Raw genomic sequence first — 72089 nt, forward strand, 5'->3', positions numbered from 1 at the left:
GATATCCAATAATAGGTATTTCAAAGACCTTTACAATGGGTCAAAATCGGAAAAAAAATTTTTTACCTCGAATTTTTTTTCACAAAAATAATTTATTGTTACATTTTTTCACCAATAAATAATTTTTTTTTGCTATAAAATTCTTTTCGATAATAAATAAAATTTTTTTTTTTAATTTTGTTTTCCTAAAAATATTTAAAAAAAAATTATTTTAAAGTATAATATGGTGAAGGGTACATACGATTCGGCACAGCCGAATATAGTTCTCTTACTAAATTTCCTCGAAATCCGATAATTTTAGTTTTTAGATGACGAAAAACAATTATAAACCTGGGACAAAACAACAAAAATCAAAAAAAATAAATAGGGAGAGTCCATCCCAAAGCGAAGTGCTGTTTTCAGTTTATGAGATATAATCTAGTGAATTTTGTATCTTAAGAATTAGCCTTTGAAATTTTAAAATAAATGTGATTTATTCATAAAATTGTAAAATGTTTTTATAATTAAAACTTTTTTTTTTAAATTTTCAAGACTTTATATTTTTGGACCATAAAGGGTCTCGAGTCAAAATGTCTATGATTTGATAAACACTTGCAATACATAATAACTGTGGTAAATTTCTTTAAAATCTGAAATGACAAATAAGACTGCAGTCCGTTTTGGGATGGAATCCCTACTGAAGAATTTGTATATACATATTTTTAGTTTTTTCCAAAAAAAAAAATAATTTTTTTGAAATATATAAGTTCTATATCATATTTTAACTGAAAACTTATCGATGTTTAGTTAGCTTACACCTTGACACATGCGGCAAAGATTTTAAAAAATTTCTTCATTATGTCGGTGTTATTAGAAGCCCTATCTCAAGTACCAGTTACATTATGAAATAAAACATACATACATATAATTCCACTTATTTTTAAGACAAAAACTATGTTATCTATTATTTATGCGTCAATTGATAAAAATGTTTCTCACAGTGTTAATTTAATGGATATCATATTTTATTAAGTAGGGGCTTGTCTGTCTTGTAAAATACATTCTCAATTATACAATATTTGTAATGTCAAACGATAGAAAATTTGAAAAAATCAAAATGTAATGTTGAAAAAAAACTATATATTTTGTTAAATAAATGTGTATCCGTTTCAATATAAACTTGTATTAAAAATCACGAAAACAAGTAATAAAGTATGGTCGGTCAAGCCAGACCATATAATAACCTACACTAAGTAAAAGAGCAAAAACATTTTTCTTTTAAAATTTCAATAATATATCAGTTTGTCAAAAATATCTTTGCACAGTAAACAAATTTTTAAAATTTTATTTTCATTTAAGAATTCCAAGAATAAATTCATTACATTTTTGTATTTTTTCACACATTCCGTTATTGGACCTCTTACGACTATCTGACTCCACCAACATATTTAAAATTGACAAACGCGTTACAACACCAACAACAAAAATATATGTTTTTTCAATATGAATGGTATCAAAAAAATTTTTCCATACTGAGTGAAGAAAACAAAAAATTAGTTAAATATACTCGAAATTTGTGCAAATAGGCCTTTTTATGACTGTTATCGCATTTGAAAGAGGTTGCATAGCGTTTAGTTAAAAAATATTTTTTTTAAGTTCTACAAGTGACTTTATATTTAAATAAAAATAATGGCAGGAAATCGCATTTCGAAAGAGATTATACTTTTTGTATTTTAATTATTATAAAGGAAAATCTGCAAGTGGAAAATGATTATGGGCTAAGAGTATCACATGAAATACTCCGAAATGTGCTACTAAAACACAAATATTCTTCAGGAATGGCTAGGAAAAAACCCCTGCTCTAAATCAAAAATATTGAGAAACGATTAAGATTTTCTATAGAGCACATTTCACTCCCTCCAGAGTGCTGGGACGACTAAATGTTTTCTGATGAGACAAAAATAATGTTGTACTGTCATGATGGAATCCAAAAAGTTTGGCGAAAACCTCTGACAGCTCTAGAAAACAAAAATTTAATTCCTACAGCTTTCAGTTATGGTATGGGGTTGTATACCCAGTAAGGGAGTAGAAGAAATCAGGATTTTGGATAAAATGTTGACGAAATAAGTTTATCTTAATGTTTTAAAAACCAATCTAAACGCTATCATTCTGAAATTCGGTTTTGTTGACCCGGTAAATTCAAACAAGTTTTAATACAAACTTAACTCTTATTTATTTGGTCGTGGTTACTATATAACTGTACAAAAGTTGTTGATACCCCTGCCCGAAGTCCTGATATTAACCATATCGAAAATTTGTGGGTACAAATAGCCAAAGAATCAAAACGAATAAATTAAAGAAGAGTGGGACAAAATACCCTTGGAATATGATATCCCTAAGCTAATTAACTCAATTGGCAGCCGTAATTGATGCTCTAGTTGGACACACAATATATTAGCAGCTAAAACCCTGGAAATGTATTTGACAGTATAAAAATTGATTTTTTTTCCTTTTTTATTATAAATATGAATGGTTTTATTGAAATTGATATATGTTTATAAAAAATGTGTTGAAAATAATAAAGAAGTTGATTATTTATATTAGTAATCAATGTTTTCTTTGAAATTTTGTTATTTTTCTCTATGTGCAAAGAATTTTTTGAGATACATATATAAATTAAAGATTTATGACCGATAAAGTCCAATTTCGGAAGGACATTTGTATGGGGGCTAGGTGAAATAATGGACCGATTTCAGCCAGTCCTTGGGACGAAAAAATAATATGTACCAAATTTGATCGAAATGTCTTCAAAATTGAGACCTGTACTCTGCACGCAAGGTTTACATGGACAGTCAGACGGACGGACGGACATAGTTTAGTTGACTCAGAAAGTGATTCTAAGTCGATCTGTATACTTTAAGGTGGGTGTTAGACTAATATTTTTGGGCATTACAAACATCTGCACAAACGCATTATACCCTCCCCACTATGGTGGTGTAGGGTATAAAAAGTGAAGAATTAAAATCATACTTTGACGTAAATTGAAAATTCTGCCTGATGTTTCTACCATGTGTGTTAATGTATCATACAATTAACATTTCTAAAATTTATTTACTATGAGGGTATTCATTTTAAAAAAATGGAAAATTTCACTTTGATTTTTTTTTACAAAAACAAGAAAAAAAATAAAAAAGTATATTTTTTTTTGTGGAATTTTGTTCATGTTTTTGTTGTGTAAAAAATCAGAGTGTAATTTTCCATTTTTTGAAATGAATAACCTTTATAGTGTAAACTAGACGTATTTTTACTATTTTTAATAAAAACAAATTGTTTCTCCCTTTGGCGAGGGTATGGGAATTGCCAGGTTAAGAAAATTTTCATAAAAATATTTCGAAAATGTTGCAAATTTAAATTGATTTATAAAATAGGTCCTTTAATTTACAAGAGAACGCTTCCAATACGTTGACAAGTGTGCCACAGCTGTGGCTCGATCCAGTTTCGAAAGTGGCGAAATTAACAAAATTTATAAATCATTTTATAATCGTCTGTCAGACAATGTCAAGGTACGAATATATCAACAAATTCTTTTGAAATACATACATACATACCTAAATACATACATATATATGTATGCATGTATATAATTGTAGTAATTGTAATCGTACTTTTCAAGGGGAATTTTTTTTAACTTGTGTCATTGTTTGTTTTAGATTAATCAGTCGATTGGTTTTATAGCCAGATTTATAAGCTTTTTCTCAATATACCTTAAGTTTTTATGTTTTATTTGTATTAATCTTATCTAGTTGTACGTTAACAATTGATTATAAAACTTATAATTGAATTAATATTTTTCTTAAATGCGATCTACTATGTATAAGTACAATTTGATTTTATTTTTATTATTGTTTTATAACAATAAATCGCTAGTTGATTTTATACTTATTATTATCATAGATTTCTATTAAAGCTGTTTACTTATTTGATTAGCCATACGATTTATTTGCCACAGAATGTCAAAGAATGAACGGAAATGTCATATTTGGGGACTTTAAATGAGAGTTAATTGTTATTGATTAAGTTTGGTTGGCATGTACTCATATTTGTAGGTATTTTAATAGCTTCTTTTTATGCTTCCAAGTCAGTAATCATAATAACATATGTAAGTTTATTTCAAATGTGTTATATCTTATCAATATAAGAAATATTGCAAAATCATTGAATTCTTAATCTTAAACATGTTGATTAAAGGAAAAGAATGGAACATATTAAATAAGTTTTTCACAAAAGATTGTTATATATTTTAATTTTAATACCCACCATCAACATAGATGGGGGTATATTGATTTTGTCAGTCTCTTTGTAACATTTGTCGTGTACCCACTCTAAGAAGATCTAGCTATATCCTTCCGTATGTCCAACTGTCTATTGAAAACACTACCCATACCAAATTAGCTAGCTAACTGAAATTTTTCACAAATATACTCTGTTATAATCGGTCGGCCCATTATTTCACCCAGCCCCCATAAAAATGTCCAACCCAAGTCAAACCCAATGAGTTATCAATTGATCTAACAACATGATCAATCTTTCATGTAAATATGAGTGAGCATGTTTGCACGCTAAAAAAGAGAAATTAAATTTATTACACAGTTTCATGACCAATTTCGACATAACTACACTATCGAAAGCTTTCTTATAAAATCAGTTGTACTTACTAAAAGAGTAGTAGCACTACAATTCTGTCCGATTGATTGACATGAAGAAATTCATTATGATTGATATAATGCATCATCTGATCCTTAATAAGATATTAGAAAATCTTTGAAAGTATAAGAATCACAGAAATAATAGACCTCACAGGCACATTTCCAAACCGTGGGTAACTCAGGGGTCACAATTGAGGTATTAATGAGATGTGTAATATCCAGCTAAATTAGACTTGATTTTGTAAAGTCCAAGAATATATCAGATTCTTCCACCGAATGAAAGGAAAATGAGTTCACCCCAATAAAATTCAAACTGTTGATGGAGAAAGATGTTGGCATTATGCTAAACAATTAAAGTTTTTGAAGTCATCGTTTATGTTTTTTTTTTGCAAATCTTTGCCGACAAGGTCCTCTGGCTTAGATTAATATATGAATTTGAAAATATGTCGAGCCCTTAGCGCCAAATTATCGTAAGCGACATTTTTAAAATTTTTGTTTTATTGCAGAAATTAAAATTTTATGGACCGACTGATGTTAAAGAAGAAGTGTTGTCGAGTTTAAGTTTTGAACGTGGACCTCATGGGTCCACCAGGGGCGCGACCAAGGGCCCTCAAAGTATTACACCTCGGGTATGTTACATTTTTAAAACGATATTATTTCTTGGTTTGAGTTCCGATTTCAAAAACATTATACATGTTGAATCTTCTTCCAGTTTTTTGATAACAGCGTATCAATATATTTCCCGATTTTCTCCAGTTTTCTTTTATTGAACTAACAACACATGTATGTGTCAAATGGAAAAAGAACTGTTTAAAAATAATGACTAAGTCCAAAGTTATATACATTTAAATTAAAAAAAATTTTAAAAAGCAATTTTTCGATATTTTTTTGGGAAAAAAGAACTTTATTTCTTTTTAAGTTATCGCAAAAAATTTCTAAGAGGAACCAATTTAAAAACCAATCGTTGTTACCGAGGGGACCAGGTCCTTTCAAAAAACACCTATTTTTTATGTACAATAAAACTTTAGGGCAAAAATTCTCAAATCGCGTATCCGATATCAAAATATAGTAACCGATTATAGGTGGCTCAATATGTTTCTAATTATTTTGTAAAGGGTCCCGATAACCCCGACTCTGGTATGGATATTATAGCCAAAAAAACTAAAAATTACCATTTTTGGAATTTTTCAACACTTTTTTGGGAATTGCGGGATTGCTGATAATAAATTTCAAAATTCGTTTTTTTTATTCGTTTAAAAATTTAATTTTAATTCGAAAAATTTTTATCTATGCAAAAATTCAATAAAAAACATTTTTTGTCATATTTTTCTATAAAGTATTCCATGAATTTTTAATTGTCAAAAGTTATAAATATTTGTGAAAAATAGACAAATAGCTTGAACGAAATTATATTATATCGCATCATAACATTTTTAATTCTATGTATAAATTTCAAAATAATCAAAAAAACCTTCTCCTGTAAAATTTGTGTTTTGTCGCATACGATAATTTGGCGCTAAGGGCTCGATGTATTGTAAACCGCATTTTTATAAGAGACATTCACGCATTCAATAAACAAGCACAGAGTTTTTATTGTCCATCGAATTCAGAGTTCCTTTGATATTTCATTTGTTTGGTCAGAAGATTTAGTCAAAATGATTAGATTTCCAAAAATGCATACGCTACAGAAATTTGTATTATACAATTTTAGTATGTATCTAGATAGATTAAAACTACCCTGATTAGATTGAAATATCCGTTTTTGATATATCCAAAAATGCATACGCTACAGAAATTTGTATTATACAATTTTAGTATGTATCTAGATAGATTAAAACTACCCTGATTAGATTGAAATATCCGTTTTTGATATATTTTTATTTTATATACAGATAAGTAGTTCTATCATATCGAGCCCTTAGCGCCAAATTATCGTAAGCGACAAAACACAAATTTTACAGGAGAAGGTTTTTTCGATTATTTTGAAATTTATACATAGAATTAAACATGTTATGATGCGATATAATATAATTACGTTCAAGCTATTTGTCTATTTTTCAAAAATATTTATAATTTTTGACAATTAAAAATTCATGGAATACATTGAAAAATATAAAATTTTTCGAATTGAAATAAAATTGTTATTTATGAACAGTTTTTAATGAAATTTCACAGTTATGTAACATTTTCTATTAAAAATGGAAAAATAAAAACGAATTTTGAAATTTATTATTAGCAATCCCGCAATTCCCAAAAAAGTGTTGAAAAATCCCAAAAATGGAAATTTTTAGTTTTTTGGCTATAATATCCATACCAGGGTCGGAGTTATCGGAACCCTTTACAAAGTAATTAAAAGCATATTGGGCCATCTAAAATCGGTTACTATTTTCTGATATCGAATATGCAATTTGAAAATGTTTGCCCTAAATTTTAATTTTACATAAAAATAGGTCTTTTTTGAATCGACCTGGTCCCTTCGGTAACAAAAATTTTTAATTTTTTTTTTCATTTAAAATATTTTATGAAAACTTAGCTTTCAGAAAGTATAAATTCCTATACAACCTCTTCGAAATTTTTTGTGATAATTTAAAAAGAAAAACAGTTCTTTTTTCCCAAAAAATTAGCGAAAAATCGGCTTTTTAAAATTTTTTAAATTCAAATGCATATAACTTTGGACTTAGTCATTATTTTTAAGCAGTTCTTTATTCTATTTGATACTTACATACATACGTTGTTAGTCCAATGAAGAAAAACTGGAGAAAATCGGAAAATATTTGGACACGCTGTTATCAAAAAACTGGAGTAGGCTGGGTAAAAATATTGAAAATTTAATTATCAAATGCGAATATCTCCTAAGCTATAATCGGAACACAAACGAAGAAATAGGATCGTTTTAAAAATGTAACATATCAGAGGTGTCCTACTTTGAGGACCCTTGGTCGCGCCACTGGTGGACCAATGAGGTCCACATTCAGAACTTAAACTCGAAAGCACTTCTTCTTTGCGCATGTGAAATTTCATACAAACCAATCTAACCATTTAGAAGTTACAGATTTATTTCCTTCTTCTTTTTCTATACCACTATGTGTCGCTTACGATAAAATTCGTTTACTGTAAAATGTAAACATTGACTTACGATAAAATCTTACCCCCTATAATTTTGAAGTTATTAACAATTTTGATATTCTGAGAACGCTAAAACATCAGTCGGTCCATAAAATTTTAATTTTTGCAATAAAAAAAAAAAATTAGAAAATGTCGCTTACGATAATTTGGAGCTAACGGCTCGATATGTCCACAGATATAGTAAGTGTAATGATGAAGAACAGATATTTGGAGTAAAGTTTTTCTGATCAACAAACATTTTTGATCATCAGAATTTGTATTTAAATATTGCATTTGATAAAATAACTATCAATTTATTACTTTTAATTTTTTAAAATTTATTTGGATTAATTTACAACATTCTTATTTAATCATAGTAAAATTGTATTATTTACAATAAGTGTAATAGAAATATAATTATCAAATTGTTATCACGTGTCTGTGTCAAAAAAGATTAAAAAAATATATATTATCAATAAAGAAGTCATAAAGTCCGCATCTATCAAGGTCAATCACTACATGTAACGACACAAGCCAATTTTTAATAAATCCATAAAACATACAATGAATAATAAGAAATATATGTAATTGTAATTATTTTGAAGAGAATGATAAAAGATAAACAATTAGAGTAAAATGTCTTAAAAATGGTTAAAACTTTAAATTTAGGAACAAGTAGGATTAAACTTAGCTTAACACGCTGTTATATTAAACATGAATCATATTTTGCCGGCTTTTTTGAGAATCGGTGCTTTGCTTTTTTAGAATTTTTTACTCAAATCTAAAATTTTTTTTTAAAAATTGGCCAGAAAAAATATATGGGCTTTTTTGGGAAAAAACGTAAAAAATACGGCCTTTTTTACAATTTCTAACTTTGGATGCGTATAACTTTTTATAGGGAAGAGATAACTGATAACTGAGAATTGTATCGCCAATATAGCTGATATTTTAAAAATAAATGTCAACCCTCCGTATGGCCGCCATATCTAAAAAACAATAAAAAGATCGAGCAAAATTAAAAAACATAAATCAATAAACCTGAATATCTCTTCAACTAATAGAGATAACCTACACTTGTAAGCGTATTTTTTGTATATCTTCTCAAGGACTATATCTGATCAAAACTGGATTTTTGGCGATGTTTTTTAAAAAATTTTAGACCCGAGATGACCAACTTTGAAGGGCTACGTTCCGGCCCTCATTAGCACTAGTAAGCTGAACAAACGTAAATCAACTCGAAAACCGTGTGAAATTTCGTAACAATATCTCCAATAGTTCCCAAGATACCGAATTATTTCCAACAAAAAAAGTTTCTAAACTACTGTGCAACCATCAATATGTGGCAATACAATATTTTCCTACAATTATGGACCGATACTTACAAAAGTTGGTAGAGAGATTTAGGTTCATATAAAATTTCCTTATGACAAATTTTACGATATTAATTGATATAAGACAATTATGAATCTTCACGTCATTTTCTGAGATGGATCTTGTATGGGTACTAGGGACAAATATAATTTTTAATATCTGAAGAAATGCCAGAGTTAAATTTTTTTAATCAAACTTCTTGAGAAAGTATGTAATACGTTTGACCAGTTGCGTCGTATTATGAAATTTACTAAAACCAAACTGTTCCTTAGGAATTATACTATTGGCTGTATGACTTAAAAATGTGTGATTTTTTAAAATTTGTGCAATATAAATTTATTCAAAGTATTGGCCATTGTTAGTTATGATCTTTTCCTATCTTTCTGGCAACATATGTATTCCGAGCCAAAAGAACTGCTCATCTTTTGAGGCAAAGAACGAATTAAGGCAATTTCGGATACTCTGTTCCAAAGTGAAGCGTATCCCAGAGAGAGCGTTCTGCATCGATCGAACAAATAGTAGTCGGACGACGCACAGTGGTATTTTTTTGGCAAAAAGTAAATTTTTTACAGTTATTTTTTAGAAATCTGTAGAGAAATGTTTCATTAGTAGAAAACCATGATTTGTTTTCGAAAAAAATAAAATTTTGTATAAAAAAGAGTGTGGTAAAGTTATGTAAATATTATACAACGAAAACTGATGAAAATTTTACTACATTTCAGTTGTTTATTAGAAAAAAAAAATAAGTTAGTTCGGTCTACCTCCGTGTTAGTACTACTACTAAATTAAAGTTTGGAATATTTTCTTTCATTTTATGTAAAAAAATTCTGATCGACTGAACAACTTATAAATTTTGTGATAAAACTCACGTATTTTTTATGAATATTTACAATAATTGGAATTTGGCTTTGATGTCGATTCGGCTGGTTGACCTTACCTTACGCTTCGGGTTATCGTAATGGATCCATTTTTCATCGCAAGTAATGATTCGGGGCATGAATCAGATTTCTTTCGCTTTGAATGTGAACGAAATCTTTCATTCGATATTATGAAACAATCCATAATTGTGCAAGAGTTTACGTGTTAAATATGGGAAACCGTAGAAGAATTTCATTGAAAGAAAAAGTAAAAAATTTAGATGAATGAAATATGGATTAACAAAATTCTCATCATTTTGAAGAAAATAAAAACAATAATTTTATCGTGACTAAGTGTTTCCTGTAAATTATCTCCACACAAATTAAGTGGAATCTGGAATCTTCAAAATCTGTTTTTTTGAAATGTTTGTCCAAGAGTTTAATTTTCTACAGGTTGAATCATTTTCAGAATCGAAATCCCTTACAATGAATGCTATATTAATCGTGGATAATGCACCAAGCCAGCCTCCAGAAGAACAATTAGTAAAAACTACTAAAGATATACAAATTTGCACGATATTCCTTCCTCCTAATGTCACACAACTCATTCAACCTAGGGATCAAATCGCCATACATTTAGTTAAATTCCAATACAGAAAAAGTTGTGAAAAATAAAAAAAGAAAAAAAAACATCTCGATATACCGATTTTTTTCAATTTAACGAATGGGCCTGACAACATATCGTTCGTTATACCGGTATTTGCTTGTAATTTGGTAGTAGACAATACGTTCCGTTAAAATAAATATGTGGCTATAAAATGGCTTAAACCAATAATTTATAGACATAGAACTTCAATAACATTTGTTGCAAAATTGATTAATAAATTCCGTGCCACAGAATCAGTGTAGCCCTGTGTTATTGTTATCTTTTAAAAAGTATGTAAAAGTGCTGACGATCGTTATGTCTGCACACGAATTTTGGCACAAACAGAAACTCGTCCGAAAATATATACGTTAATAAATAAATTTATTTTATTGCCTGACATAAGGCGTAACATATTCGTCTACTTTCCTACACATACATATGTACATATTTTTATTATTGTTAAACATTAGGATGGCTAGAAAAAAGTTGACGATCTTTCTAACGAGTTTGATTGCCTTAAAATATAATTTAAAAAATTGTTTGCTTAAGTGTTAGAAATTGGTCAGCAATATCCTACAAACATTTTTATTTATTGATCCAGCTAATGCTCTGGAACCGAAACTGAGAATGCAAACATTTATCAAATTAATGTTTGATTATAATACAAACGATATCAGTGAATGTCTAAATGCAAACATTGTGAAATTTCTCAAAATAATCTCAAAAGAATTAGATTTCATTAGATTGGTTAATCAAGTACATACACACTCACGAATACTAACTATATAAACATCGACAGTTGATCTTGAATGAAAGTGTATTTTTATTGAAATCAACATTGTTATCAGTTTCAAATATCATTATGTGTTAATTTATGATTTAACTACTATTAAATACCACTGCTAATCGAGCGCTTGACATGTGACCGACGGGCTTTTCGCAACTATAAATAAACCCAGCAGTATCGACATGTTTATCAAAAAAACCCGTGTAAAATATACGACTCAATAAAAAAAAGTATTGAACTTTGAGTTACAATTATGTTGTTTTTGTTTAGTATTTATTATACATACTTATTTACAATACAAAAAAAAAAACGTAATTACAAACACTAAAACATACTTATACTATGTACAAAAAATTAATTAAAATATCTATCAACATAATTGCACTAAAAAAGTTTAGCTAATTCAAAATAGACGTGTAACCGCCATGACAAGAGCCGATGCTATCAGTACTGCAGATGTTGTAAGACTTGCACTACCATCATCTTCATTATCATCATTTCCGCTATTATTACCGGCACGATACAATGCAATCCATGACATAAGAGGTTCACGATTATCTGTAAGCCATTCGAAATTATCTGCAATTGTTGCTTTCACATCGGTTTCCAGAGTAGCCTTGACATGTTCACTATTCTTTACCGTAGCCACCAAAGCCAAAAGTTTCTCTTCCTGTTTCTTGTTGACCACATAAGAAGCCATTCCGCGAATATCATCATCCAGGGGATTGGAACCTCCGAAACCACTCTTCAAATTTCCATATTCATTATAGTTGTCATTCAAGAAATCAATACAGGCCAAAAGACCCACCTCACCACGAGAATAGGCTGGACTAAGCAGAGTATAACGTTCTTGTTTGCGCAATTTGTTGGTCTCATCAATGGAGCTCTCGATGAGTTTCTTAATGTGATTTTCGTTTTGTGAACAGCCCAAAGCCGAAATAAGTAGACGACGCAAAGCCTGATCTGTAGAATCCATGAGTTTGTTGTAGACAAAGTTGAATTCCTCATCGCCTGATTGTTTAAGACCATTGCAGTAGATTGGTGTTTGTAGATTGGGTTCAATGGCGGTATTATCCTTGACTAATGCCTTCAATTTGTTGTTGGTTTCTTCCAAACAATCAGTAACGCCGGCCAAACAAGCCAAATTGATAACCACATTGCGGGTGTATTTTTGATAATGATGTTCGCCGGGTATATCGTTGACACCCAATTTCTCATAAATGGGGCCAATTTGTTCGGCCACAAAGTATTTGAGATCATCGTATTTGGCATCAGCACTCAAATAACGGTTATATGTGGTGATAATACCATTGGCTGTTGCCCAGGGAGCATATTGATCTTCTTTCTGCAAATAAGTCAACATTTTCAAGACTATAGCATGATCCAAACGATTGGAAACACTTAGGCGGTAGGCATCATGCATCAATTGAGCACGATTACGAGGATGAATCCTGTAGGGTCTCTGAATCAAACCTTCTGTGATGAGATTCCAATTGTCTACATCATAAGTGATGCGATAATAACCGGTCGACTGTTTGTTGAGTATCAACCAATCATTCTTGTCAATTTTAGCGTCTTCTACCTTCATCTCAGTAACATTCAACAAATAGTGGGTAGCTTCAGTATTGCGGAAGTCGGGATTCGAGGCAGCAGCATAGTTAATGGGAACATACCAGGTTTTGTTGTCTTTAAAGGTTTCATCGTTGTGGAAGGCTTGTTGTTTAACAGTGAAAGTACCATCGGTATAGTTACGTGTAACAGTCAACAAAGGATAACCACCCTGGCGTGACCAAGTGCCCATCATTTCGCTAATTGTGGCAGGGATTACATGATTTTCCTCCTTGGCAGCAGTTTGGATGGCAGTGAAAAGTTGCTCTTCTTCGGCGGCACTATATTGGCTGTTGGGGTAAATATGTTGAAATATATTCTTTGCAAAAAGTAGCTCAGCAATACTTACTTTACAGTCAAATAGTTGTGTAAACCTTGTTTGAAAACCTGGTCGGTCAAAGCATTGCTCCACATGTACAATACAGAGCCAGCCTTACCATAAGAAACTGAATCGTAAACCCTGGAAATTTCATCGGGCTTCTGCACGTAATGGGTCATGGGTCTGGGAGAATTGCTGCCGTCTCTGGTCAAAGCTGTTTGATAGTCGCTGGCATGGAATTCTTGCCATACACCCCATTCAGGATACGCCTATAGAAATTGAATTAATAAAATATGTAATTTAACATAACTTCCTCATTATATTTACATCATCCAAAGCTCTGTAGGAGAATAAGGTGGCAAAGCCTTCTTTCAGCCACAAATAAGTCCACCATTGAATTGCTACATAATCACCAAACCATTGATGACAGATTTCATGTGCAGCAATACTGGCAATATTGGTTTGAGTAAAGACAGTTGAGGTGTCCTTATTGTACAGCATATATTCCTCACGATATGTAGCCAAGCCCCAGTTTTCCATACCACCGGCTGCAAAATCTGGTATAGCTACTTGATCCATTTTAGGCAACATAAATCTAACGTCATAATATTCCGATAAACGTTCCGTAATCAACATGCCAGATACTACAGCCCATTCGTGCTCATTCTTAGCACTGGGACGAGAGTAGACGCGTTGTGGCAAACCGTTCAAAATACCTTCGGTGTATTCAAAATCGGATACTATAAAGGCCACTATATAGGTGGGTATACGATCCGTGGTTAAGAACACTGTTTTGCCCTCACTAAGGCAGAAAAAAATATATAAGAAACTTGTATAGAGAGCAAGTATTTATGAATATTTACCTTGATAATGCTTCGTTAACTGGCATATTTGATATGGCTGAATAGATGGGACTGTGATTTATGGTGATGGTGAAATTGGCACGTTTAGCTGGTTCATCATAACAGGGGAAAGCATGACGAGCATCAGTACTTTCGAATTGGGTGGTGGCCAAGTAACTGAAATTATTTAAAAAAAAAATTAAATGAAAATTTTGAAATTTATTGTGTGAAAGAAAAAAATACGTCTAAATTATAAGATCGCCATCTAACTTCTCTAAATTTTCCAGATATTCGATATTGTGCACCATGATCCCGATAGAGCAACTGCAATCTGAATTCTTTGCATATAAGGGGATACATATTATTAGATTTTTCTTTTGTTCGTATAATTCGATAACCAGTCAAGGATAGTTCATGAAACGAAGTCGACCGTAAGGCTCCCGATATCATTCTCATTGTACTTTTCAATCTGCCTTGATGAAGAATAGAGTTTTTCACGGGAAATCCCGGGAAGAAAATCCCGGGATTTCAGCAAAATTTTCAATCCCGAAATCACGGGAAATTGTGCGAGAATTCCCGGGAATTATTTCCTTAGTTTTAGTCATGTTTTTTGAACTTGACTTTCTCTAAAAGATGCTTAAAAATCCAAAACAAATGCAGAAGATTCATACAACAAGAAAGATTTAACCCAAATAGACCAATAACAAGTTCGTTATTTAAAATATTCCAAAAACTCGTGAATGTTCAGGGATGTCACAGAATTCTCTTCCGATCGAAAGTGGAATTATTTTAGTATGTTTCTTTTTCACAAATAGTAAAACGAATATATTTGGAGTAAATCTACCTTCCGTGAATTAGAATTTTGTTTAATATTATTGGGTTTTCTTCAAGTTTCAATTAACATCTTTACTTAATTTTTGATTTACATCACCAATTCAAAATAAAATATTTATTTTTTGCGAATAATCAGAAATAATTGGAATCTAACGAAAGTAATCTAATTTAAATTGAAGCCATTCAGATACAAATGGTGAAAGATTTGGATATAACCAAAATCGAGACAGTTTATCTCTTTAAATTTTAAAATCAAAGACATTTTTTAAATTTTTAACTAAGTCTACATTCTTAAAATTTAATAATTTGTTCTAGGCGGGAATTCCCGTGATCCCTGAAAATTTCAAAATGTATCCCGATTTCCAGAGAAAGGAAAAAGTGCGGGAAAAGAAAAACTCTAATGAAGAAGCATACACACAGAAAACGGATTCGTAAACGCAACCGAATTTGTTGCCAATCGAATGATTCGGTTGCATACATAGAATTGTTCGGTTTTAGCAACTGAAAGAAGAATTTCGTTTAAAGCAACCAAACTTTTGTTACAAGTTCTAAAATTTTGTATCCACAACTGTAAAATTCGGTCACCAAGGCAGAATCATTCGATTGGCAACAAATTCGGTTGCTATTACGAATCTCTTTTCTCTGTGTATGTTTTCCAAATTTGTTTAATAAGATCCCTGCAGAAGTATCCAAAAATCAAATGAATTGCCCACAAACACTATTCCATCTATAGCCCTTCACAAAACCTAAGAAGTTTTCTACTAACAACACAGTTCACTGTATAAGTAATGGCTATTTCGTAAGTGCTAGTTCAAGGCTAACACTAAAAATTCCGATTCCAAACACTAATAGTTCCGATTCAAGGCTTACACTCTTATAAAATAAGTTTTTTTACTTACCGCTCTTTGCCTTCGGCATCGGTATAGGTGGAAATATAGAATCCTCCATTATCGTCACGCAATTTAGCACTATAAACTATAGTCAACTTCCATTTAGTTTCAGCAGCAAATGGAACATCACTTTTACGTTTCAATGTTAAAAATTCACGTTCCAATTCATATTCCCACGACAATTCCTCCGTTTCGCCAGTAGATGGATTTGCAATAGTCACTTTATATTCCTGATCGTGTTCGCGAGCATGTATAACAATCGTAGTGGTGGGCTCAACTACCACAATATCAATAATCACTACACCCTTAAAGGGTTTATCGCCTTTCTCAACATTGGTGGTCAGTGTGATATCGTACTGTTCCGGATATGTAGTATTAGGCAGACGATAGTCTAATACACCTTCGACGGCTTCTGCGCGGGCATTAGGATTTTCAAAACGAACACTATTATCACTTTCAACTAAAACAGGCAAACGACGTGATGCCGACTCGACCGTGCCGGTGAGCAAAAAGGCTGCTAAAGCCAAAACACAAATTGAAGATAATTGCATGTTGCTGATCGTTTGAAAAACAACATGCGTTTAATTTCAAAAACATATTCTAGCCACCATTTATAAACTTTACTATTATAATTTCCATTTCTATTTTATATTATAACATTAAGCATTATCTTTGTTAATAAATAAATTTAATATTTTCAATTAAAAGCGCGATAAAATTATTTAATCTATTAACTGTTTTTTTTTATATTTTATTTGCAAATGACGATTGTAAATATTTTAACTGGACGATTTTAATATAGAGTTTTATTAATAAATACTGATAGTTTTATTTAAACTTACATTTATTTCAGTAATATTTATGTACTAACTAATTTGAACTGATAACGGTTTTGTAGTTTAGTACATATTTTTAGTAAATTTAGTACATGTTTGTTAGTGCTGGTAATTAGTGTCTTGAAACCCGATTAATTATTAACTAATTATTTTGACTGACATAGGTGGAATTAAAAATTCGTGATTTACAATAAATGGCGTATCTTTTGAACGCGGTTTTTGTTTTTAATAACTTATATGTCATTTTGAAGCGTACATATCTGTCATTTATGCTCACTTAGTAATTGAACACTATAGTGTAAACAACAAAGTTTCTTTTTGCTTCGAAAATGTCGAATTTTATACCAACAAATCGTCATATGCGGGAAGTTTTGCTTTACTTCTTTAATTGAAAAAAAGTGCCGAAGTACCGATTGCCACCAAAGCTTATGGTGAATGTGTTCCATCGGTTTCAACGTGCGAGAGATGGTGATTTTGAAATGGAAGACATGCCAAAAATGTTTGAAGACCGAGAATTGGTGGCATTACTTCATGAAAATTGTTGTAAAACTCAACAGGAGCTTGCAAAATCATTGGGTGCAATAGCTTCATTTAAATAAAATGTTCATGAAAAATAACCGGTTACTTATACACGTTGGCCTCATCATGAATTCATATCAATATAATTAGGTATGTTATCAAATATGAAATAAGATTTCGAAATATATGTTTGTAATTGTTTAGGTACTTAAAATTTGATTTGAAGGGTTAGGGTTTTTAAGTGGACCGTAACTGTATCAAAACTATGACGTTTCTAAAATATATTGACACTTTAAAACTAAGTCAATTATAACAAGCAAGAAGGTATGGTCGGTCAAGCCCGACCATATAATACCCTACACTAAGTAAAAGAGCAAAAACATTTTTCTTTTAAAATTTCAATAATTTATATTTTTGAGTGATTTTCGGAAGTGGGCCTTATATGGGAGCTATGACCAATTATGGACCGATCACCTTGAAATTAGATTTATGATTTATGTCTTAATGAAAGTTATTTCTGTGGAATTTTGTGTATATACCAACATTTTTAGGAGATTTATGCACGTTTAAGTGATTTTCGGAAGCGAATCTATATGGGAGCTATGACTAATTATGGACCGATCGTAACAAAATTTGGTGACATGAATTTTGTATATATGAAACTTATTTGGAGCGAAATTTGTGTAGATACATATATAAATTAAACTTTTATGACCGATAAAGTCCAATTTCGAGAGGACATTTGTATGGGGGCTAGGTGAAATAATGGACCGATTTCATCCAGTTTCAATAGGCTTCGACCTTGGGCCGAAAAAATTATATGTACCAAATTTGATCGAAATATCTTCTGTACTCTGCGCACAAGGTTTACATGGACAGCCAGCCAAACAGCCAGACGGACGGACGGACATCGTTTAATGGACTCAGAAAGTCGATCGGTATACTTTAAGGTGGGTGTTAGACCAATATTTTTGGGCGTTACAAACATCTGCACAAACGCATTATACCCTCCCCACTATGGTGGTGTAGGGTATAAAAACCAAATAGCAGAAATTTAAGGGTTTGATAGCATTTACCAAATTAAATGGTAATTTCATGAATATTTAAAAGCAATATAATTTTTTTGAAAATATTTTTTTTAATATTAAATAGAATTTGGGCTCCATTGAAAACATTAACATAAACCGGTTTCATTATCTTATACGTTGCCTAAAGTTAAACTTCTCGAGTATTTTTTTGAGGTCTATGAAATATTAACCAAGATATGGTTAAGATAATCACTCCTATAGCAAATCAATATTTCACATGGAATATGTTATTTTTCGTTCATCAACTTTGTTCACGTGAAAAAAATTACCCTTGTTGTAAAGTTTTTAGATGGAATTTTGTAAAAAAATAAACAGCTATTACGAACAAAATTAACTATTGTGAATGAAAAGTTCATGGGTATATCACGAAAGCAATTTTCCCTTTGAGGGAAATGGATATTTCATGGGAACAAAATGTTCACATGTTATTGCCGATAGGGGTTTATAATTTATGAATTTCAATTGAATCTGAAAGTGCAGTGATTTGAATTTTAACAAAAACGTTTGTAAGGTACAAAAATTATATTTTTTGGTCTATGAAATTTGGAATTGCCCAGTTATTTTTGTTTTTATTTTGTTTACGTTCTTCCCGATACTATCAAGTGTTTTTGAATGTATAATCGCTATTATTAGATAACGAATTCGATTAAAACAGTTCTGTCAAACTATGTTGAAATCAATTTTAATCAACACAGTAAATATCAAATTTACAATGAAAATTAATTGTTGCCAAAGACAGGCTAAATCTAATTCGACCAGTGCATTTGCAAGCGATTTAAAAATTACAAGAAGTACTTTTGATGAAATTAATCTAATTGGTAAAGAAAATTAATTGCTTGTTCGAGGTTTTTAAAAAAGTTTAGATTTTAGCATAATGTTGGTTGATATTTTATTTCAAAACTTTAGTTTCAAAATTATTTTGTTGTTTTTTATATACTTAAATACGGATATACAAGAGAATTGAAGCAAATATTTTGATTCATTCATTTCCCAATTACAGTTCTCGAAATATTGAAAAATAACTGTTAATTTGTATGGGAGGTTCCACGTCCACTAAAATAATCCCGCCTATTTTCATCCAAACTCCATATAGTGATACGAAATTAATTCGTACAAAGTTTAAATTATTTTACGATTATCAAGTGTTCTTCACATATTCGAAATTATGGATTTAAATTGTATGGTTAGTACAATACCGCCCATTTTCAGCCAAACTATATACAATAATAAGTGAGATATTCGGGCAAAATTTTAGACTTCCACAGCTATAGTTCTCCAGATATTCAAAAATAAATATTTTCTGTGTATGGTCCACATCACCTGTTCCGAATCGTCCCATTTTTGGTTAAACTTCATGCACTAATAAGAAATTAATTCGTATTAAGTTTGTCACAATTATTGTTCTGCAATTATTGAATAATAAATATTTACTTGGCTTGCGCACTAAGGTACTGAAGTGAATTCCGCGAAATTTTGCGGCTTTCACAGTTATAGTTCACCAGATTCGCCAAATATTCCAAAATAACTATTTACTTTTCATGGGAAGTGCCACGCCCACATGAAATTTAAAAATATCTGAAGATTAAATTTTAGTTAAAATTCATACTTTGGGTCAAAAAATGCCTAATATTTTAAAAAGCTTACCCCCATTAACACGATGTCTGGTTAGGTGCTAACTAATAGTTATACTGTCGTTTAATACTACTTTTGTATGAAAACTGTCAGTATAACTATTAGTTAACACATAACCAGACTTCGTGTTACTGGGGGTTAATAACAATGTTTGATTAAAAGTTTAAAAAATTAACTTTAGAACATTTTATTACGGATTTTTTCATAAAAAAAATTATATTGGTATTAAAATTGGCGAAAATATGTTTTGGTTCTAAAATTTTAATTAAACAGAGAAAAATGTTTCTAATATCCATCGAATTGTCTTTATTAATTAGATAATTTTATGGCAATAATGTAGCGCGTACATGGCGTAACCTGAAGATCGAATTTTCACGCACTCTTCGCAGTAAATCAGGTTGTATTTCGGCAATAACGCGTAGGATGTTTGCTTCCAAGTTTCTAGTTTATATGCTTAGACCTGGAACTTTATATACCCGCAGAGAAGAAATCAAATGACGTCAAATCACATGAACGCAGTGGCCAGTTAACAGGTCCATGTCACGAAATTATTCATTTGCAAATGTTTCTCTCAGTAAATTGATTGACTGAAACCACATATCTGTCATAATAAAGCCTTCCAATTGAGGCACGAAAATGTTAGTAAGCATGTCTCCATACCGCTCACCGTTATTTCTGAAGACATATGGACCAATGACCCATATAGCGAACCAAACAGTCAGTTTTTCTGGATGAAATGATGTTTCGACAGGTTACACAAGTTCCACATTCCAGAAATCATATTTAAACCTTAATGCTATAAAATTATCTAATTAATAAACCCAATTTGATGGGTATTAAAAACTTGTTCTCTATTTTATTTCAATTTGAAGTTCTCCGCTTCTATAAAAAGCATCCTTTATAAACTTAAAATTATGATTTAACTCAATTATTTAAAACAAACATCATCACTATAGAAATCATCATCACACCAGAGACCGCATGTCCTGCACTGCCAGCACTATTTATACTACGATATTCAGCAAACCATGACATCAGAGGTTTACGATTATTTTCAAGCCAATCATAATTGGCTTTAATTATGGTATTTACATCCTTTTCCAGAGTAGCGGTAATATTTATATTGATCTTTACTGTAGCCACCAGAGCTAAAAGTTGTTCTTCTTGTTCCTTATTGATCACATAAGCAGACATGTCACGTATGTCATCCACCAAGGGATTAGAGCCACCACTACTCTTTAAATTACTATAAACCTGCCAGTTTTCATTTAAGAATTCAATGCAGGCCAAAAGTCCTATTTCGCCGCGAGAATAGACTGCATTGAGTAGAGTATAACGTTCTTCTTGGCTCAATTTATTTGTCTCATCAATGGAGCTCTCAATGAGTTTCTTAATATGATTCTTGTTTTGAGAACAGCCCAACGAGGAAATGAAAAGAGCTCGCAATACCAAATCGCTAGAATCCATAAGTTTGTTGTAAACAAAATTGAACTCCTCATCGTTGGACTGTTTTAGAGCATTGCAATAGATTGGTACTTGTACATTGGGTTCAATAGTCATATTATACTTGACTAAAGCTTTCAATTTATTTTTGGTACCCTCTAAACAATCTTCAATGCCCGCCAAACAAGCAATATCAATGATCACATTGCGGGTGTATTTTTGATAATGAGGGTCACCGGGCACATCGTTAATACCTAGTTTATCATAGATGGGACCAACCATTTCAGCTAAAAAGAACTTGAGGTCATTATAGTTGGCATCGCTACTCAAATATATATTGAAATTGTTAATAATATCATTGGCTGTGTACCAGGGAGCATAATGATATTCCTTCTTCAAATAAGTCAACATTTTCAATAATATGTCATGATTCAAACGATTTGAAACACTTAAATAGTAGGCATCATGCATCAATTGAGCACGATTGAAAGGATGAATCTTGTAGTAATTTTGGCACAAAGCCGCTATGATGAGATTCCAATTTTCATTATCATAATTGATGCGATAATAACCAGTGGACCGTTTGTTGAGTATCAGCCAATCATTATTATCGATTTTAGTATCATTGATCTCAATGCCGGTTACATTCAACAAATAGTGTGTAGCCTCAGTATTTCGAAAGTCGGGGTTTGAAGCAACAGCATAGTTGAGGGGTATATACCAGGTTTTATTGTTCTTAAAGTTTTTGTCATCGTAGAAGGCTTCTTGTATAATGTTAAAGCTACCCTCCTTATAGTTACGTATTACCGTTAACAAGGGATAATTAGCCTGTTGAGTCCAGCTGGCCATCATCAAGCTGAAATTGGCTGAAATGTTGTAGTTTTTCTCTTTCATAGATGTTTCAATGGCTGTGAAAAGTTCTTTTTCTTCGACTGCACTGTACTTGCTTTTTAAATTAGAACAGAAATACCATTTTCGTAATCATTTGAGTCAATAATTTTCATTAAATCTGCAGTACTTACTTCAGCGTCAAAAAGTTGTGTAGACCTTGTTTGAAAACTTCTTCTGTCAAAGCATTGTTCCACATATGCAAAACACTAGCAGCCTTGTTATAGGAAATTGAATCGTAAATAGCAGCAATTTCTTCAGGTTTTTGGACATAAGCAGTCATGGCTTTAGACGAATTGCTAGCGTCTTTGCTCAAAGCTAATTGATAAATACTAACATGAAATTGTTGCCAAATATACCATTCAGGATAGATCTATTTATTTGTATAAATATTTGAAAAAATATCTTTTAGTAACATTCAAAGAATACTTACATCATCTAAAGCTTTGTATGATAATAATGTGGCAAATCCCTCTTTTATCCACAAGTATGACCACCATTTAACTGTGACATAATCACCCAGCCATTGATGTGAAATCTCATGTGCTGATAGACTAGCAATTTCGGTTTGGGCAAAGACAGTGGAAGTATTTGTATTGTACAATAAATACTCCTCACGATATGTGGCCAAACCCCAGTTTTCCATGCCACCTTGGGTGAAGTCTGGTACAGCAACATGGTCCATTTTAGGCAACATAAATGGAAGATTTAAATATTCCGATAGACGTTTCAGCACCAACATGCCAGACACTAATGCCCATTCGTGCTCCTGCTGTCTACCAGGACGAGAATATAAACGTTGAGGTAGGCCATTTACAATAACTTCGCTGTATTGAAAGTCCGAGACAATAAAGCTCACTATATAAGTGGGTATACGAGCAGTAGTTAGAAACACCGTTTTACCGGAACTTTAAATGAACAATTCTATTAGAACAAGTCAATTAGAACAAAAACATATACAGTAGGGTTTTTCTTTTGGGAGGAGTGCCGGATGGATTATTATGACACTTGATAATTCTAAAAAATCTGAGTGAAATCGGATAATCTGAAGTTTTACAAGATTTTTTATATTAATGACTTATGTGCTGTTTTTCAATAGCGAACGAGCGCTTTGAGTGGATATTTGACATGTATTTTGTTGTTGTTACAATAACAAAACGCACGTTAAATTTCCACTCAAAGCACTCGTTCGCAATTGAAAAGCGGCACATAAGTAATCCAGATATAAAACAAAATTAGGTGAAACTCGAGGTAGTCGTGCCATTTGTGGGCCGATTTTCTCGATTTTTTTACGGAAAGTTGATTTCAACATACAGACGAACAGGGCAATATCGAATCCACTGTCTATAACGATTCCCAGTAAGGTGGAGGGTATATGCCCACTAATGATGAAGGGTATATTAAATCAGAAAATGTTAACCCCATAGAGAAACATAGAGAAACAAGAAAAAAACTCAAACAAAGAAATTACTCAAAATAATCATACATACGAGTGTTGTTTTTGTTTTCACATAGTTTTTTCTACTAATACATTCTCACAACTTAGATTTTTGACAACTGAGTTAGGTCTTTGACAGGAGAGTTTCCGCTCTATGTCTATTCTCTATGATTAACCCTTTCACCACTGAACAGTGGGGCAGAATCGAAATTTTTTTTGAAATAAATCTGGCATTTCTAAACGGGTGGTCCGGTCGGAATAAAATTAGTCGTGGACGTATCCAAGGAGTTGGCTGGTTGGTTTACCTGGTAGTTCACTACGTGCGAACAATCAAGTAGAGTAGTAGGGACCTAGGAGTATTCGAGTTTAAGTTATTAAAAGTTAATGTGCTGTTTTTCTATAGCGAACGAGTACTTTGAGTGGAAATTTAACATGTGTTTTGTTATTGTAACAAAAACAAAATACATATAAAACGTCCACTCAAAACGCTCATTCGCTATAGAAAAACAGCACATAAGTCACCGTTTTGCCCAAAAAACAGCAAAAATCTACTATTTTTTTCATTTTTAAATTGAAAATCGTTTATTTTTGGATTCATAATTGATATTGCTCTGAAGTCTTTTTTATATCATAGGTAATTTAATTGTCCAACTAACAAAAAAAGGACGCCCCATATTTTTTAAAAAGCGGACCAAGGTATGGCAAAATTTTTAAATTTTAATTTTGAAATGCCTATAACTCGGAAATTATAAGAAATTAATAGCACACCCCATATGTTTTTTTTCAAGATCTAGCCGAGAGCTTTCCAAAAATATAAAAGTCTTTGAAAATGGAATGGGAAAGAAAAAATTGCAGATATTAAAAAATTTTACATGTTGAAGGTGTCCTGGTTTGAGGTCACATAGCGCCGCCCCTGAAGGATTTGTAGAGCCCATTTTAATAACTTGAACTCGAATACTCCTTGTCTACGCCCACGTCAAATTTTATTTGGATAGAACCAGCTGTTTAAAAATGCCAGATTTATTTCCAAAAAGTTTCGATTCTGCCCCAGTTAAATGATTTAATTTTGAATTTTTCATTAAAATACAGCGAAGTGTTATATATTTATTGGTGAATTGAGACGAAATTTCAGAAAAATTAGGTTTTCTACCAATCTAAACTCCTCAAAATTTGAAGATTCAGATACACCGAAAATAATAAAACATACCTGGACAGTTCTTTGTTGACTGGCATATTTGAAATGGCTGAATAGGCGGGACTGTGATTTATGGTAATGGTAAAATTGGCACGTTTAGCTGGTTCATCGTAACAGGGGAAGGCATAACGGGCATTAATACTTTCGAATTGTGTAGTGGCAAGGTAACTGAAATAATTTAAAAACAACTTACATTTTTAAAATTGGTTGTAATGGATTTTGAAAGTAAATCCAATATTATTCATGATCGTCTAGCAGTTACTCTTAATATATTTTATACTTTAAAATACGACATTCTACTTACTGATCATTGCCTTTGGCATCTTTGTAAGTAGACATATAGAAACCAACTTTATCCTCACGCAATTCACTACTGTAAGTTAAACTCAATTTCCATTTAGTATCAGCAGCAAATGGTATATCACGTTTACGATTTAATATCAAAAAGTCACGTTCTTCATCATACTCAGGCTCCAGCTCTTCCCATTCCTCCGCAGATAAACTCGCAATATTCACATTAAATTCCTTGAGTTGACGAGCATGTACAACGATCTTAGCGGTGGGTTTAACAACCACCAAATATATTGTAACTTCACCTTTATAGGATTTTTCGCCTGTATGAACATTTGTGGTGAGTGTGATGTCATAGTGTTCCGGATAAGTTTCATTAGGCAGACGATAGTTTAACGAAATTTCCGTATTTCCTTCAGAATCTTTAGGAGTTTCAAGATCGGTAGTGTTACTTTTAACTAAGGCAGGCCATCTAAAGGCAAATGCGCCTAAAGCCAGAAACCAAATGGTAAATATTTTCATACTGGTGATCGTGCGTTCGATCATAAACAGTTTAATTAAAAAAAATATAATTTGTTTGTGCTGCAAGTACTTATAATTCTTTGTTTTTGGTATTATAAAATGGTATAAACTATAAAGAATTTGCCATTTAACTTTTATTTGTTTTAGCTTGTCGCAGAAGTTAATGACAACTATTTGATTTTTTTCTAATAAACATTGTTTAAAGTTCATAGTAAAATTTAATGTTTTCTTTCAGGAGATTGATTCGTCACATCAAATCAAATTATTACAGTTATTATATTCATCACCATTAGACTGAAGGGTTATTATAAGTTTGTAATTCTATTTGTAATTCATTTACGAATCTTTCGATTATTTTATTTCATTTATTTTAATATTTTTGTTTTATTTAAGAGTTATTTTGAGCTTAATTAAAAAAAACAAAAGACATATAATTTATCTAAATTCCTTAAAACAAACGGGATACAGCCGCGATGAAAACCGAAACCATCATAACAGTTGAGACCGTAAGACTAGCACTACCATCATCATCATTTCCACCCTCACCTTCACCCTCACCTTCACCCTCACCTTCACCCTCACCTTCACCCTCACCTTCACCCTCACCATCACCGGCATGATATTGAGCGAACCATGACATAAGAGGATTGCGATTATATTCCAACCAATCGAAATTGGCTTTAATTGTAGCCTTTACACTCGTTTCCAAATTAGTCGTAACATGTTCACTGTTCTTTACTTTAGCCACCAAAGCCAACAGCTCCTCCTCTTGTTTCTTGTTGACCACATATGAGGCCATGCCACGAATATCATTATCCAAAGGATTGCTGCCACCAATAGAACTTTTCAAGTTACCATAAACATTAAAGTTTTCGTTCAAGAACTCAATAGAGGCCAAAAGACCCACCTCACCACGAGAATAGACTGGACTGAGTAGAGTGTAACGTTCTTGAGAACGCAATTTATTTGTCTCATCAATTGAGCTGTAGATGAACTTCTTAATGTGGTTCTCATTTTGAGCACAACCCAAGGACGATATAAGCAGGCGACGGAAAGCTTGATCTGTAGAATCCATAAGTTTGTTAAAGACAAAGTTAAATTCCTCATCGCCGGCTTGCTTGAGACCATTGCAATAAATTGGTGATTGTAGATTGGCTTCAATGGGTGTATTTTGCTTGACCAAGTTCTTCAATTTATTGTTGGTTTCCTTCAAACAATCTTTAATGCCAGCCAAACAAGCCAAATTGATGACCAGATTGCGTGTGTATTTTTGATAATGTTGGTCTCCAGGAATATCGTTAATACCCAACTTCTCATAAATGGGTGCCACCACTTCGGATACAAAGAACTTGAAATGTTCATACTCAACATCACCACTCAAATAGCGATTGTATGTATTGATTATGCTACTGGCAGTTGACCAGGCAGCATATTGGTCTTCTTGTTTCAAATAGGTCATCATGTTTAAGGTAATGTTGTGGTGCAAACGTTTTGTAGCACTGAACTGATAAGCATCATGCATCAGTTGAGCACGATTACGAGGATGTATTCTGAAGGGTCTGTTAATAAGACCATTTGCGATAAGTTGCCAATTTTGTTCATCATAATTGATGCGATAATAACCGGTAGATTGTTTATTGAGTATTAACCAATCATCATTGGCAATTTGATCATCTGTTACATTAATTTCGGGCACCTTCAACAAATAATGTGTGGCTTCAGTATTGCGGAAATCTGGATCCGAAGCAGCAACATAGTTGATGGGAACATACCAGGATTTGTGCTTCTTAAAAGTGTTATCATTGTAAAAAGCTTCTTGTTTAATACTGAATGTACCATCGATATAATTACGGGTAACAGTCAATAGGGGATAACCACCCTGGCGTGACCAACTGCTCAACATTTCGCTAATAGAAGCGGGTATTTTATAATTTTCTTCTTTGGCAGCAGTTTGCAAAGCAGTGAATAGTTGCTCTTCTTCAGCAGAATCGTATTTGCTGAAAACTCATACAATTAGTTGGGATAAATTTAATACTTCAATATAATACCTACTTCATCGTCAAATAATTGTGGAGACCTTGTTTGAAAACCTTTTCGGTTAAAGCGTTATTCCACATATGTAAAACAGCGCCAGCCTTGGCATAGGATACTGTATCAAATGTCTGTTCAATTTCTCTGGGTGTTTGCACATAAGTAGTCATAGCTCTGGGGTTATTGCCAGCATCTCTACTCAAAGCTGATTGAAACTCACCAACATGGAAATCTTGCCAAACACCCCATTCAGGATAAGCCTAAAATTAAGAAAATGTATGAAAAGTGTGCAATTATAATTTCTTAGAAAAGCCTACATCATCCATTCCTTTGTAGGCAAAGAGACTAGCGAAACCTTCTTTCAGCCACAAGTAAGACCACCAACGAATAGCAACATAATCACCAAACCACAAATGACAAAACTCATGAGCAATAAGTCTAGCAATATTGGTCTGAGTATAAACCGTAGAGGTTTCCTTGTTGTACAATGTGTATTCCTCACGGAAAGTGGCCAAGCCCCAGTTCTCCATGGCACCAGCAGCAAAATCGGGTATGGCAGCTTGATCCATTTTGGGCAACATATAATCAACGCCGTAATATTCAGCCAAACGTTGTGTAATCAACATACCCGAAACTAGAGCCCACTCCTGTTCGTGTTTAGTACCGGGATGTGAGAAAACACGCTGAGGCAAGCCATTCAAAACACCATCGGAATGTTCAAAATCTGATATAATAAAGGCCACTATATAGCTGGGCATTTTATCGGATGTCAGAAACACGGTTCTTCCTGGACTGTAAATTAAAATTATTCGATTACTTGTGCTGAGTTTATTTTATTATAGTTATATTGAAATTAACCTGGAAAGTGCTTCATTGACGGGCATATTCGAAATGGCTGTGTAGGTGGGACTGTGATTCATAGTAATTGTGAAATTGGCACGTTTGGCTGGTTCATCGTAGCAGGGAAAGGCATGACGGGAATCAGTACTTTCAAATTGTGTTGTAGCCAAGTAACTGTAAAGATTCAAACAGATTTTCAGGTAAATTGGTTTGTATGTATTTAGTTTTCAATAATTTAAAAAAATATTAGAAAAAATTAAAATTTTTCTCAATTTTATTAATAATTTTCTTAAATTTTCAGAATTTCAATTGAAATTTTCTGAATTTTATATAAATATATAAATTTTCTTAATTTCAAATTGGATTTATCAGTTTTGGTTGGAATGCTTAGAATTTTACACTGAAATTCTCAATTTCATTTGGAATATTCTCAATTTCAATTTAAAATTCTCAATTTCAATTGGAATTTTCTGAATTTTATTTTGAAATTATAAATTTTCTTAATTTCAAATTGGATTTATCAGTTTTGGTTGGAATATTCTCAATTTCAATTTAAAATTCTCAATTTCAATCGAAATTTTCTGAATTTTATTTGAAATTATAAATTTTCTTAATTTCAAATTGGATTTATCAGTTTTGGTTGGAATTTTACACTGAAATTCTCAATTTCATTTGGAATATTCTCAATTTAAACTTTCATTTGGAATATTCTGAATTTCAAATTTACAATTTCACATGGAAATTTCTCAATTTCAATCAAAAATGGTGTGGAATTGTTTAGCAAATAATCTATTGATTTCAATAAGATTACAAGTCATTTAATAATTTTTAGATTAATACTTTTCAATCACATTTCTAAATGTTTTCCCCCATAATTCATAATCAATTTAACATTTTTCAAGGTTTTATAACACAAAAAGTCCGAACAATATTTATTTTTAAAATCACTTAAAAATTTCCACTGAAGAGAATTAAAGATTTCTAATTCATCTTATTTTTTTTATCACTTTCTTGTAACTATTTTCACTCACCGCTTTTCACCGTCCTCACTAGTATAACTGGACAAATAGAAACCACCATTATCCGTGCGTAGTTCACCAGTATATTCAATGGTAACTTTCCATTTGGAACCAGCTTCAAATTTAGCTGCATTTATTCTAGTCAAAGTTAGAAACTCACGTTGCTGTTCGTAATCATAACTCAAGTTTTCTGATGCACCATTAACTGGATTTACAAGAGTTGTCTTGAAATCCTTAAGCTGGCGAGCATGAATAACGATTTCGTTTGTAGTTTCCAGCACCACAACATCGATGGTCACTTTACCCTTGAAGGCCTTATCGCCTGTGTGAACATTGGTGGTGAGTTCAATGTCATAGTGATCCGGATAGGTTTGATTAGGTAGACGATAGTTGAGATATTCTTTGGCATGCTCTAAACGAGCATTCGGATTTTCCTGTGCTGCGCTATCGTCATTCGTCAGTGGTGGTGAAAATGGTGAAGCGGAATCAGCAGTCCCGGCCAAGATTATGGCGGCTAAAGCCACAAGTAAAACAAAATAACTTTGCATGTTGTTGATCGTCCGAACTACAACATGCGTATAACAGCTCGATTTGTTCTAGTCATAATTTATAAATTTGGCTATAATTTAGGGGCAATTGGACATTGTTATCCATTTGTTAATCAGTTCTAAATTTGTGCTAATAGCGCAAATTGTTATAAATTGTTTTAGTGTAGTAGAATTTTTGAAGTGTGCTTTATAATAGTGCTATAAAAACCATATAGATTTGGCACATATCAATGTTATTTTATTTAAGTTAGTAAATATTTAAACCAATACGATGCTAACTTCGTAAACAATCTATTTATAGGTTACTAGTTTTTGAAAAATTAAGATATGTTCTAATTTGCTTCGTTTTTTTTTAACCGATAACGATTTTATAGAATTTTTCCTAAAACTGGTATTTTGTGGTTTATCAGTTATTGACAAATTGTAAGATTTTCCATTAGCTATTCATTAGAGTGGAATTTTCCAATTATCGATGCGTTCAAGTTCAGCATCATCTAAAAACTCTTCATTCGTAAGAGGATCGCAGAAATTTAAACTATATTGAAAGTTAACCAGTACCAAGCACTCAAACTTCTCCTTTTGGAAGGTAGCTAAGAACATTATGCCACCGTTAGAGGGTCAAAGTCCGATAAGAAAATCTTATTGTACTGCCACGTAGTGCAATGGCCATAGTTTTGGCTGAACTTTTATGTAATGTGTTCCAACCAAATCCCACAACAAATCATAAGAGACAATCTTAAAGTAAAAAATCCACAGGTTATGATTTAAAACCTACCAGATGTGGTAATTGTTGTGCTCACAGTATTATTCAATGCGATATTTTATCTAGGATTTTTACCGAATGATTGGAAAATCTCCCGAGTTATAATGATACTCAAGCCAGGACAGGATTTGACATTGGCACCATTCTACAGACCTAAATTATTTGAGAAAATAACCCAAAGAAATCATCAGACCATCAATTCGGATTCCATGAGCATCGCGAAACAATCAAGCAAGTTAACTACCCAACTGGAGAGGCACGAACATCATTCAAACTAAAAATGTACTGTTCGGCAATATTTCTAGACGTTGCCCAGGCTTTTGACAAGGTTTGGCATAAAGGTCTAATAGTTATACATGATTAAATGCCTACCACCTTATAGTACACACAAAATACTAGAGTCTTACCTATCGGACCGCTTGTTTAGGACAAATTGTGGCGATTATGTGACAAGCGATTAATATTGGTGTACCTTAGGATAGTGTTACACCTCTGATTTGCCCGTATCCGACGAATTAACCATTTCCACATTTGCAGATGATACTGCAATTCTTAGTTCTCATGTGGACTCAAATGTAGCATCTAGAAACCTAGATAATTATCTCAGACGCTTGGATACGTAAGTAAGTAAGCACATAACGTTTTCACTTAGAAGATGAAGTTTTCCACCGGTCACACTAAACAGTTTGAACATCCCACAGTCTGATCACGTTACACACCATGATATTCACTTAGCTAGACGCCTTACTTAGCGTCACACAGTGAAGTTTAGAAGTTACAGAATTATTTCCACTTTTTTTCAGTTCCCCCACTGTGCATCGGCATATCGAAGCCAATCGGCTCCACATGGAACTAAAGGTATCTAATTTACATTGGCTAATCCACCATCAATCGAAACTAAGCCTTAACTTCAAAGTCATCCTGTATAAGACAGTCTTTAACCCTCCGTTACTCGCAACTGATCTAGTTGATATAGGCAAACAATTTTTTTTTTTTTTTTATACGCCCTAAGTTTTAAGTTATTTTTTGATAAAATAATATTTTTACTGCAATTTTTTTTTGTATTACTCTTTTAAATACATTGCATTTAATATTGTTTTTATGTTTTCGAAATAAAAAGTGAAGAGATTATTTTCAAATGCGCCTTTCTTTTATTGATATCAATTTGATACATTGCGACTAGTCTCGATTGAAAATGATTGCGACTAACGGAGAGTTAAACCAATTTGGACATACGAATTTCAATTATGTGAAGCACTACTAGTATAGACCTCATACAGAGTGCACAATCCAAAATTCTTAGAACCATGACGGAAGCTCCATGGTACATAAGAAATGAGAACATCCACAGAGACTTAGATGTGCCTTTGGTCATAGATGAATTTAGAAAAACTCGTGAAAATAATTTGTCAAAATTACCCGCTCGCAAGGCTACTTGCAGTAACTGAAAACATATAATTTGAGATTAATTTGACAAATATGATTCTTTACTGAGAGAACAATAATTGTTTTATGTGCTGTTTTTCTATAACGAACGAGTGCTTTGAGTCGACGTTTTATGTGTATTTTGTTTTTGTTACAATAACAAAACACATGTTAAATTTCCACTCAAAGTACTCTTTCGCTTTAGAAAACAGCACATTAGTTTTTAAAAAAATAATCGATCACTCCAATAATAAAAAAATTGTAAACTTTAATTCAATCAAAATTAAACTCGAATAATTGACAGTTTCTTTGGATTACCACCTTAACATCCGAATTTTCTAAAATCCCTACTTAGTATAACTATTTGCTATTTTGAGGAACCGATCTTATAATTTTTGCAAAATTCAAATGATTTCATTTCACGTCTAAGCTTTTCAACTCAAATATTATCACTTCAAAGAGAAAAAAATTCCTAAAGAAGATATCTTATCTTAACAACAACAAAATCTTTAAACAGATTTTTTTTTTAAATTGTATAGCTATTATAAATTATAAAATGATCATAAAATATTGTCGCGCTTAATTATTTGTTTTTCAACATTTAGTTACCATTTCAATTGAATGCCTGAGTGTACTCGTGAGATACTTCTTATGAATGAACATGTATTTGTGCGTTAAAATGTTGTTTATTTGTTTTGTATCGGAGCAATATTTAATAAATCTACTTATTACTGGATTGTGGAGGGTAGACAGAGTGCTATTTTATTATTGCTGTTGATTTTTGATAAATAAATTTATAAAAGTTTGCTATACAGAGCTGTCAAATTGCAGCGGTAGAAAAAGAAATATCATTAAAGGGCTTTAATCGGAAGATCATGCTAAAACTTTATGGGGAAGTATTTATACACATTCATATTTAAAAATCAGAAGGAATAAAGTGTTAACGTCTGCAGAGAGATTTGCAATTTTTATTTTTCCATAAACATATAAATCGGTTATAAAATTCGGTATTTTTTGATAAAATCACCAGTCTTATTGCAGAGTGCAACACGATAAAAGTAATCATATACGGACACCACTACGTGATAAAAGACCCGGTTTTGCCAAAAGATCAATATCGCAAAAAAAACTTTAAAAAATTCGAAATAAATTTTATTAAAGCTGCCTAAAAGTATGCTTTAGTTTATAATAATTTAATAGTTTATGGCCCAAAACACTTAATTCCTTTAGTTTTTTTAACTAACTTATATTGACCTACCTAAACGGTGTTAAGAATCATTCCTATTAAGTTCATATGTTCCAGAAAGTTGTTTATTGAGAGCTAAGGTACATTTCTGTAGTTGATTGTTTCCTTGAATTTTGAACGGTTTGCTACCTATAGACCTGAACAGGGGAAAAAAGTTAAAAAAAAAAATCGAATTTTTTAAAGTTTTTTTGCGATTTTGATCTTGAAGATGAAGTTTTTTTCATTTTATATGTTCTTTATAACAAAGCCTAAAACTTTCCCTCAGAGAGTAAATCAAAATTCCGAACTGTTTGCAAGATATGAGCCTGAAAAAATTATCACTTTTTTGCAAAAATGACACCGATGACCCAATTCTTTGGGGGCCCATAAAAAAAGGGCAAAACTGAGAGACACTGGTATTTTTTTTAGGTCTATTATCATCTAATGGGGTCCGTATATTTCAATGACTCAAAAAATTACACACAGTGTTACTTAACCTTATATCAAATCATGAACAAAATAAATTTCCTGGAATACTCAAGTATTTATTATTATAATATAAACAATTTATTTTGCAATTATTCAATGACTCTCGTTGAAAGTCTATAAAACTCTTAAATAACTTCTAATTTAAAATGTACTTAACTTTTTGATAAAAATTAAGTGAAACCCGTTAAGAGTATTTTTTAAACAATGATATATAAAAATACATCTATCCTCAACTAGCAACAATCGATTTTATATTAGAAACGGTAAAAATATTCTAAATTGAGAGTAAACTGTGATCATACACATTTCTCAATAAAAATAAAATTTTGTGTGAACAATTAAAAATTCAGTTTTTAATTCAGTTTCAATTAAGTCAAAGCGTTTAATCGAGAAAACTAGCTTTTTTATATGAAAACTGAAGTCGTCAATAATTTTAGTAATAAGAGTCGAATTTAGAAAATGTCTTCCACCTACTATATATTATTATTATTAAACTATGATTTATTATCATTTTTGGTATAAAAAAAATCCATCTATCCTTTGTTATAAAAATCATAAAATATGCATTACTATTTTAAATTTATCTTTATTTATAAAATATTTTCCTTTATCATTGACCTACATAGGAGTTCAACAATTAAAAAAGGTTCTATGTTTGTCATTAAAAAAAAACAATTTTAAATTGTTATTAATTACTGTTAAACTATTTAAATTAAAATATACGACTATACAATTGTCTATAGAGATTTCCAGCTAAACGAAAAATTTGCCCAAAACGTTGTGCTCCACCGTTGTGCTGTTGCACATCCACCATGGAAGCGGCATAAGTTGTTGGTGGCATTTGATTTTCCAGCAACCAATTGTGTATATCGTTGCCAAATTTCTCCAGAAATGATTCACTCATTTTCACTTTTTTGCCAATTTTCGGCGAATCAATCTTTATTAGATTGCTGCTGTATTCGTCGCCAATGGATTTCAGTTCGCGCATAATTTTATGATGTAAATCGTAAAACTGTAATAAAGTAAGAGTGAAATATTGTTAGTAATGTAAAATAAAGATTTAAAAACAAATATATACCTGACTACGTCGATGTGTTGGCACGAACTCTGCAATTCTATTAAATATATCCACAAACGAGGGTGATCTCACCAAACTCTCATAATGTTTCGATATATACTGCCAAATGACACCACGAGCCATCATATTCGTACGAAACAGATAAACGACATAAATTAGACTTTCGCTTTGATTTGGTATGAATTGTGTAGAATTGTCACCAAAAACAATATCCAAATAGTAACGTATTTGTTCAGAATTTTGGGTGCAACGTAAATTATACAAAATGTCTTCATATTGTTTCGTATTACGATCAGTAGCCGAAACTACACGTATGATGGCATTGAATTCTTCGTTTGATAAATATCTACAGGCCGAACAGAGAACAGTGTCCTTGGTCACAAAGAAATCATTGTTATCTGTTTCAAATTCAATATTTTGAAAGATGTAATCAAAACCCAATTGTCGGGTGTATTCCAAACATTCGGGCAAGTCCACAATACAGGCCATACGCAAAAGCGGTGTGTGTAGTTTGTCAGTGATCATTTTACCCGATGTGTGAGCATGAGAGATTAACTTGTGATAAATGGGTCCTATGATTTGTTTAAGGAATTGCTTGAACAGCTCATGAGAGGGAGTGCCATATAAATTGCGTTCCAAAAGCTCCACGGTGGGTGATACGAAATTCCACACCAACAAATTGTCTTCGTTGATTAAATACTTAAGTAATTCAAAAATAACATCTATAGAAAATTCATTGTGTTCTATAAGAGAATGAAGATTTTGAAATAAATCCGCTCTGTTAAACTCATGTATGATCAAATGATCGTGCTGCAAAGCATGAGCAATTTTGCGTAGATTTTCATCATCGTACATAACATGATAGAAACCAGTCTGCTGTTTATTAACCACCAACCAATCATCAGCTTTCAATTCTATGCCAAAGTCTGACAGATTTAAGGTAACTTCCTGAATGGGTGGCATAAAATAATCCACAGTAGTTCGATTGAAATTGTGACTGGATGCAGTGGCAAAATTCAAGGGTATCCACCAGTGCTCTTGATAGTTGGGATTTTTCGAACGTTGTTTTATTGTTATGGTATTATCTTCATAGTTCCGTATGACATTTACTATCGGTATCCATTTGCTATGAGTCCATGACACCATTATATTGCTCACCGACGACACCCATTCGGCATTTTGTAGAGTAGGATCTTCTTCGATAGCCTTTTGCAGGCAATCGAACAATTGCAATTCATTGGCCACCGAGTACTGACTTGACAAGGTAAAAACTTTTTTAAATTAATTGTTATACACCACTCTTTCAAAGATTTCTATTTTAAAAGCGAACTTACTATTTCTTCAAAAACGAATGAATGCCACGCACAAATGTTTTCTGGTTGAAGGCATGATGGAACATTCGTATGACACAGGCGGCTAAAAAGAAAATAAATAATTATTATTATATGTTGTGAATTTTGTAGACATTAAATAAATGAAATAGATTTAAGTTAAAACTCCCAAATTTATTTATACCATAGGTAACTGATAGATTATAGTTGTTGAAATTACGGGCATAAGTTCCATTTTTATGCTGGTTTCTTAATTTTCTTAGAGATATTTTGTGTCCAATTTAAGGTTTATTTATTTTAGATATTATAGTTGACATTCGTTAATTTAAAATTTCGATGTTGCGTATATCAAGGAATTGTATTAAAGACTTTTTGTTTTAATAAAATTTGTTTCAGGAACAGTTTTCTGTACTTCCGGTACTAACTCCTTTTTAAAAAAAAAACTTTAGTTTTTTAGAATTACATACGTATATATATTTTTAAATAAATCGAAAATTGTCTAAAATTTATAAGAATTTTTATCCTTACATTACTATTTTCTGATTGAATCTTATGTTTTTCGATTCTTTTAAAGAAAACGTTTTTAAGAAGATTTTTCACCTTCAGGTACTATTTCTCTCTCTCTTTCTTTTAGTTTCTGCAATCATCATCTTATATATAAATAGGCCACACGCTTTTTTGTGGTACACTTTTAAGTATGTTATTGTCGACCGATATTGATGAAACATATATGGTTTAAAAGGTTATTTTCTCTAGCTGTGCACAATATAATTTTTTTTTTTAATCTTTTCATAAAAGTGGTAAAAATCGTTTTAAATTTGCATGAAAAACAACAACAACATGTTTATACACATATAAATACACGTGTATTTGTACACAAACGTGAAAAAAATGTTTATGTATACTCAAAAGTAACTGTATATTTTCGTTATTAGTGGTCGAATTTTTACCACCAGGCGATCCTAGTGTTTATAAATATTTACATCAGTAGAAACTTATATTTATGTTGTATTACAACATTAACAGTAAATCAGCTTTAAAACCTTTATGTGATGCGCTGTTGTAGTTAACATCAACCATATTACCTGTGTGTTTTAACTCATTCAGCCACGCTTTTTTGTGTATAAGTTTAATTTTTTTTTAAATTTTTAAAAATTTTTTTATGAGAAAAAAATTTTTTGATGAAAAAAAAATCGGGTTAAAAAATATTTTTCCCGATTTTGACCCATTGTAGGTCCAACTTATGTAGCCTTATATACATAGTTGCAATGGACTTTGAAATATCTATCATTAGATATGCATATTGTCTATATTAATGACTTAGTAATCCATATAAGGTTTTTTCCTTATATCTCAGCCATTTGTCGATTTTAACTAGCAACCGAGAATTCCCGATATATTGATATATGAATTATGTATTTAAGTTATTTAGGGGCTACGGAAAGTTGATTTCAACATACAGACGGACATATGAACAGACGGACATGGCTATATCGACTTCGCTATCTATAACGATCCAGAATATATATACTTTGTGGGGTCGCAAATGAAAAATGTAATGGAATGACTTGCCACTCATGGTGAAGGGTATAATAAATCTCGATATAACGAGTTTTTCGATTTAACGAATGGACCGACAACATATCGCTCGTTAAAGCATATAGTTCAAACTATTTCACTTTTTCTAAATTCAGACTTTTTGAAATTGAAAACAAAACTTTTTTCAAAAGTTTTTGACCATTAATTTATATTGTTTTAAAGCGTATTTGGCATTGGTATATTGACTAATCACAAGCGCTCATCAAATGTAACTAGATGGCATTATTAGGTAAATTCACCAACAAAAATTTAATTTTTAGACTTTGCTTCTATACTCCTAATTCTATTTACTAGGGTATTAGAATTATTCGATTTTTCTCTTGTTCGAATAAAACGAATAATTTGAATAAGAGATTTTAACTTGTTCGAATAATTCGATCACACGTTTAAAATTAATCGAATTATTCGAATAATTTAAATTTTTTAAAAAAGTAAAGAATTAAGTTAAATAAAACAAAAAATAACGTTAAAGTTAACAATTCAAGTATTGATAATGTTAAAAAACATTCGAAAACAAAGTCCATCATTAAATTTTCATCAGAAATATTCTGATCAGATTAACTCCCGAACAATCTACAAAACAATTGACTAGCAAATCCTATATTTTCCGTTTTGGAGCTATGCTTTAAAAAATTTGAGTTGGTTGGGCATGATCCTGAATTGAACTACAATATAAACGTATTAAGAACTTTGTTATGTCGTTTATTCGCGTTTTAAATTGAGTAACTAATTCTTCAGTAAATTAATTATACACTATTTCTAAATTATTTATAACAAATTGTATTATACATCAAGCTCTATCAACGTTGCCGAATCTTTGCTAAATAAAGTGGTCTTGGAGAATTACATAATAAAGGGAATCTGTCCAAAGTTTGATATCATTGTTAGTGAACGTGGCTAATTTAAGGTCAGGCAGTGCATGATTGAAGCATTTACAAATACCCAGAAAGTTTATTACCATGTTAGACAAAGATGTTCAAAATTATGTATAGACGAACTCCAAGCTTTTCTTGCAACAAAACGTTAGTTTGCAATTTTTGTGCATCATTCGATTTATTAAATATTTTGCAACACTTAATAACATCACTTATATACACATATTTTAAGATCATGGCCTTGGTCTATTTCAATGTAATCATTATAAATGTCATCATCAATATCACTTTCGACTACCGTTTCAAAATCACATTATCCATCACATTCAACTCCACTTTAATCTAAGTTAATATTTTGATTATTAATTGCGTTTCTTCTAATATTTCTCCATTTAAATAACAAATATTTTAATCCGTACCTTTTATTTACATTGGTTCAAGTCCTAAGTTAAACATTTTGAAAGATTTGTTTTTAGAATTGTATCTTCTTGCAGTAATATTTATACATTTATAGAAGGAGCTATCGGAACACTCATCTACAGTGATCGAAAGTCCCTTTGTCTTTAGTTATTTGTCGAATTTCAGAAACAATACAATTTTTGTGAGTCATTATTACTTATTTAAATTTGAAATTATGTAAAATTTTAAGCAATTTAATACATTTAAATATATATTAACATTTATTCGTTTTATTCGATTATTCTACATAAAATTGTTCGAATTATTCGTTATTCGAAAATGGCCATTTTAAAAGTGTTCGAATAATTATTCGTAAGAAATTATTCGATTAATCGAACGATCAATAGTCGAATGAATACCCTACTATTTACACAATAACCCAGTTTATTTAAAGGAAATAAACCATCGTTTTTAAAAGATAAAAACGTAACAATATTTAAATGTAACTTAAACTATCACTTAAGTATAAAAGAGTATGTACTAGGGTATTCAATCGATTAACCATTAATAGGTTAATTTTGGACGGTTAACTGTTCGAATAATTTAAAATTGTCGATTTTCAAATAACAAAAAAAGTCGTTTGGAGAAAAACGTCTTTGAATGTTTCATGACATTTTACTATTTCATAAATAAATTTTCAACAAATCATGCGATTTCAGAAATATAAATAGTAGATGTTAATATCTTTCTAATCTGTATTTAACCCAAGTTTTTACTTATCAGAATTTTAATTTTGATGTTTACAACAAAAAAACACTGTCACACAAAAAATAATAGACTTTTTTGAAAACTGATAAAACTATATGAAAGATTATAGAATGGCGCATATTTTGTATTACTCAGTTCAAAAAACACGGATTTTGAGTTATGACGTTGTTGTTTACAAAAATAATCTCAAATACCCTATATGCTGTTGTTGTATTTTCAATTTAAAATTAAAATAGAAATTATTCGGTTAACCGAATAAATCTTAACCTCGATTAATTATTTGCTCGATTAACCGATTAAACCAGAAACCCAATTAATTGAATGTCCTAGTATGTATCTCTTGTTTAACAAATAATGATTTGATCATGTCTGCAGGATTTCCTAAATGTCAAAAACTTTCATAGTTGATATTATATCCCATATCATTTATACATATGTATTTTATATTATTCTCGTATCATAAACGATAATATTTACGGACTAAATTCCTTTCCTTATATCTTTTTCATAGCATGAAATCGTCATGCTACATGAAAACCTTTAGTTAGTACAAACTTTAGTTTAGATTTTTATTGTTAATGCTGGGTAGTATAAAAATAATTAAAAAATACAAATCTTTAAATTAAATTAGCCAATTCACTTACCTTTCGAATAAGATATAATATCAAATATCATTGTTATATCACGCTCAGTCTCCACATAATGTGTCATGGGATGAGGATTCATATTAAATTCATTATAACTATAGGCTCTATCGGCAGTTTCAATTAAAAAATATTCCATGCTCTTGTACTCGGGATGAAGCTGGAATTATTTTAACAAAATTTAAATAAATTTATATAACAATGAAAATAAAGAAAACTCTCACCAAATCTATAAAGATATGAGCAAAATATGTAGCAAAACCTTCATTTAACCAGGCATATGACCACCATTCGGGCGACACTAAATCACCAAACCATTGATGTGATACCTCATGGACAATTGTCATGGTGTCCTTGACCATCTGATGCTTATCGCTGTCTTTGAAAAGTAAATAGTCTTCCTTGTAGGTGATGAGACCCCAATTCTCCATGGCCGCACCATAGTTTTTATTCAAAGCAATATGATCGAGTTTATTCAATGGATAGGGAATGCCCAAATAATCCTCTATGACCGCCAAAGTGCGTATGGCAAATTTAAGTTGTTTCAAGCCTTTATTTTTGCTGGTGGGTGGCGTATACAATCGCTGGGTAATATTGCGATATTCTTCAGAGATAAAACCGAAATTAGAGACAACGAATGCCACCAGGTATGTGGATATAAGCGGTGTTGTATAGAATGTAGTTGTGGATAAATCACTGTCGCTGCAGAGAGTGGTTGGAAAGCAGAATATAGACATACGTTAACAATGTTTAAAGTGTCTTTTTTTTGTATATATTTTTTTTTGCTATAGTTATTGTGACATGTATGTATTTACCTGTGTTCGATGACATTGTGTACATTCATATTGGAGATGACATTGTATATTTTGCCATGAGTTACGCGTATTGTGAAATTGGCCTTAAAAGCTGGCTCATCATAACAAGGCAACGCTAAACGGGCACTAGTTGGCTCAAATTGAGTGGCTGCATGGTAACTGGTTGATTTTGGAAAGAAGAGACACAAATTAAAATCACACAACAAAGGAATTTAAGATTGAAAAAGTTTAATAAAGAGAGACACATTTTGTTTGTAATAATAACTGTAAAAATACATAAATCGCACTTGTTCCTCTAAAGAGAGTCAATTAAAAATTTTTCAATTTTCACTTTTCACAATTTTTACCCATTGTAAAAATAATTTTCTCTACTCTTTCGTCAAAAGATGAAAACTTTCATTGTAATGTATCAAAAAAAAAAATTTCCATCTACTGAAAATTGGTACATAAAGAACCTATGTATCAAGTTTTAACAAATTTGGAATGGATAAGGTCCGATGACTTGTTGAAAACTTTTTGTTTCCTCCTTATAGTCTTTATATCATCACTTCAAAAGAAAAACTGTATTTGTTAAATTCATTAAATATTCCACAGTAAAGTACTCATTAAAAAACTACAATATAACAAATATTTTCAGGCTTAGAATTTATAGTCAATATTTTATTATTAAATCATTCAAAGTTTTATTACCAAACCTTATCAGTTTGTAACTGCCTACAGGTGTTGGAAGTCATAATTTTATCTATTAAAATGTGAAATTGCTGGTTTTACGATATTTCATAAAATTATTAAATATATCTACAGCTATATACAGCTGGATAAACTACATCTTAGGAAAATTTTATAAAAACACAATAGTTTTTTTTTAGTTTCCTTACTTGCAACTCGAATTTAATAACAACAATTTGATCAGTGTTTTAATGAATGATTAACATTAATTAACATACTTGGTACTCGCACCAGCTACTGATAAAAAAATAATTAAAAAATGTGTATGCCAAATTCTATGTACGTCACAATAAGTCAAATATGTTTTAAAAAGCACTGAGTAAAAATATTTTTAAAGGATCAAAGTCTAATAAAAAGTGTAAAAAGTTTTAATAATTGTTGTTAAGAAAATAAAATTTTAATTAAGTATTATATCAATATATGTATTTTGAAAAAGCCCATAGATTTATTAAATTACTAACTGACCCCAATTTTTAATTTGGCTGTCGTAAAAATTTTTTGATTCTATTCCGATGATAATTTACTATCAGAAGTACAAACGAACGTTTTATGTCCAATATTTTTCTGCTTTCCGAGATAAGTTTCATATTTATTCTAAGCCTAAAAGTATGCTGTAAAAAATTATTAACTTTCGTTTTACTATAGATAAGTATATATCAAGCCTAACTTGATTACAAAACATACTAAATTTCGTATGAACTTGTTGTTGTTTTGTTAAGAAATTTAATTTATTTTTGTGTGGGGTTTTTTATTTATTTTTATACTTAATTTTAAAATTCGTTTGCGTAAATAATGCAAAAGGGATTCCCGAAAATTTAATAATAACATTGTGGTTGAATCGAAAGCTTTATATTATTTCAAGCCCAATAGGGTGGCCCTTATTTAGGTCTTAAATTGTTCACCGTCATCTAAAAACCAAATGCTTAAAATTTTAGCAAAATCGAAAAACGTTTAGACATTTTATTTGAAGTTTCGTCTTTTCGGTCAATAAATATAGCAATATTTTCCAAAAAAAAAATACAAAATTAAATGTTAAAAAATAATTTAATTAAAAAAAGTTTTGGTATTTCATTTATCCATAGCATTTCAAAATATAACATCGATAAATCATTGCTACTTGATACCAAACTAGATCATAAAATTTCATGCAGATCTCAAATCCAAAATTATACATTTTCGATTTTTTTTAAACGAAATTTCACTAAATGAAGACTAAGTTTGAGATAAATTTTAACTGTTGTACCTATTATGGGCTAGCATGGGATTTTGGATTTCGACAAAATTTAGTTTTTGGTCTCAAATTTGTTAAAAATATTTCTTAAACAAATTTTCTAATATTTAATTTCCGATTGCTTATTTGGACTGCTAATTAACGATTTTGTAATTTTAAATATCTAGGACATTGTTAACTCTGTAATATCTGGGGTCGAATTTGTCTAACACATTAAAATTAGACCTCTGTACTAAAAAATAATAAATGATTGCAAAGAGTAATATTTGTATACCCTTCAATATGACTGATAATGGTTTCCGTTTGTAATTTCCACATTTTTCGTTTGCCACTCCATAAGATATATTTTGGATCATTGGAATGGATGGATCAATATACATATTCTCGTTCAGACGATTTATCGGATAAAATTGCGGGATTTACAATAGATGGAGTGTCTTTTGAAAGCGTTTGAAGGGTACATATCTGTCATTCATACTGACTTACTTATTGAAAATTATAGCGTAAACAACAACGCTTTTTTTGTGCATCGAATATGTCGAATTTTGTGCCAAAAAAGCGTCATATGGGCAATTCCACGAGAATGACAACCACGACTGATAAAACATAAACCCTTGAAACATTTTTTCAAGATGATTTGAATAGGAGAAAACACTAAAATGTAACTATGTGAAAGTATTTAGAGCTTATTACAATATTTTAAGGGCAAAAATAATAGTTTAAACTGACTATATTTAATTATTTAATTTAATTGGTATGAGGAATTTATATTTATTATTTATTTTTTAGTTTTTGTATACATAGTAATTTACAGAATATATATTGTTTTACTATAAGAGAAAAATCTGTCACGTATGGTATGTCACGTACGATATTAAATTTTATTTATTATAAAATCATATAAGATTGTTTTTATTTAAATATGATGGATTGTAAAGGAAAAATATTTGGTACTGTAAGAAATTAAAAGAAAACATAACGCCTCCCACGATTCGCAAATGTTCGCATATTTCTACATGTACCTCAAAATGAGTTCCGTTTTATGTCGCTCAATATTTTGGACAACAATATTTCGAAAGAACTTTTTACTTTTTTTAAAATATAGTACCCTCTAAATGGAACATAAAAACTCTTACTTTTGCAAAATCTATCTACACGTGAGACAAAAAAGTTTGAAGACCAAGAATTGGTCAAAGTCAACAAGAGCTTGCAATATTAATGGGAGTTACTAACGCAGCAATGAAGCCGAGAGACCCTAAAAGATGGTTTTGAGGTAAGAAGAAATGGTAAGAAATCGTATGTGAGGCCAGGCTAACCAGCTAACAATGGCCAAAATTTTCCGCATTTTTAAGTCAATATACATATCAAATGAAATCAGAACTTAGAAAATGTTCATCACAAAAATGTTGACACAAAAAAATATATTCTGGATCGTTATAGATAGCGAAGTCAATATAGCCTTCTGTCCGTCTGTATGTTGAAATCAACTTTCCGTAGCCCTCAAATAACTAACATACATGATTCATACATCAATATATCGGGAATTCTTCCGGCTCGGTTGCTATTTAAAATCGACAAAATCGGCCCACAAATGGCCAAATATAGACAATATGGAGTAAGTTGGACCTAAAATGGGTCAAAATCGAGAAAAATATTTTGTAACCCGAATTTTTTTCAATTTGCAAAAAAAAAATTTAAATTTTGTTTACTTTAAAATATTTAAATTAAAATAAGATTCGGCACAGCCAAATATAGCTTTCTTACTTGTTTTTCAATTATTTAGAAAAGTTTTCTAATTTTTCATTTCAATTGCATTCAGCGAGGAATTTCTGCAACATACATATTTACAAAAAAAATCAATTTTAATTTGCACTGGTTCACAAATTGTTGCATTTATCAAATACATAGTGCTTTAGTACACTAATTCCGAGAATTTTAATGTTCCGTTGCTATCAAAAATCGGTAAATACCGAAAAAAACTAATGACAGTCTGCTGACAAATTACCAAATTAAGTAGAAAGTCAGGGTGTGCTTTCAAGTATTTCATAAGAAGGGAATTTTCCAAATATAATCAAATGTATGTCTGTATATAATGATATTGTTTTTTTTTTGAAATTTATAACAAATTGTAATTTTTATTTTGTATATTTTCCAAGAAATTTAAGGATGTTGTATCATTTCAAAATTTTATTAATTTTATTTTCGCACAACTATCGTCAATTGCTTCAACAATATTGAACTTTAAATTTTGACTCGTGCAATAAATAAATGTTATTTTTTTTTTAAATTATTTATTTATGTGCGTCTATAAAATACTATTTGTAAACAAGAAAATTCTCACAATCGTATTGATAAGACGTTAAGCAGAATTGCCGCTGCATTTGCAAACAAACTGAAGAGGGAAGTGAAATTAAGAATATTTTTTTTTACTCTAAATATACTATTCAAGGGTTAAAAACTGTTTCACAAACAATAATAAAAGGCGCGTATTTTTTACTTTATTTATTTATCAATTTTTGTTTACCTTCAATTCATTGATTCAAAGCTAGTGACAATGGGTGAGTGTGAGTGAGTGTGTTTGTTTGTTATCAGACCAGATAGTTAGAATCACCGGTATCATGGGCTAGATAGCGCACAGGGTTTATATCTGTTTTGATTTATTTGTTGTGTGCAAATGATGACAGTAAAAATCATTAACACGTCAATACAGCGAACGGGTGAGAGTGTGTAATTAGTTTTTTTTGAGGTAAATTAAATGCAATTTCATAAAAATAATATGACTAGACAATCACCAACTGTTTTAAAATCTATGGTAGAATCTATGTGTGTGTTTGACAAAGTGTGTGTGGATCTATTAATGACGACACGGCCAGGGAAACTTTTTTTGACTTATTTTTAAGTTTCGGTTTCTTATCAGTTCTAATTATTTTTATATATTTATTGTTGGCTTCAAGAGTGTGTTTTTTTATTTATTATTAAATTAAATTTTTATATTTTAAATTACTGAAATCATAATACATATGTATGTTTTCCCTTGAGTCAAATTGCTTTACAAATTACGTCTCTAGATTATTAACATTTATGTACTCCCCTAATTAATTAAATTGTTCCGGAAATGTCATACATAATAAGCCTTAGTAACAGTCCTTTTATTACTTACATGGTGTGATTGTTTTCATCCTCATAGGCCAGCCAATAGAGACCAGCATGCTTTTCATTCATGGTTCCCTCGTACAGAATTTCCAGGCGATATTTCTTGGTTACCTCAAATACTTGATAGTATTCCACAGCATGAATGATAAGAAAATTTGTGCGATTGTCATGGGTGTAGGACAAATCCTGCAGCTGAATCCCCGTCTCCAAGTCAAAGCAAATAATGCTGAAATTTCTTAATTTCTTGGCATGCAAAACAATTTCATCGGTAGACTCTTTGATTTCTATATCAATTGTTACATTCGCCTTAAAATCCAAATCGCCCTTGTGCACATTGGTCGTAACATGCCAGTGATAATGCAAAGGATATGTGGAATTGGGCAGACGCAGAGATCGGGGTTTAGTTAGGGCACTAGGGGCAGTTGTAGTTAAGGGTGCTTGTGAGTCTGTGGTATTTTCCAGACATGTGGCTAGATTTATAAATAGCACCACGCTTAATAGCAACGATATCAACAAAGTGTACATTCTACTCATCTTTTGGTAATGTCGCCGTAACATTTCCCAAACCGTGTACTACTTTCCTTTTTACGGATTTTACTTCTGCTCACCGTTTAAACCGTTCACTTTAAGATTACAACCGCAACTAAATTGAAAAATTCCAATTGATTCTCTACCAAAATGTTAAAAATGAAATTGGAATTTATAGCGATAAGATAAGAATACTTGAATTTTGTGTAGACTTTGGGAATTTCATTGTATGTATAAGAGTTGACAATGCTGAGTGAGTGGCTTAAATTGAATTTAGGAGAGCGTTAAAAATTAATTTTCATTAACAACTGAAATATTGTACATTTCTTAATAAGAGGAGATTTGTGTTAATAACAATAATAATACCATATTTAATGATTTGAACTCATTACATATGAAACAGTCATTGCTCTGGTGAGAATTGAGTTTCGAATTTCTTAAAAGTACCCAACACCATTTCTACCAAATACTGGTCAATACTTAGTTTCCGATAATTAAAAGTTAAGAGTAAATATCGGTCCAATAACATATTTTGAGCATAAAAAATAGTTTTGAAATCTTGAAGAATATTTAAAAGTGGTGGATGTAGAAATGTTTCTCTTTCAATAATTTATATGTGGTAAGAATTATATTAAAAAAACTATTCATATTTATTATCTAACATAAACATAAGTAGTCTTTGTCAATGATCCCCATTTTATTTCGCAAATACTTACCAACGAATACTTATCACAAATTGTATTAGTCATACAATAATGAAGATGCAGTGATTTTTTTTTTTTTTGGAAATACCATATTTACTAAACTAATATTTACTTCTTTATTGTCCACATAAATATGTTTCTGGGTAATTCTTTTATTCCTAAAAATCACCTGATACATATTGCTCATTATGTGTGTTTAAATTTTAAAAATGTTATAAATATTTGTAATTAAATAAAACAACGACTGTTTTATTGATTGTAGAAAATAAATAAACTAAACACTCTGATTCACTATAATTATAATTTTACAACTTTGCAAAATAAACAGGAATTATTGGCGTCACATTTATTAGGAAAAACCTAAATATGCACTGTGCTTATAGCAAATCATATCTAAAATGATAATTTGAATGCCAAAATAAGAAAAGTAATTTATATATGGGAAATTTCATGCCAAGTGAACCAACTTTTGAAATCGATCGGCACCAAGTTTAGTCCTATTGAATAGTAATTCAGATACAAAATAAACAACACAAGATCGGTCAAGAACTCTCTGAGTTAGTAACTTATTAGCTATTGTTCTTAAAAATAAAAAAAATAAAAATTTTTTTCCAAAATGGGGTCTTTTGGTCTTAAAGGAAAAGTCGTAAGCTTTCATCTGAGCAAAAAATAAAAAAGGGTTAATTTTGAAAAAAAGTTTCGATTTCAAAAGTTGGTACGCTTGACATGAAATTCCCCATATTTATACCCTACACCACCATAGTGGGGATGCGTTTGTGCAGATGTTTGTAACGCCCAAAAATATTAGTTTAACACCTACCTTAAAGTATACCGATCGACTTATCAATATGAATTTCTGAGTCGATTAAACGATGTCCGTCCGTCTGGCTGACCGTCCGTCTGGCGCAGAGTATAGCTCGCAATTTTGATATTTTGATTTTTTTGTTGATATTTCGATCAAATTTGGTACATATAATTTTTTCGGCCCACGGGCCAAGCCTATTGAAACTGGCTGAAATCGGACCATTATTTCACCTAGCCCCCATACAAATGTCCTTCCGAAATTGGACTTTATCGGTCATAAATGTTTAATTTATAAATGTATCTCCACAAATTCCGCTCAAAATAAGTTTTTTATATACAAAATTCATGTCACCAAATTTTGTTACGATCGGTCCATAATTAGTCATAGCTCCCATATAGACCCGCTTCCGAAAATCACTTTAAAGTGCCTAAATCGCTTAAAAATGCTGGTATACACACAAAATTCAACATAGTCAACTTTCATGTAGACATAAATCACACGACCTAATTTCATGGTGATCGGTCCATAATTGGTCATAGCTCCCATATAAGGCCCACTTCCGAAAATCACTCCAAAATATAAATTATTGAAATTTTAAAAGAAAAATGTTTTTGCTTTTTTACTTATTGTAGAGTAATATATGGTCGCGCTTGACTTACTTGTTTTTTAGTGTATTTTATTATTTAATTCAAAATCGAAGTGGAAATACATATGTATGTTTAACCATAATATCAAATATCATGTTATTAAACCATGATATTATTATGATTCGTTTGTCGGTAATCATAATATGTTCAATGAAGATTGATCATGTATTATGATTACCGATAAACAAATAATGATATTTGACAACAACTATATGATGCTTTTTGATTATATTTCGGATCTGTTACTATATTTTTTAGCTAATTTTTAAGAAATAATAATATAAAATCTCAAAACTTTGATCACTGGTAGAGTATCCGAAACCGAAAACCGGTCAACCGGTCAACCGGTTTTTTCATCTTTACTTGCTTCGGTTTTTTGACAAACCGGTTTTTGTAAGACGGTTAACCGGTTTTAATGAAATATAGTTTCTAAAGCTCATTCAAACATATTTATGAAAAAACGTTCATACCATTTTTAAAAATATTGATTTATTTTATAGAAAATTGTAGCATTTGACAACATATAAAATAATTGCATAACGAATTCGAAAATGCTAAATTTCCATTAAATAAAAATGTACTACCAGTTTTTTTGAAGACAAAAACCGAACCCGCTTAACCGGTTTTTTAAAAAGACAATAATCGAAACCGGTTTTTTAAAAAACACACTTTTTCGGTTAAACCGGTTTTTTAAATTTGCCGGTTTTTTGGACACTCTAATCACTGGTCTCATTTTTAATCATTTGTATCTAGTTTGCTCTATTTGCGTAACAGATTTTAATGACATTTGCTATTCAAAATTATTGAAATTCAAGTTTTACGAATTTTTGTAGCACAGTGACGTTATTAAGCAAAATAACAAGTTTCTGAAACATTGATAAACAAAGGGTTTGTTGCCAAAAACCCCAAAAAAAGTATACATGTATGTATCTCTAGAATCTACAAGTTTTTCTTAACAGTCAAAACAACTTGAAGTTTTAATACATTTCTATTGTGTTATTAGCAGAGTGAAGTGAGAGAAATATTTCAATGAGTCATACATGAGATTTTGTATACCTATATAATCTTTATGAAAGCTTATTTACGTATGTATAATGAAAAATCTAAGTTACTTTTAACAATTAAAATAAACAAGTAAGATTGTTATATTCGACTGCGCCGATTCTTGTGTACCCACTATCATTATGTGACAATAAAATAGGAGTAATATGGGGTGTAGAGTCAATTATGGACCTATCCTCACAAAAGTTGGTATGTAGCAAGATTTAGGATCATATAAAACTAGTTTTTTCAATTTCATCACGATATTAATTATTATAAGACAATTATAAATGTTCAAGTCATTTTCTAAGGTGGACTTTGTATGGAGACTATGGACAAATATTGCCCGATTTTCTCCATACTATTTTAGAGTACTTAGAACTAATTTGTGCAAAATTTAATCCGGATTGCCGGTAAAAAAATATATACCTACACAATTGGTCAATTCACAAGGTCTCTTATCAGTCATATTGTCATAATGTCTTAATATATCTCGACTCGGCAGCTCGGCTTAACCGACACTTAGGCGTTCGGCGAAGGTCTCTACTGGTTGGTTAGGATAACACAATAAACATAGCATACAGAGTACTATTATTTTAGGACACTTTTTACTTGAAAAACAATAAAAACCATTGTGAAATATTAGGACATTATGACAATATGACATGATAAGAGACCTTGTGAATTGACCAAATATGTTTATAATATAGGGCGTATGACTTAAAAATGCTTGATTTTGAAATATGTTGAAACATTTGTACAATATAAATTTATTCAAAGTATTGATCGTTGTTAGCTATGACCTTTTCCCATCCTTCTGGCTACATATGAATTCCTAGCCAAAAGAACTGCTCATCTTTTGATGTCAAGAACGAATCAAGCCATTAGCGGATACTCTGTTTCAAAGTGAAGCGTATCCCAGAGATAGCGTCCTGCATCGATAAAAAAGTAGTAGTCGGATGGGATACGGTCTGGTCTATAAGTCGGGTGAGCAAAACTTCCCAACCACTTATTTCTAAATAGTTTTTAATATTTATTGCATAATGTGGACGAGTATGAATATGACTGAATATTACGATTTCATGTCTGGCCGAATATTCTGGGCGTTTTTCAAACAAATCAGTTGCGTTCGGAACAGATTCCCTGTGATGGTCTGGCCAGATATCAATAGCATATAATCGACTTCAACTACGATATCTTACGCTTCTGGTTATCATAATGGATTCATTTTGCATCATAAGTAATGATTCTCTTTTATAGCGTTCAAACATCATTTCGGACATGCAAAATCGTGGTTCAATGTTGATACGTATGGTACCCAATTTCCCTGCTTTTAGATGAACCTTGCTGTAAATTACATTTTCATGCTCATTTAATAAAATATTCAGTTTATTAACTAGTAATTAATTAAATATCATTAATGAAAAAATGGTCAAGTGTCTTGAAAGTTTATGTTCTCCTATATTACTATTTTGTATTACTCTTTATTTTACCTTACGCACATTTGTTTGTAATCGTAGTGAATTGATTACTTCCATCTCTGCTTTATAAAAACATTGATCACATATTTTTGTTCTCCTCTCTCATCGATTCTAAAGCCGGTTCAATCAAAATATGCTTGTGTGTATCTGTATATGTATGAATCAGTGATGGAATTTTAAATGTTCTATCTAACAAGTACATTAATATAATTTAATAGTGTCAAAATATAATTTTATTAATTTCTGGATTAACTATTATTCAGTATTTACATAATTGCAATTTGAGTTTGAAAATTTCTCAAATTTTCTTTAGATAAAAATAAACTGTTACACGGTACGTACTAAGTAGCATTTTAAAAATTACAAAAAAGTACAAAAATAATATGCAAACAACAGAGCTAACAATAAAAATCGGTGCCACAACTCCCATCACTATTAAAAATATAAACAAAAATAAAAATACAACCACATTAACAATTACGATTGAGCTGAAACGTTCTTAATGATCCCCTCATAGAGGAAGACATAGATAAGAAACTCGAAATAAAAAACTGAAACAAAATATTAAAGAAACACATAATATTATGTATACCTGTATTGTTTTTCACGAATTAAATGTTTACTAACTTATTTTTTTTGTCACCAGTTTTAAAATAGTTTCTTCTCTAAGTGTTAATCTCTATGGTTGCCGCTTTCACTTGAGCTGTTGTTTGGTCTGCTCTTAATTTTCGTTGAAAAACATCTTCAGTCGATGTTATAAGTTGCAAACGGGAAGATGTTTACATTGCGCTGGAATTCTTATCGGATTTTTCAATATTTATTGATCTTGTTTTTTGTGTCAAGAGCGGTGATTGCCGGACAAACGCCTAAAAAATGTGCAGCATTTAATGAATATGTAAGTTTTTCTTCACACACAAACAAATACATTTAATAAAAATATAAAAAAGTACCTAAGGATGAATACAGTTTTTTTAAAAAACTAAATGTGTATACTGGATTGCATCGTAATAAGTTTAGTTAAAATTTCAAGAATATCTGGTTTGTTAAAGATATTTTTAAAAATTATTTATATTTGTATAAGAATATGGTTGAGTTTGTTATTCCGTTTGTAACATCTGGAAATATTGGCCAAAGATCCAAAAAGTATATGTATTCTGGGTCTATAAAAAATTGTAAGACGATCTTGCAATTTCGTCCAAATATTGATCAGAAATGTTTCGAATAGAAAATGGGTCAAGTAGACCCAGAGTTATGGGCCAAAATGTGAGACAATCTCCAAAAAAGTAAATATTTTTCAAAAATGTTACGATATTCTTTTCTTTAGGGTCAGACTGTTGAAAATGGTTAGAATCGGTTCATGATTTCTTCCAGTCCCGATACAAATTTAGTCCCGTAATATGGCTCTATTGTACATAAATGCCTTTAAAGTAACAGTATCCTTTAAAAATTAAAGTAAAAATAAATTACAAAGCGATATTTTCTTTTGATCCGTCCATATTTGAGCTTATGGGACCCCATGGGGACAAAAGTCCACTTCCTAAAATCACTTAAATATGCACAAATCTCTTATAAATATCGATATCAGGTTAAAGCTTCACATAAATAATCCTTATTTATATAAAAATCGCTGTATTGAATTTTATGGAAATCGGACCATAATTGGTCATAACTCACATATAAGGACCACTTCCGAAAAACTCATTAGCCAACATAAATTTCTTATAAATATTGATATCGAACCAAAATTTTCCACAGATCAGTTGTATGAATGCAAAAATTATATTGCCCATTGCTCTCATAAAAAATCAACTTAATCGGTTGAACCAGATAAATGTTTTGATACAAAATGCACAAAAATCTATAAAATGTCCTGTATTACTTGCTGTATTTACTGTAGCTCAGCCGCGGATCCAGGACAACCTTTTGGGGTGTAGAACAAATTAAAATTTGTTCTACACTTTTCTTTTTTTTAATTTTTTAAATGAAAACTTTTCGGTTTCGTGGGGTTTCCTATTTCACCCCCTCTGGATTCGCTATAGTTATTTACCAAAATTTTAACATTTGCCAATTTAAATGTATTTTTATTCCTTTAATAATCTCTCTATTTTAAACCTCCCAAAAATAAAATATACAAAAGTGTCAAAATCATTGGGACTGCTGCTCGAATAGCTGTATGAGCTATATGTATCGTTGTAGCCGTGGTTACAATGTCTATCCTTATCCCTTTTTGGGTGTCAGCTATAAACCAACTGTAACCTTTGATCAAATACTTGAACAAAATTTCGGCAGCTCAAATGCTATTCCTGCTTACCAACCTAAACCTTATTTTGTTAGTCGTTTTGGTGGTCTCGATGAAGCAAGTACCACTGAAGTCCAAATTGTTCTACAAAAGAAATCGGAGGAAACTACTACCACTGCGACAACTAACAACGAATTAACTAGTACTTTGAAAAATCCAATTGAGTTGCCGGAAACCATAGCTGTAGTGGAAAATCGTTTAGGGGAGGAGCTAAATGTTACTCAGAGAAAAGATAATGCTGATGTTTTGCCAACAACCGAAGCAGCTTTAGTTACAAGCTCCACAACAAAACCACCTTGTTCGGAAATTGGTGTAAAGGTAAAGTTCAAATGATGTTTGCATGCAAATCTTGGTAATTGCAAAATTTCGAAGGAAAGTTTAGGGATACATTGAATTTTAATTTTTATTCTAATCTTTTTTAGTGTTACACTAATGATGAATGCTGTAGCAAACGATGCCATGGATTCTTACATCAGTGCGTTACATGAATAAAACATATTTTTTGTAATTCATTAAAATCTAAATCCTTTGTGAATGCCTGACTAAATGCATGAATTTCTATAAACAATAATTTGTCATAATTTTAAACAAATACAGAATTTTTGGAAAAAAATAAAAGTTTTATATTCCCACAAAATTAAATTCATCTACCATGACAGAGAAACTGGCACAGTCATTGTTTTTAATTGCCTTTAAGTACTCATAAGTAAGATTATCAATTATTAAGTACTACAAATTTGTTTTTGCAATTTTGCAAAATACATTAAGTACTTTCTTCAAAATGTAAACAAAAGATTTTGTAAGGAATTTTTGGAAATTGCTCAACGAAAAAAAATAAATATTTAATTAAGTCATTGTTAAATCACGCACAAAGTACTTGAATTGAGGCTAAACTGAAGAAATATTTTTCTGTATGCACTTGAGTTGTTTATAAAATGATTGTGTGAATTTGTGTCAACCAAAAGTTATCAGTTGTTTAAAAGCACATCGTATATTTAGGGAGACAAAAATTTAAAATGTACAAATTTTGTTTTCAAAGGGGTGATAAATTGCCATTGGTTTACCTTCCCCAATTAAATATTTCTTTAATTAAGAAAGCTAAAAAATCATAATATATTGTAAACGATCACATGACCAGTTAACGATCATCTGTCAAAACTAGAATAGTAACAGCTTTAGTTTATGGTTCATACGTGCTTTTGTGTTTTTTTTTTAGAATAATAGAAAATCATATTTGGTATTTAACTAAGTGATTTTTATAGCTTGAATTACAAATTCGTTTAAATTGTATTTCGTTGTTCGTTAATTTATTTTTGAACGCTCATAAATATTTTAAGTATTTTTAATTTTTGTTCCCCCTTTTGAAAACAAACAATCTGAATATAAATGTTTTTCAAAATAAACTTGATAACAATTTAAAATTAATAATAGCTTTTTTGCCTGTTTCATAAACGATTAAATATTCAACTTTTTGTTATAACTTGATACCAAAACAATTTTGGATTTCTCAAATCCTATAATTTAATTTTCAAAGTTTTTTTAAACGAAATTTTACGAAATGAATTATTCTTTTTGGACTTTAATCAATACTAAGTGAATATTATTAAGTAAGAAAGTATAGTCGGTCAAGCACGATCATATGATACCCTACACAGAGAAGATGATTATGAACAGTTCTCTTTTGAAATTTATATATATAGATGAAACTTATTTGAGTTGAATTTTATTTAAATTCGAACATTTTTAAGAAATCTATACTCGTTAAATGAATTTCGGATGTGGGTTTTATATGGGAGCTATGACTAATTATGGACCGATCGTTATAGAATTTGGTGACATGACTTTTTTTATATATATAACTTATTTGTATTGAATTTGATTTGAATACTTTTTTAAGAGATTCAATAAGCAAGTACCAAATTTTGTCGAATTATCTTTGAAATTTCGACCTGTAGTTTGATTACAAGTTTTAAATGAACGGATGGACGGACATCGCTTAATCGACTCGCAAATCTGTGCAGATTGGTATACTTTAGTGTAGGGTACAAAATTCGTAAATTAGGTCTGTAAATGAAATTTAGGTTTTTTGTAACAAATTTGTTAAAATTAATTGTTTGCCAGTTATGATTTTGTAATTTCAACTATCTCTGGGACAGAAAATTTACAAAAAATTAAAAATCGACATTTTCATAAATTCCGATTTACCTTATAGGGTTTTTACACTAGCGCACATCTAGCACATCTAGCAACATCTACCATCAATTTGCAAAGATGTTAACATCTTCCCATAAGAATTACACAGGGCTGAGTGCCAACATCTTTCTACATCTTTAAAAAATGTTCCTATCTCATTTCGTTCCACCTAACATCTTTCGATTATTTTAGTGTCACCACTAATAAAATGGCATTTATATTAAGAAAAAAATGTAAACAAATATTTGTATAAAAATGAGGGGACATTTTATTTGCTTGAAATGTGCTTGTGAAATTATTTTCTTATTTAATATGATAGTATAAAAAAGAAAACCAGTCTCAATTCATTTTGTTTTCATAAAAACAATATGATTTTTAACATTTTTGCAATTTTACTGATGGTAGATGTTAGATGTTGCAAGTGTGAACAAATCTTTCAAGTTTTCAACATCTTCCATACGTTTCTCCTAAATGTACGTAAGTGTAAAAACCCTATTACGAAAGTACACCATCACAAATCAGTCTTAGAGACTTTATTGACGAAATTAAAAAGCCCTAACTACAACACCGGTTTCATTTAAAACGCAAAAAGACCTAACTACATACTTTTTTTTTCATACAATATTGACATATAACATTAAATTTTTATAATATAATCTTTGTATTTCGTAAAATTTGTGAAAAATTAGTGCGTAGAAGAAATAAATGCTACAATTTAACCAATTATATACGTAAATTTAAATATGACAATGAATGCTATTGCTGAATGAAAAACAAGCAGAGAAAATTCGAGAATTCGTAATCAACAAAACCGTATAAAAGCTAAGAAATACCATGGATTTTCTAGAGGAAATGTAACTGACCGTAAGCCTAGAGAAATGAAAGGGACATGTAATTCAAAGTTGAGATCTAAGGTACATTTTTGTAGTTGATTGTTTCCTTGATTTATGAACAGTTAGCTACATATGGACCTGAACAGGGGAAAAAGGTAAAAAATTAATTTTTTTTTAAGTTTTGTTTTGCGATTTTGATCTTGAAGTCAACAACTTTGCCTCAGAGAGTAAATCAAAATTCCAAACTGTTTGCAAGAAATGAGCCTGAAAAAATTATCACTGGGAGACACGGGTCTTTTTTTAGGTCTTTTATCACGTAGTGGTTGCCGTATATGGTTATATTTCCATGACTCAAAAAATTACACACCGTGATACTATCTATTAGGGTATTCAATTAATCGGGTTTCTGGTTTAATCGGTTAATCGAGCAAATAATTAATCGGGGTATAGATTTAATCGGATAATTTTAAATTATTCGATTAACCCAATAATTTCTATTTAAATTTTAAAGTGAAAATAAAACCAAAGTATTTTATTAATAAAATGAACAAAAACATAAAAAATAAACGAAACATAACAATTCAATCAAAAAATAAATAATTTTCTTTAGTTTTAATAAAACTCGACTTGGAAAAAAACTCTCTCGCTGATTGTAGATGTTGTAAAAATCGAAAGTAAGGCATGATAAAGAATATCCAATATCTGAGTTATTTTTTTAGTTTTTTTCTAAGCATATAAAATCTTCCATTATACCATTGAAGTCCTTTTTGGATTTTTTTAGATTTTAAATACTTTTAATAATTTCGATAAGTTCTGATAAAAACTCATTTCAGTATCGTTTTCAGTTTCGTTTATTATCATGTTCTCATTCGACAAATACATGTGGATGGCTTAATATAGTTAGGTCGTATCTCGTTTTTTTTCTAAATCGGGTTTTTTACATATTCTGGTAGACAAAATTTAGTTTTCTATGTTGAAGAATAACAGATTTACAGTAATTTAAAAAACCCTAACTCATTTCAAAAATTGTTTGAAAGAAAAACCCCTAACTCATTTAATGTTGAATGCATATTTCTTGGTTTATATTAAAATAAACAACTTTTCTAAAAGTATTTTTTGATATATTACAATTTTTTAGTTGTTAGTTTTTGGCTTTCACTTTCAGATTTTATTGAGATTTTTCCTTCTCCTGTAAAGTAACTAAAAGTTGAGATACGACCTTTCTATATTAAGCCATCTATGTTAATTAAATATGTCAGTTGTTATACTCACTGAACATGTTTCTTGGATGTTCGAAAAATATGTAATGTTGTATTTGAATTAAAATGGAAAAATAAATACAAAAAAAATATTTTAAAATGCAAAAAAAAAAAAAAAGAAATTTGGGTTAATCGGTTAATCGACACAAATTAATCGGTTTATTTGTTATTCGAAAATCGGTAATTTTGAATTGTTCGAACAGTTAACCGACCAAATAGAATACCCTACTATCTATGCATAATTTCACCCAATTGTAAATAATACTGCGTGAAATTTCACTATAAACTAGGTAGAATTCTATACTCGGCTATGAGAATGTTTTACTCCAGTGATCGACATACATACAATATGGAAAAAATCAGTTTAGCATTTCATAATAACACTGTGCTAGTTGAAAAAACTTACAAATCGTGACCGACTTCAAAGTTATATGCATTTGAATTTAATAATTAAGAGCGTATACGCATTTTCCAATTTTTAATGCCGTTTTAAAAACCAAAAATTTCGAAATTTTTCTAAAAAAAAAATTATATTTCTAAAATAACTGCAAAGATTAAAAACATGTCAAGCTTTAATTAAAGGTAATTATGTTGCGGAATTTCGTTTTATTCAGTTTATTCAATAAACTAAACCGTTTTTGAGTTACTCGAATATATGTTGTGCAACCTCTCCATTTTCGAATAACGGTATATCTAGAAAATACGAACTAACCTCAAAAATCGGTTAGCACCACTGAATTCAGCGTACCCGAATTAGTTTAAGCCGCTGGGTGCCCCACTTGACAGAAAAAAGTGTCAATTTCGTGCATAGTGTATATATATTTCTAAATGTTACTTACTGAACGACACACTTACAATTCTAATTCAACACTAGTGATGATTCAGCGTAAATATCATTATATTTTCCATTTTAATATGCATTACAAATTATTAGTATTTTTTTTGTCATGTGCTTGTGTACAAAAAATCGAAATAAAAACGTTTATTTGTAAACAACACAAAACATACGTTTAACACCCTGTACCGCAATTAGTGGCATAGAGTAATACCAGAAAAAGCAAGAATAAATACGAAAGTCGGTCTGTACTAAATATTTGAACAAGATTTTAATAGTTTTTCATGTAGTTTAAATGTGTTGCATGCAGCACATGTATTTAAAGTGGAAACACATGTATTTACACATTTAGATACAAAAACATCCTTATACAAGGATACACTGTATGTTTGAAGATTTGTACAGCAGCATCAACATCGACATCATCATCATCGTCATGATTCTAAACTGTAAAGGAAACCTCTAAAGACTTTTAATAATCACATTAGGTTTGTGGTTGTCAATGTTGTTTTTGTGAGTATTTATTGTTGCTCTTCTCTAACTTGTTGTTTTTATAGTTGTTGTATTTATTTAGTTTCACTAAAGGCTTATAAAATATTTTCAAAGTTCCAAACTAATACTCGTACAAGCCCAATTGGAAATGTAATTCTGTTGATTATTTAGCAGCTTATTGAAAGTAAAATTAGTATGTTTATGACATTTCAGCACTTTTTCAGCAGTAGCTGTAGCTTGCTGGTTTGTTTGAGTTTGTTTTTAAAATATACATATGCAGGGAATGAGAAATATACATATTCTGATTGTCACGTATGATGTCTGATGAAAATTTCCAACTGAGTTGATACCTCCCAATAATATAACCTAAATAATAAAATTTAGTTAGTGAAATGTACAAACCACATCAAATAAACACACATAGTGTACAATGTATAATTCCTTAAAACTCACTCACATACACACATGTTATTCCATATGAACAGTATGACTGTGGATGAGTGGAACGATACTGTAATTAAATTAACACATAAATTGGCATGCACTCAATATGTGTCATCATTTTCGTACTCTGTACTCATCACATGCATACATACTAGGGTGGCCCTTATTTAGAAATTTTGCGATTTTCGATGCTCCCAGCGTCTAGAATTGTCCTTAGTCATTTAGAAATCAAATGTTGAAAATTTGAACCAAATCGAAAAACTTTTAGATGTTCCACATTCAAAAAAATTTTAAAAATTAAATATTAAAAACAAATCCAATAAAAACAAGTAAGAGTGCTATTCGGCTGTGCCGAATCTTATATACCCATCACCAAATTATACTTCAAAATTTTAAATATTTTTAGGTAAACAAAATTTAATATTTTCTCCAGTTGTTTTTTTAATTTTTTGGAAAAAATTTTTTTCGATTGTTATTTTAAATTTTTTCAATTTATTTTTGTTTTTTCAATTTTTTTTTTGTGAAAAAAAAATTCGGGTTAAAATTTTTTTTTTCCGATTTTGACCCATTGTAGGTCCAACTTACTATGGTCTTATATACGTCGTTGCAAATGTCTTTGAAATATCTATCATTAGATATCCATATTGTCTATATTAATGTCTTAGTAATCCAGATATAGGTAAAAAATAGGTCAAAAATCGAGGTTGTCTTGGTTTTTTCCTCATATCTCAGCCATTTGTGGACCGATTTTGCTGATTTTAAATAGCAAAATTCTCGAAAGCATGTCTGACAGAATTATTGAAGATTTGGATCCCGAAGATATCTGGGGTCTTCAGAAAATTGATTTCAACAGACAGACAGACAGACGGACATGGCTTAATCGACTCCGCTATCTATAAGGATCCAGAATATATATACTTTATAGGGTCGGAAATGAAAAATGTAGAAATTACAAACGGAATGACAAACTTATATATACCCTACTCACGAAGTTGAAGGGTATAAAAATGATATTAAAGTGTAAAATATGTACATTTTCTAGCATCAACAAATCATTATAACCAGCATAGATGGGGGTAGTGCACTAATTTTGCAGTTTGCACTAATACTTAGTGATAGTGCAAAATTAGTGCAATCATTTTGTTCATATTTAGTGATGAGTTGAAAATTAGCAGCCTCACTAAACATTAGTGAGTTAAACAATTTTGCACTCAAAATTAAATTAGTTGATTTAAAAAAATGCAATCATCAGTTTATTGCAACTTTTTTGTATGCAATAATTTGAGTGCAACTTCAAATTGTGCACTAAATTTTTAAGTTCAAAATGGTTTAAGTTTAATTCTCTATGTTTTAAATTAAACTTAAGACTAATATTTCATTAAAAATAACAAAAAATATTTAAAATTTTTATTTTTCGAATTTAGATTCAACAATTACATGACTACTCATTTTTGAAAATTTAGTGATATTGGCCCATAAGCATAGTCAGAAATAAAGTATATTTTAATAGAAATAAAGTCGTCTTTACTTAAGAGTGGACTTTAGGTCTACCATAGACAAGTTAAGCAATTGGATAGGAAAAATAACTGCAAAAAAGTAGGTCCCGTAATAACAATTATAAATAATTCAAACAAATTTTAGTCTATGTCTGCTTTTACACACAGCAAGTTTACTTGAAGCAAGTCTCTTCGATTACCTTTTAAACTTGCTCGTCTGTTTACACACAGCAAGTCTCTGTGCAATTTTGTATGTCAAAACCTAATAGACGCCATAATGAAAATGAGAAAACAAAAGAGAATTGAAGAGACTTGCCAGTACAAGCAAGTGTGTACCCCTCTTCTTTCTTCTTGCCTCTCTCTCCTATAAACTCTAGACTTGCGCAAGAAAACTTGCCCTGTGTAAAGCAGACTATGATAACCATTATGAAAAATAATTGAAAGCTAATTTTTAATTAGACTTAAGTGCATTTTATTATAATTTATTTGTAATAATTCAAAGAATATCACTGAATACTAAAATTTTAGACAATTGGCAAATTGGAATGCATATTTATATTATTTGTAAATTAGACGAAAAAAATATTTGAAATTTCGTCTAATTTACAAATAATATAAATATGAATTTGGCTTCCCATATGATTTGTGTAATTCCCTAAGACCACTTAATTAAGCAAAGAACGTTTGTTATAAAAAATTTAGAAATAGTGAATAATTCATTTACTAAAGAATTAGTTATTCATTTTAAAACCCGAATTAATGAATGACATAACAAAGTTTTTAATACGTTTATATTGTACTTGAATTCAGGATCAAGTCCAACTAGCTAAAGCATAGCTCCAAAACGGAAACTAAAGAGTTTGCTTGTCAATTGTTTTGTATACTGTTCGGGAGGGAATCTGATCAGAATATTTCTGATGAAAATTTGATAATGGACTTTGTTTTTGAATATTTTTCTTTAACAATAAAATATTAAAAAACCTACATTAAACTTAATTTTTTGATAATTTTAATTATTCGATCACACGTTTAAAATTAATCGAATTTAATTTTAAACGTGTGATCGAATTATTTTAAAAAATTTTGGGTAATACAGCTTAGAATATAGCATAAAACTATTATATGTAAACATATGTTTCTTTTGACTATAATAATTCTGGTGGATGTTTTGGAATATTTCTCTCTGACGTTATCTGATCTTTCAAGAATATTGAAATTTTTAGGTGATTAAAACTTTTATTTTTAATACACATTTGAATCTAAATACAACAAAAGAAATATATTATTGCTACTTTGACAAAAAAACACATAACATCAAATAAAATGTGCTACCTCCAAACGTTTTCTGATTTTGCTCATATTCTCAGCATTTGACGGAGAACATTTTTAGTGCTTGGTAACATTGAAAAACGCAAAAATTCAAAATATCGACGACCCTAATAATACACACATTTGTTTGTACAAAGATTTATGAATACACAAACACATGCAACGAGAAATGAATATTAATGTATGAGTTGGTAGGTAACATTACCGTTACACACGTACACACTCTGATGTATTTTTTGTTTTTATACAAAAGTCAAAAAATTGCAGCCAATGTTCCGACATCTTGTCAACATTGTGAACAACAACAGCAGCAGATAAAAGAACAACTACAACATCCGTGTTGTCTATTTCCTGTGGCACCATCTGCAACAAAAAAAAAATAAAAACAACAACCATCATACATGAGAACTTTTTACACAGTTATTTTTAATTCACACACACGAACATTTTGAGAACTCATTCGTACGTGGATATAGGTATTAGGAAGGTCCTTAATTTAATGGAGTCTAAAGAAATAAAACATTAACAAGTTTAATACTAAAATTAAAGTTTATCCTATTTTGAATGGAATTAAGATATAATTTAAAAAAAAAGTTGTTTTTTTCTGACATTTTGTTGCATTTTGTATCTAAATGTAAAGGCTTAAAAAATGTCACAACATTTCAAAGTTCTAATTCTATCTTTATTCGATTTGACAACCGAATTTGTCTTGATCGAATTTTAGATCCTCAACTGAATTACTGTTGCTAGAAACGACAAAAATCTGTATACGTAATTCGATCAGCAAATACGGTTGACACAACGAAACTGAGTTCCTCTGATTATATTTAGCTTATCTATTTACTCCACTTTATCCCTCTTAAAGAAGGACCATCCTAAAGCAAGTTCTCGATAAATAACATCAACGGCAGCAACAATATGTTGCTTGCGGTTAAAAAGTACAAAAACACATTTCTGTTAAACCAGGAGCTTATTGGCGAGAATGGACGAACAGACAGACGGACTTACAAAAAGTTTATACCGAAATCTTATTAAAAGATTTATTTTGCACACAATAAAACAAAAAACAACAAATGGAAAAGTTAAATTAATGAAGTAAAAAAATAAATAAATAAGAAAACAGATTAAATTGTTTTAATACCCACAATCTGGTGGACACGTTTAACATGTCACGAAATCTTTTGAGTCTTTTGAGTCCAAGAATTTATTTTAAGTGGTTGGAAAATATGTTTGAGATTAAGAACAAATGTGTGGTAAGAAAGCAATAATTGGTTTGAAACTCGATTCAAAGTAAATTTTGTATATTTATGCAAAAAATGGCAGTTAATAAATAATTCTTCGCAAATTCGATTAAAAAAATAAAAGTTATTCTTATAAAAGATGTATAATTTTTGCACCGAATTTTGCGATGAAAAATAGATCCATTACAATAACCCGAGGCGTAAGAGATCGCATGCCAACCAGCCCAATCTACACCAAAGCCAAATATCCATGGCTCTAATTCAATGCTCTGTATTTGATGGGTCCAAAAGTGTCATATCTATTATGAGCTGCTAAAATCGGGTGAGACCATCACAGGGAATCTGTATCGAACGCTACTGCTTCGTTTGAAGGGATCATTGGCCGAAAAACGCCCAGAATGTGCGACCAGACATGCAACTGTAATATCCCATCATGCCAACGCTAGATGTGGCCAATACTTTTTAAATAGCATTTAGAATGAAGTGGTTGTGAAGTTTTACCTCACCCGATTTAAGTCCAGATCTCGATTAACTTCTATTTGTTTCGATTCATGCAGAACGCTCTCTCTGGGATACGTATTACTTCAGAACAGAGTATCCGAAATTGGCTTGATTCGTTCTTGGCCATAGATAAATACACATAGATCGGAAACTCTCCTGTCAAAGACCTAAGTCAGTTGTTAAAAACCTAAGTGATGAGAATGTAATAGTTTTCTGTATGAATCATACTATTTTACATCGAATGAATCGGATATAAAAAAATTTTATTGATTTTTCAAATTTCTGGTTTCATTGGAAAGGTTGAACTTTGTCATTTAAGAATGGAACACAATAGCTCTGTTCAATAACTAAAAGTTGTTACTAGTTAGTAATAATTGTTACTGGAAAAGCGTTCATTAACTCAAAAAACTTGCAAGTAGAGAAAAAATCAAGAGCGTATAAATTTTAGAGAGTGTTCTCTCGTTGCAAATTATTACAAGTTCTATTTTGAACTCGTAATAGTTAGCAGCTTATATTTCATATGTTTTGTGTTATTGTTTGTCTATTTACAATATTATTTTTTGGCGAAAAAAGTAAAAAAAATAATTTTCAATCAAATTGAAGAAAATGTGAATTTTGATTTTATTCTCTCGTTGCAAGTATTTACTAGGAAAGCAAATGAACAGACCTAATATCATTCATATGACTACCACGACTGGTTCGACAGTACCTCATTTTCGATTGTTTCGGCTCGAATCTCTTCAATGACAACTTCGATTTCATGCCTCAATTGCCTCTGGATGGTTTGCGTAACATTTAATGGCTCCCCACAGAAAACAATACAAAGGGCTCAAATCACAGCTCCGAGGCAGCCAACTGACATTACAATTTCTGCTGATTATTTGATTTTCAAAAACAGTGCGATGTGTGACATGTGGCCCCGTCTTGTTGAAACCAAATGTCTTCGGATGATCATGATGCTTCAGTTGTTGGACCAATTGAACTTTGTAAGCCTTCATACCGAGGTCTCTATGCTAAATTCTTCCCAAAGAAGTGAGAGAAATTTTCAGAGAACGATGACGAGTTGATGGATGTTCTTGGATATTATCAGCCACCGCACCAATGTTTTCGATTGAACTCACTGGACGAGAATGTATGTACACGGCTTGGTTTGTCCAATAACGATTCATTTTCATGAACTCGCTTCACATATGAACTCGCTTCACGCACAAACTGAACTAGAGGCCGATCTTTTCTCGAAAATGTTCTACATAAATTTCTTACAGTTTGCGTTAATGACTCACTACTTTGGAAGTAAATTTTTAATATTTCCCAATTTTGTTCGAGTGTTTAGCGTCCCATTTTGCAAACGTCAAACATAAACCTGAAAATAACAAGTAAGAAAGTATGGTCGGTCAAGCCCGACCATATAATACCCTACACCAAGTAAATGAGTAAAAATATTTTTCTTTTAAAATATCAATAATTTATAGTTTTGAGTGATTTTCGGAAGTGGGCCTTATATGGGAGCTATGACCAATTATGGACCAATTATAGTTCCCATATAAGTGGGCCTTATATGGGAGCTATGACCAATTATGGACCGATCACCATAAAATTAGGTCGTGTGATTTATGTCTATACTAAAGTTAACTATGTTGAATTTTGTGTTTATACCAACATTTTTAAGCGATTTATGCAGGTTAAAGTGATTTTCGGAAGCGGGTCTATATGGGAGCTATGACTAATTATGGACCGATCGTAACAAAATTTGGTGACATGAATTTTGTATATATAAAACTTATTTGGAGCGAAATTTGTGTAGATACATAGATAAATTAAACATTTATGACCGATAAAGTCCAATTTCGAGGGGACATTTGTATGGGGGCTAGGTGAAATAATGGACCAATTTCAGCCAGTTTCAATAGGCTTGGTCCTTGGGCCGAAAAAGTAATATGTACCATATTTGATCGAAATATCTTCAAAATTGCGATCTGTACTCTGCGCACAAGGTTTACATGGACAGCCAGCCAGCCAGCCAGCCAACCAGACGGACGGACGGACGGACGGACGGACATCGTTTAATCGACTCAGAAAGTGATTCTAAGTCGATCGGTATACTTTAAGGTGGGTGTTAGACTAATATTTTTGGGCGTTACAAACATCTGCACAAACGCATTATGCCCTCCCCACTATGGTGGTGTAGGGTATAAAAATGAATGTTATTCTATCTTTCAAAGTCAAAGTACTCGGTAGTTCAAATTTAAAATTTTAATTGGCCCAGCCTTTAGAATTCAAAAGTCTCTAAAATTATATATTTAATTTTTTAGTTAATTTAATCAAGTACAATTTTTTAAATGATTTTTATCTATATTCTAAACAGATTCCTATTGATTTAATTTTATTTCAAATTCATCCTAATTTGTATTATTTTTATGTTATTAATATTCATAATTGTAGCAAAATCAAACAAACTTTTAATTAATTTAAGCAATTTCGTAATTGAAACAGATTTTTATCTTTTTCTGTGAATGCGAGTGTAGCTTCCACTATCACATGGTCATAACTAGATTATGTTAAGACCATTAACATAATTAAAATGTTAAACATAAATGGTTTTTAAACATAGTTAAAATATAATGTTTATTTTAAACATCCTTTAACGACTTAAAGTAACCGCCTGCTTTTTATTTAAATAACTATGGGTACTTGAAGTGATTTTCCTTTCGCTACCTTAAATACATAACTACTAAAATTCTTTCTACTCGTACGTAAATATAACAATGACTAAAGTAGGAGTATAATAAAAATATATAATTTGTGTCTACTTGCAAAACCATTTAAAATAAAAAAAAAAGAAAAGAATCTACTTCTAGTACTTATACTTCAGAAATGTACTCGTACATACTCTTAACAAACAACATACAAATGACAGTTTAGTATGTAGTGTATACTCAACAAATATTGAAAAGTGAATGAAGAAGACACACAAAGATGACACACGAAATGACAAAATGACGGAACGGTGAAATGATGATGGTGATGATGATGAACAAAAAAAATACTGAAAAAAACAGTAGAATATGAACTCATAATCACAACAAGTAACATATTTTGTTTGATAAAAGGAGCAAAATAAAAGTAGGAATATCATCATAAAATAAATGTTAAACGGAAGAACGTAAAAAATGTGTTGTTACTCTGGCATCATGATCCGTTTTGCTCATGCATGAACAGCAGCAACAACACGAACACATTTACACTAACTGCGGCTGCTGCTGCAAAAAAAGGAAACCTGAAAAAAGGCAACTTAGAAAACAGCAAAAACAGAAAAAATATTAGAAAAAAAAGAACTTTGAAGAAAATTAATGTTAGTCCTTTTTTTGTGCTTCTCCGTACACAACATACATCGTACATTTCATTTGTAAGTGTGTTGTTTTGTTTAAGTGTGTTAGAATGGCAGTTTTGGGGGGGGTGCTTAAAAAAAGGATACTTATTCACACACAGAGACACACTTATGCACTCACGTACACCAGGCAAACTGAGTGATGTTTACAAACAAGTTGAGCCAAAGTAAAAAAAAGCAAGTAAGAATTTATAGTCGGTCAAGCCCGACCATATTATACCCTACACCAGGCGCGGATCCAGGTAAACCATTTGGGGAGGGGGAAATCAAAATTTGTTCTACATTTTTCTTTTTTTTCTTCTTTTTTATATGAAAACTTTTTCGGGAATTTATGACCAATTACACAGTGCAAAAAACACATGGTCATGACGGTATAGCTTCGACTCTACAATGAAAGGGTAGTAAAACCCTATAGTCAGTTTGGCGATTTTGGTGACCAATTTTTTTTTATGGCCCTCCAAATATTTTGAAAATCAGTGGGCCCTTAAATAAAAGTATCATCACTTTTTGGCCAACAGCTAATTCAGACTTTGTGATACCGCAACTATAAAGGGTAATACTATAGCTAAGAGTCCACCAAACTAATTTTGGTTGCATTTTTTGCAAAAAAAGCCTTTTCGTGTACTTTTTTGGAAAAAAATATAGGAAGAAAATATTTTTTTTACAATAACTTACAGGGTCTCCTAATTTTTCACTAACAACATTTCGTAATGCACGGTAAAGCTGAACAACTTTTGTGAACAATGCAATCTGAACGTATCTAGGCACTCTTTATCAAGTTGGTTTTATTTTCTTTAACCCATTTTCGGCTGGTGGTCGAATTTTCGACCAGCAACTTTGTAAGTGAATATCTAAGAAGCTGACCATATTTTTTTAAATGTATTTTAACAGAAATGAAGTTTTATATTTTTTTAACATCTTTGATATATTTATTTTTTGTCTTTAAGTAAAACCAGAATTTTTTCTTGATGAAGCAAAAAATGCAATTTTTAGTCACTTTTCTAAAATGTTAAAAAAATTAAAAAAATAAAAAAGTAATTTATTTTTATTACTTTTCCGTGAAGACAAAATACCAAATTATAAGAGAAGAAAGAAATAAAATTCAAAATGATAAAACTCTTATTTTTGAGAGTCCGTAATTTTTGGTGGTCGAAAATTCGACCAATGGCCGAAACCCATCATATAGCGTCATGCATACTAATTTAATTATTTTATTTTCTTATTATATTAAAATGCTTCAAAATCATAACATATGTTTTATTTTTACCCTTGGGTAATTTTTGTGTGATAAATACATATCATTTTGTTTTGTGGGACCTAAATCTCCTTTTGATATTTATGCACTATATTTGGATAATTCCATTATTGCGTTAATGGTTGCTTTTGTAAATGTCTATGCGCGTGAAAATAATGCTACTGCTAACCTTACACCAACAGAATTGCGTAGGTTCATTGGAATTTTATATTTGTCTGGTTATATTACTTTACCACATATCTATCATTATTGGTCTTCTCAATCCGACATGGCATTATCAATATTGAAACAGGTATTTGCATCTTGCCGATAATACTAATTTGGATATATCAGATCGTTTTGTTGCACTCATGTAAGATGTTTATAAAATAAAAGCCAATTTCCTTTGACAATTTTTTATTCTACTTATCAGCTTATGTGTCTTTTTGTGCGAAAATTTTATGCAACTGGAACTATACGTGAAAACAGAATGGAGAATGTTACGTTGCAAAATCTAAAGAAAGGTAGCGAGGAGAAGTTGTTCCTTTAGTTGATAGTCAATAGTAATGTTGTAACAATAACTCCACAGTTGAACCACATGTCAATGCAAAAATATATTGTCGCAAGCAAAAGAAAACCATAACAATTCCATAGCCGAAAGTGATAAAAGAATAGAAAAACTTCAAAACAACAAACCATTATCTCAAATTGATTTTCATTCTGAAGTCATAAGTAAACTATTGACATACGAAAATGAGTCTGAAAATGAGAACTTGGAATATCCCACAAACTTTCCTCATAACTTAAACATAGTTGGTGTAAGTTATGCAAGAAGCACACTTTATTTACATGTAAGAAGTGCAATATTTATCTACAAATCAAATGTTTTGATGAATACCATACATTTTTTTTAAATGTCACATATTCAGAAATGATAATTATTTTAAATAAAACCGCATTACTTTAATATTTTCCTTCCAACTAAAGATTTTCTTTTATTAATTGCAAATATTTATATTTCTTAAATTATATCGTTTTCGGCCAATGGTCGATTTTTCGACCAAGCCATACTAGGAATATGGCAACCCTGGGGCAAAAAATTTTAATTTTTTTTTCTTAATTGGAGCTTTTCAACCATGCCTTTAAAAGGAATTTAATAAGCTCCGTCGGATTCTGGTAGTGGCCGATAATGGGTTAAAAAAAATTGTTTGAAAAAAAAAATTAAATCTACATATCTTTTGAACTAATAGAGATAACCTACAGATGTTTTTTGCAAAAAAGTTATCATTTTCTGAGGCTCATATCTTGCACACAGTTCGGAATTTTGATTTACTATCTGAGGCAAAGTGTTAGCCCTTCTCATAAAGAACAAAAATTGTGAACATATAAAATCAGAAAAACTTCATCTTCAAGATCAAAATTGCAAAATACTTTAAAAAATTCGAAATGAATTTAGAAATAATTTTTTTTTTAAATCTGCCTAAAAGTATGCTTTAGTTTATATTATTAGTTTATGGCCCAAAACACTTAATTCCTTTAGTTTTTTCTTACTAACATATTGACCTACCTAAACGGTGTTAAGAAGCATTCCTAGGAAGTTCATATGTTCTAGAAAGTTGTTTATTGAGATCTTAGGTACATTTTTGTAGTTAATTGTTTCCTTGAATTTTGAACGGTTGCCTGAACAGGGGCAAAAATGTAAAAAAATCGAATTTTTTAAAAGTTTTTGCGATTTTTATCTTGAAGATGAAGTTCTTTTGATTTTATATGTTTATAATGTTTGTTTTTTATGGCAAGAGCTACAACTTTGCCTCAGAGAGTAAATCTAAATTTCGAACGGTTTGCATGATAAAATGATCACTTTTTTGCCAAAATGATACCGAGGGCCAAAGTGCATGACTTTGGGCAAAACTGGGAGACTGGGGTCTTTTTTTTTTGCTCTTTTATCGCGTAGTGGTGTCCGTATATGGTTATTTTCTTCGTGTTATACTATTTTAACAAACAAATATTTGTTTTAACGTCAAAAAATAGTAAATAACGAAAATGTTTAAGGTACAAAGTGATCTTTATGTGGTATTTAGAGTGCCTAGATACGCTCAGATTGCATTGATGTATTGACAAGAGTTGTTTAGCTTTAAAGTAGCTACAATTGTAAGTTATTCTATTATATATTTATATAAATCAAGTATCCGGGACAGTTGTATGGGGGCTAGGTGAAATAATGGACCTATAATGGCCGTAGCCTATGTATGTTCCAAATTTTATAGAAATTCTTTCTAAGAAATTATTTTCCCGTTACAAACCTTACAACAAACTCAAATATGTATATTTTTCTCCACCGCACCACACACTGTGGATGCGTTGGGTGGAGGATATAAAAACGTAAAGCACACAAATACTCATACTTACAAGTACAAGAAGGATAAGAACTACAAATATGGTTAAACATTATAAACGTTTGTAATATTTGTTGTATTTTTTATTTTTTGCTTTTCGTTTTTATTTATCACTCGTTCGTGCATTCGTTGCGTTGTTCGTTGGTGTTTTTTTGAAGGACAACAAAATACTTCAAATTTATCAT

General features: G+C 30.8%; 4 protein-coding genes across 4 annotated transcripts; 1 reads left to right on the forward strand and 3 right to left on the reverse strand.

Moving 5' to 3' along the window:
• Nucleotides 1-11793: 11793 nt before the first annotated feature.
• Nucleotides 11794-16543, reverse strand: LOC135964259 (aminopeptidase N). The gene is made up of 5 exons (XM_065516444.1): nt 15954-16543; nt 14242-14397; nt 13706-14180; nt 13409-13647; nt 11794-13349 (listed from the first exon to the last, which is right to left on the reverse strand). Exons 1-5 carry the CDS (start codon nt 16493-16495, stop codon nt 11855-11857), a joined length of 2907 nt encoding a protein of 968 aa, XP_065372516.1. The 5' UTR covers nt 16496-16543; the 3' UTR covers nt 11794-11854.
• A 3736-nt stretch (nt 16544-20279) lies between these two features.
• LOC135964260 (aminopeptidase N-like) lies at nt 20280-25938 on the reverse strand. Its single transcript, XM_065516445.1, has 5 exons — nt 25288-25938; nt 24996-25151; nt 22784-23258; nt 22485-22723; nt 20280-22408 (listed from the first exon to the last, which is right to left on the reverse strand). Exons 1-5 carry the CDS (start codon nt 25818-25820, stop codon nt 20944-20946), a joined length of 2868 nt encoding a protein of 955 aa, XP_065372517.1. The 5' UTR covers nt 25821-25938; the 3' UTR covers nt 20280-20943.
• Nucleotides 25939-26207: 269 nt separating this feature from the next.
• On the reverse strand, nt 26208-47390 carry LOC135953868 (uncharacterized). Its single transcript, XM_065503894.1, has 12 exons — nt 46766-47390; nt 41646-41804; nt 41055-41532; nt 40831-40990; nt 36549-36630; nt 35215-36469; nt 34855-35148; nt 29699-30282; nt 28686-28841; nt 28145-28619; nt 27849-28087; nt 26208-27793 (listed from the first exon to the last, which is right to left on the reverse strand). Exons 1-12 carry the CDS (start codon nt 47314-47316, stop codon nt 26245-26247), a joined length of 5982 nt encoding a protein of 1993 aa, XP_065359966.1. The 5' UTR covers nt 47317-47390; the 3' UTR covers nt 26208-26244.
• Nucleotides 47391-52700: 5310 nt separating this feature from the next.
• LOC135959829 (uncharacterized) lies at nt 52701-54905 on the forward strand. The gene is made up of 3 exons (XM_065510924.1): nt 52701-52859; nt 54102-54581; nt 54686-54905. The coding sequence occupies exons 1-3, from the start codon at nt 52740-52742 to the stop codon at nt 54749-54751; spliced, it is 666 nt and encodes a 221-aa protein (XP_065366996.1). The 5' UTR covers nt 52701-52739; the 3' UTR covers nt 54752-54905.
• The last annotated feature ends 17184 nt before the right edge of the window (nt 54906-72089 follow it).

Source organism: Calliphora vicina, chromosome 1 (genome assembly GCF_958450345.1).
Source record: "Calliphora vicina chromosome 1, idCalVici1.1, whole genome shotgun sequence".
In the NCBI taxonomy this organism is placed as follows: domain Eukaryota; kingdom Metazoa; phylum Arthropoda; class Insecta; order Diptera; family Calliphoridae; genus Calliphora; species Calliphora vicina.

Bases quoted from the DNA above. Each gene is read 5' to 3' on its own strand.
- LOC135964259 (XM_065516444.1), bottom strand. From the start codon at position 16,495: ATGCAATTATCTTCAATTTGTGTTTTGGCTTTAGCAGCCTTTTTGCTC. The intron at 14,181-14,241 runs GTAAATATTCAT...TTTCTGCCTTAG, and splicing joins GTTAACGAAGCATTATCAAG to TGAGGGCAAAACAGTGTTCT. The intron at 13,648-13,705 runs GTAAATATAATG...CAATTTCTATAG, and splicing joins CCTACAGAGCTTTGGATGAT to GCGTATCCTGAATGGGGTGT.
- LOC135964260 (XM_065516445.1), bottom strand. From the start codon at position 25,820: ATGATCGAACGCACGATCACCAGTATGAAAATATTTACCATTTGGTTT. The intron at 22,724-22,783 runs GTAAGTATTCTT...ACAAATAAATAG, and splicing joins CATACAAAGCTTTAGATGAT to ATCTATCCTGAATGGTATAT. The intron at 22,409-22,484 runs GTAAGTACTGCA...TAATTTAAAAAG, and splicing joins CACAACTTTTTGACGCTGAA to CAAGTACAGTGCAGTCGAAG.
- LOC135953868 (XM_065503894.1), bottom strand. From the start codon at position 47,316: ATGTTACGGCGACATTACCAAAAGATGAGTAGAATGTACACTTTGTTG. The intron at 41,805-46,765 runs GTAAGTAATAAA...AAAATCAACCAG, and splicing joins GATGAAAACAATCACACCAT to TTACCATGCAGCCACTCAAT. The intron at 36,470-36,548 runs GTAAGTTCGCTT...TACCTTGTCAAG, and splicing joins CATTCGTTTTTGAAGAAATA to TCAGTACTCGGTGGCCAATG.
- LOC135959829 (XM_065510924.1), top strand. From the start codon at position 52,740: ATGTTTACATTGCGCTGGAATTCTTATCGGATTTTTCAATATTTATTG. The intron at 52,860-54,101 runs GTAAGTTTTTCT...AATATACAAAAG, and splicing joins GTGCAGCATTTAATGAATAT to TGTCAAAATCATTGGGACTG. The intron at 54,582-54,685 runs GTAAAGTTCAAA...AATCTTTTTTAG, and splicing joins GTTCGGAAATTGGTGTAAAG to TGTTACACTAATGATGAATG.